At 47.1% G+C, this 67,429-nt stretch overlaps 8 protein-coding genes across 10 annotated transcripts in view; 4 read left to right on the plus strand and 4 right to left on the minus strand.

The window, feature by feature from the left end:
* Window positions 1–530: 530 nt before the first annotated feature.
* Window positions 531–3,930, minus strand: LOC114448803 (uncharacterized). Its single transcript, XM_028425992.1, has 7 exons — window positions 3,846–3,930; window positions 2,667–2,798; window positions 2,485–2,595; window positions 2,293–2,349; window positions 2,053–2,223; window positions 1,575–1,691; window positions 531–986 (listed from the first exon to the last, which is right to left on the minus strand). The coding sequence occupies exons 2-7, from the start codon at window positions 2,796–2,798 to the stop codon at window positions 918–920; spliced, it is 657 nt and encodes a 218-aa protein (XP_028281793.1). The 5' UTR covers window positions 3,846–3,930; the 3' UTR covers window positions 531–917.
* Window positions 3,931–4,043: 113 nt separating this feature from the next.
* On the minus strand, window positions 4,044–5,455 carry LOC114448940 (high affinity immunoglobulin epsilon receptor subunit beta-like). The gene is made up of 5 exons (XM_028426197.1): window positions 5,319–5,455; window positions 5,125–5,235; window positions 4,913–4,969; window positions 4,381–4,533; window positions 4,044–4,302 (listed from the first exon to the last, which is right to left on the minus strand). Exons 1-5 carry the CDS (start codon window positions 5,373–5,375, stop codon window positions 4,150–4,152), a joined length of 531 nt encoding a protein of 176 aa, XP_028281998.1. The 5' UTR covers window positions 5,376–5,455; the 3' UTR covers window positions 4,044–4,149.
* Window positions 5,456–5,824: 369 nt separating this feature from the next.
* On the minus strand, window positions 5,825–8,438 carry LOC114448529 (membrane-spanning 4-domains subfamily A member 15-like). Its single transcript, XM_028425528.1, has 7 exons — window positions 8,311–8,438; window positions 7,551–7,732; window positions 7,362–7,481; window positions 7,236–7,292; window positions 6,962–7,162; window positions 6,757–6,882; window positions 5,825–6,062 (listed from the first exon to the last, which is right to left on the minus strand). The coding sequence occupies exons 2-7, from the start codon at window positions 7,725–7,727 to the stop codon at window positions 5,997–5,999; spliced, it is 747 nt and encodes a 248-aa protein (XP_028281329.1). The 5' UTR covers window positions 7,728–7,732; window positions 8,311–8,438; the 3' UTR covers window positions 5,825–5,996.
* Window positions 8,439–9,111: 673 nt separating this feature from the next.
* On the plus strand, window positions 9,112–11,097 carry lamtor2 (late endosomal/lysosomal adaptor, MAPK and MTOR activator 2). The gene is made up of 4 exons (XM_028425434.1): window positions 9,112–9,310; window positions 9,953–10,115; window positions 10,195–10,284; window positions 10,713–11,097. Exons 1-4 carry the CDS (start codon window positions 9,243–9,245, stop codon window positions 10,767–10,769), a joined length of 378 nt encoding a protein of 125 aa, XP_028281235.1. The 5' UTR covers window positions 9,112–9,242; the 3' UTR covers window positions 10,770–11,097.
* A 305-nt stretch (window positions 11,098–11,402) lies between these two features.
* Window positions 11,403–16,663, plus strand: rab25b (RAB25, member RAS oncogene family b). Its single transcript, XM_028425433.1, has 6 exons — window positions 11,403–11,647; window positions 11,766–12,157; window positions 14,261–14,456; window positions 15,271–15,464; window positions 15,545–15,625; window positions 16,225–16,663. Exons 2-6 carry the CDS (start codon window positions 12,121–12,123, stop codon window positions 16,341–16,343), a joined length of 627 nt encoding a protein of 208 aa, XP_028281234.1. The 5' UTR covers window positions 11,403–11,647; window positions 11,766–12,120; the 3' UTR covers window positions 16,344–16,663.
* An 869-nt stretch (window positions 16,664–17,532) lies between these two features.
* rab11al (RAB11a, member RAS oncogene family, like) lies at window positions 17,533–26,707 on the plus strand. The gene is made up of 6 exons (XM_028424364.1): window positions 17,533–17,594; window positions 17,722–17,851; window positions 20,214–20,409; window positions 21,743–21,936; window positions 23,157–23,237; window positions 25,299–26,707. The coding sequence occupies exons 2-6, from the start codon at window positions 17,812–17,814 to the stop codon at window positions 25,436–25,438; spliced, it is 651 nt and encodes a 216-aa protein (XP_028280165.1). The 5' UTR covers window positions 17,533–17,594; window positions 17,722–17,811; the 3' UTR covers window positions 25,439–26,707.
* A 6,277-nt stretch (window positions 26,708–32,984) lies between these two features.
* mex3a (mex-3 RNA binding family member A) lies at window positions 32,985–37,833 on the minus strand. The gene is made up of 2 exons (XM_028426532.1): window positions 37,355–37,833; window positions 32,985–35,436 (listed from the first exon to the last, which is right to left on the minus strand). Exons 1-2 carry the CDS (start codon window positions 37,764–37,766, stop codon window positions 34,268–34,270), a joined length of 1,581 nt encoding a protein of 526 aa, XP_028282333.1. The 5' UTR covers window positions 37,767–37,833; the 3' UTR covers window positions 32,985–34,267.
* Window positions 37,834–48,863: 11,030 nt separating this feature from the next.
* LOC114448136 (lamin A) overlaps window positions 48,864–67,429 on the plus strand; it is an 18,917-nt gene continuing 351 nt past the window's right edge. The window contains exons 1-13 of one of the 3 annotated variants that reach the window (XM_028424885.1): window positions 48,864–49,020; window positions 50,671–51,053; window positions 62,634–62,790; window positions 63,252–63,377; window positions 63,495–63,665; window positions 63,768–63,893; window positions 63,985–64,205; window positions 64,448–64,751; window positions 64,836–64,943; window positions 65,244–65,363; window positions 65,437–65,496; window positions 65,572–65,742; window positions 65,862–67,429. The exon at window positions 65,862–67,429 is cut by the window's right edge and continues 351 nt beyond it. In XM_028424885.1, coding sequence (XP_028280686.1) covers window positions 50,710–51,053; window positions 62,634–62,790; window positions 63,252–63,377; window positions 63,495–63,665; window positions 63,768–63,893; window positions 63,985–64,205; window positions 64,448–64,751; window positions 64,836–64,943; window positions 65,244–65,363; window positions 65,437–65,496; window positions 65,572–65,742; window positions 65,862–65,897 — 1,944 coding nt within the window. In that variant the 5' untranslated portion in view covers window positions 48,864–49,020; window positions 50,671–50,709 and the 3' untranslated portion in view covers window positions 65,898–67,429. Of the gene's footprint in view, window positions 49,021–49,206; window positions 49,575–50,209; window positions 50,359–50,670; window positions 51,054–62,633; window positions 62,791–63,251; window positions 63,378–63,494; window positions 63,666–63,767; window positions 63,894–63,984; window positions 64,206–64,447; window positions 64,752–64,835; window positions 64,944–65,243; window positions 65,364–65,436; window positions 65,497–65,571; window positions 65,743–65,861 lie in introns of those variants that run through there. The other 2 variants (XM_028424883.1, XM_028424884.1) reach the window with 2 other exon arrangements.

The raw sequence follows: 67,429 nt of genomic DNA on the forward strand, positions 1-67,429 counted from the left end.
GCATTAATCCTCTCGGTGTTGTGCAACAGGCGTCAACAGGCGTCAACAGGCCGACATGAAGCACCTGTTTTTAAACAGGATGAATGTTGCAGGTGCATCATGTCCACGGATGATGAGACCAGATTCTGTGTGGTTGTGATGAGCAGAGTCCTTGATATTTATTAGCATGTTAGCATGCTAACATGCTAGCTAGTAAAACTACTGTGTCCATGGCAACAGAGACAACAGTGTGCAGGGTGCTGAAACACAGAGTGAGCACCATCTAGTGGCCAGAAGGTGTCACAGCAGCCATCTGACACTCTCAGTGCAGCACGCTGTCTAAAGGTGAATGGACACCATGTGCCGGCTGGGTGTAAAGGGGTGAATGCTGTTCACATTATTGATTGATTGTCCATGATTAATCAATGTGAATCAGTTTCCAGACAGTTCAAACTTCCATTCATCGATCGTTGTTGCAGCTTTAGAGCAGATCATGAGGATTTGAATCATAACTCTGTCTGCACAGAAACACCTCTTCACACTGTGTGGAATAACTTTATCTTTATTCATCAAAATGTACGAATATTTAATCAGCAGGACAGGAAGTAGGACACTATATGTGCCCTATATGTCACATTAAGAGAGTGACAGCCACCTAGTGGCCAGCAGTGTCATAGCAGCCTGGAGAAAATGGAATTTGATTTCATTTTGTATCTCCACCATGTTTATCTGTGAAAAACACAGTGAGCAGCAAAACCAGCAGAGTCTGACACAGAGACCCTGAGCTGAATGACAACAGGTTAGAGTTTCATTTATTTCATGTAAAGGGTTAAAAGAAGAAGGATCACTGAGGCACCTCTGATTATATCCCACAGTTATGAATGGTTGTAGACGACACTCTTCCTCCTCACGCCTCCACGTCTCTGGGTCTGTTGGTTTTAAGCACCAGGACTGGTCATGAGGACTTCCTTCAGCACCGGCTGGATTATCTGAACATCTGGGACGTCCTGCAGGAGGAAGACAGCTTTGACTGTTGATGCTGTGTCTGTGTGTGTGTGTGTGTGTGTGTCTGTCTGTGTGTGTGTGTGTGTGTGTGTGTCTGTGTGTGTGTGTGTCTGTGTGTGTGTGTGTGTGTGTGTGTCTGTGTGTGTGTGTGTCTGTGTGTGTGTGTGTGTGTGTGTGTGTGTCTGTCTGTGTGTGTGTGTGTGTGTGTGTGTGTGTCTGTGTGTCTGTCTGTGTGTGTGTGTGTGTCTGTCTGTGTGTCTGTGTGTGTGTGTCTGTGTGTCTGTCTGTGTGTGTGTCTGTGTGCGTATGTCTGCATGTGTGTGTGCGTGTCTGTGTGTGTGTGTGTGTGTGTGTGTGTCTGTCTGTGTGTGTGTGTGTGTCTGTGTGCGTGTGTCTGCATGTGTGTGTGTGTGTGTGTCTGTGTGCGTGTGTCTGCATGTGTGTGTGGGTCTGTGTGTGGAATAACTTTATCTTTATTCATCAAAATGTACTGTCTGTGTGTGTGTCTGTGTGTCTGTGTGTGTCTGTGTGTGTCTGTGTCTGTGTGTGTGTGTCTGTGTGTGTGTGTGTGTGTGTGTAGTGGCTCATACTTTTTCCTTCTCAGTGCAGACCAGGGAGTAGATGCCCAGGATGCTGAAGCTGATGCAGACACACAGCTGGAGGACAGCCAGGATGATCAACGACATGTCCATACCTGTCAACAGTTTCTGAAGGACAAAAAAATTAAACACAACCATCAGCTGACGTCAACACAGAAGATGAAGATGAAGAGTGTCCTCCTGCAATGAGCAGCGTTTGAATGTTGGCGCCCTCATGTGGCAGAGGGAATATTGGAGCTGCTTACAGCTTTTGGTGAGCAGTGCGGAGATGCCTCCTGTTAGCTATAATGCTACTGTTTGTAGCGGTTTTGTGTCACACTCTTGACTCGTTGACTAACAGGTCCTGCCCCTCCACCCCTCCACCCCCATCTGTCCTGGTCTGCCGACACCACGGCAGTCATCCAGGAGGCTGAGAATAAAGATGGCCGCCCTCTAACCACCGTAGAGGACATCTACTACTCTCTCTTACCTGAGCAAAGTACGCCACATTCCTGCAGTTGTCGTCATTTGCGTCGCCGCTAATCCATCCGTAGTTGCACATCCAGGTGATGGAGGCGTTCTCCAGGTCTACAGCATACAGCCAGATGGCAATGATGGAGAAGATGGCTCCAAGTATGTTGATGGAAACAGTAAAGCACACCTGGGAGGAGAGAGGAGTCCCGTCACAGCCGCCCGTCACTCCGCAGCTTCTGTGTCAGATTTTACTCACGATGCAGCAATTAGCAAAGCATCCTGTGAAGATGGAGACGATTCCAGCGAAGATGAACTGAAGACGAAAACAGGAAGTCAGTACATCTGACTGAACCTGTTTACAGTGACACCTGTGGCCGTTTCATGAACTGCAGTTAGCATGCTGCGACACTGACGCGTCAAATAAACGCGGTTACATGTGACGACTTACCACGGCGCCCAGCCAGTACGCAGCACCCAGGCTGCTCAGGTCCTCGGGGTGTGTGCTGGTTCGTCCCGGTCCAAGAGCGATGTTGAAGAGGCCGATCATGATCTGTACGGTCTGCATGAGGTTTAAACACATTACACCTGAATGCCTCACAGCGGGACATCAGCAGAGTGTAACTCCCTCACCCCAAAAGCTGCAAGAACACACTCGATTGATATGCAGCACGGCACCCTGAGGACGCCACGCACTGGACGAAGCGTGCCTGTCGCCATGGTGACCAGAGTCGGTCCTTTGTCCTTAACAGCAGCTGCGGACATCTTTCACACCATTGACATATGACACGTTAGCATGGACAGCTAGCTGGAACAGACAACAACACACACACCAAAACACACACAACAAAACACACAACAACACACACACACCAAAACACACACAACAACAAAACACACACAACAACAACACACAACAACACACACACACCAAAACACACACAACAACAAAACACAATAAACACACACACCGAAACACACACAACAACAAAACACAATAAACACACACACAACAACAAAACACACACAACAACAACAACACACACACAACAAAACACACAACAACACACACACCAAAACACACACAACAACAAAACACAATAAACACACACACCGAAACACACACAACAAAACACAATAAACACACACACCGAAACACACACAACAAAACACACAACAACACACACACCAAAACACACACAACAACAAAACACACAACACATACACCAAAACACACACAACAACAAAAACATCAAAACACACACACCAAAACACAATAAACACACACACCAAAACACACACAACAACAAAACACAATAAACACACACACCGAAACACACACACAACAAAACACACACAACAACAAAACACACAACAACAACTGATTGATTAAAACACTCTTGTTCCTGTTGATTTGTCATGTGACAGAAAACACAACATGTGACCAAGTCCAGGGGATTTTTTGGTTGCGTCACAATTTATTTCTTAATGACGATCAATTGATTTATCAGCAATATAATCAGCAGATCAACTGAGAATATTGATCAGAATTTCTTTCACGGCCACAGCAGACAGCTCTTATTCAAAGCATTCAACATGTGATCAGTTATTGTATCGAAAGTGAGCGCGCAGCATTGCTATGCTAACAGCTGCTGTTACAGTAAGCAGGAGCTCAAACAGGTTCTGACTCTGCTTCCTCAAGTCTCACTGTGTCCATATGTCAATTAAACACACACACACACACACACAGAAATGCTTTAAATAAATAAACATAAACAAACAGATCAATAATCTATAAATCATGATATTTACCTGTGGAGAACCTGCCTGCTGCGTTTCCTCTCTGACTGACTGACTGCAGGACTGAAAGTAAAAGCTGCAAAGCTGAGACTTCCTCTTACTCAATACTCCAAAATAAAAGCACAGTTATAAATGCACTTCATGCTTTCATGGTGTTTTATTACAGATTTTAAAACAGCTTCACAAAGACAGGAAGAGGCGTGTGTTACTGATCGTGTGTTCATTAAAGGTTTTAAACGTCAGCAGGGATCAGCTGCCGGTCGTCTTCGTCCCCCCTCTGACACAGAGACAACACAGAGTGTGTGTTGCTGTTGTGTCACACAGGTGTGGTGCTGCACGCCTCCTCCTCCTCTTCCTCCTCCATCCCACCAATCAGAGCCTTGATGCCCTGAACCGCAGACAGGACGCTGACGCAGAGCTGAATCACGGCCAGGCCGATCAACGTCACGTCCATGTAGGTCAATAACCTCTGAGGGACAAACACGGGGGACATACATGTCTCAACACAGGACTCTAATGAACCTCTGTGTTCAAACTGTGTGCTCACCTGAGCGAAGAGCGCCACCTTCCTGCAGTTGTCATCACTGCTGTTATTACACATCCAGAGCAGAGAGGCGGCGCTCAGGTCTATGGCGTACAGCACAATGGCAGTGATGGCAAAGATGGCGCCGACGATGTTCATGAAGACAGTGAAGCCCGTCTGAGCGGACACAGCATCATCACCATCTTTATCATCATCATCATCATCATCATCATCATCATCACCATCATCATCTTTATCATCATCATCTTCATCTTTATCATCATCACCATCATCATCATCATCACCATCACCATCACCATCACCATCATCATCTTTATCATCATCATCTTCATCTTTATCATCATCATCTTCATCTTTATCATCATCACCATCATCATCACCATCATCACCATCACCATCATCATCATCATCATCATCATCATCATCATCATCATCATCATCATCCTTATCATCATCATCATCATCACCATCATCATCATCATCATCACCATCAGTGTGAGGACGACACACACACACAGAGCAGAGCGTCACTCACCAGGCAGGGGGAGGGGAACCTCCCGGCCAACACAGACAGGACTCCTGTGACAATGAACTGAGGACACAAGATCAAAAGGTACCTCAGTTGTTGTTGTTGTTGTTGTTGTTGTTGTGGTGGTGGTGGTGGTGTGTGTGTGTCTGTGTGTGTGTGTGTGTCTGTGTTTGTGTGTAAATAGACAACATGCAGTTGTACTTATTTATTATGTTTACCACAGCACCCAGCCAGTAAGCGGCTCCCAGACTGCTCAGGTCTCCTGGATGTGTGCTGGTCCGTCCTGGACCCAGTCCGACGTTAAACAGGCCCACCATGATCTGCACGGCCTGTGGCAGGTTCAGACTGATTAAACCTCTCTGTGCTGGGAGGAAAACACACACACACACACATCTCCTACTTCAGTCCTCACCCCGACAACGGCGGGTCCACAGGTCCATCCCGAACTGAAGCTCAGCCGTGGAAACATGCTGCTCCTGTGACGCTCCTTCACGCCTCAGACACCAAAGCTAAGGAATCTGAAGTTCTGCAGTGAGCGGTGAGTGAATGAATGTCTGAAGGCTCAGCCAGAGCACGCAGTCCATCCAGCAGCTTATCAAATCCAAACAAGCTGTGAGATTAGACTCATTGTGCCCCCCCACCCCCCCAGCTTCTTTATTTAAGGAACTATGCAGCAGCTGCCTGAAGGAGTGTTTGTCTCCACAGAACCATCCACAGACCAGAGTGCAGAGCGCCCCCTGCTGTCTCAGGTCAAGTCACTGTGAGGTGAACTCACCTGGACTTAATCCTCAATTCATCCTGCAGCAACTAAAGCTTCACTTCCTGTTTGATTTTTTTCAGAATAAAAGCTTCCATCCCACAAAAATTAGTCCTGATGAGTCCCAGTGACGTAGACGACAAACAGCAAAAAGCAGTCAGCACCTTTTAACACCTTTATTTTTTCATGCAAAAGTCTACAATAACAAAGTGGCAATAAGGCACAAGATACGAGATTATCACAGATGATATGCAGGATTATTGAAACTGTGGATTTCTGAAGTCCACATGCAGGCTTGTGGTTCCCTTAGTAACGTAAGAAGTGTGGCGGTGTTCAGGCTGTAGGCGGAGCGCCACCTTCCTCCAGCAGGGGGCTGTACAGCTCCGGGTCATCGATGACCTGATGACAACATCGTGACAAAGAGAGCGAATACAAGTATAATCATAAACAGTTCAACACTTCATGCATAAATTCCACATTAAATCAGACTCCTGTGTGTCACCTGGATGCTTTTATTTTGAAGCACTGATCTGAAAGGTGACGCCCACCGATCACCAGTCCGTCCTCCTGAGGGAGGCGGCTCTGTGTGCTCATGGATGAGCTGAAAATGGCGACTTTGCAGGACTCAGCAGAATCAGACTGTTCTGGTTTTTGGGGGATTTGTGTTTCTGTTTGGTGCTTGCGTGTTTTTCTCCGCCTCCTTTGGAGGACTTTCTTTTTCAGAGTGGCGTGGGCGTGGTTTGCTGCTGGCTGAGGTCGGCACACCTGTTCGTCATCACGCTCCTCAGACAGGACGATGGTTCGACGCTGGATTGTTTCGCTACATGTGGCAACTAAACTCGCCGCAAGTTTAGGAAAACCTATTTACACTTTAGTCGACTCTTTCTAACTTTCTTGTGACTCTTGTCTCTTGTTTGTGTTTTTGTCTTCAGGATACAAACCAGTTTCAGACCGCTCCACTCCTCGCCACTCCTCGCCACGCCAGCCTACCGGACTGTAATATTTTGATTTCCTCTAACCTAACAGAGACGACTTTAATGTTTCAAACCTCAGGTCCTAGGAAAGTGGACGTGGACTGGATGCACAGCCATACCTCGGGTTTTGTGGCCTTCTCTTTGCTCCGCAGTGTTTGGATGCCCAGGACGGCGGCGCTGAACACCACACAGAGCTCCAGGACCGACAACACGATCAGGATGCCGTTGATGCCTCTCAGCACCATCTGATGGGACACAGAGAGAGGTGATGCAGATACTGTGAGCGGCTCCACTGCAGACCAGGAAGCCTCACCCCCGCCTCACCAGGAGCATTTCTTTGCCCCTCAGGCACTTCTCCTGCAGGAGGGCCTGATCACGGGACGGACTGGGCGTGGTCCTGCCATACCAGTAGTTGTCGCTCTCACACATCCACACAGAAATATCCACCATGTTCATGCTGTAGAGGACGATGGCAGTGATGGCGAACGCCACCCCGATGACGTTCAGGATGGCATTGAGGGTGACCTGGAACACAGGAAGCATCAGTGGGGGGGTCCATCCTCAGAGAGTCGGACATGTTCAGACAGAAGATACTCACCAGGCACGGACTCGGGTGCTTCTCCGACACGATACACATGACGCCGAACAGAATGAACTACACACCAGACAAAGACTGAATCATTAAGGAGGAACTGAACCTTTAATCCAGCGTTAGCTCACTTACCAGCGCTGCTAACCAGAAAGGAAACCCAGTGGAGTCCATTAGCCATGAGGAGGCGCTGGGAACGACACAGAGGAGGACTCCCAGCCCGATGTTCATCAGCCCGATCATGATCTGCAGAGTCTGCGAGGCAACACAACACACTGTTACACTGACTCACTCACAGTCTGGATCAGACCGCAGCGGACTCACCCCCAGCACTAACTGAGACCTCCTCTGGGCCCCCCTCAGGTATGGAGACACCTGGTAGCATGTCGGGCTGTAGCAGAGAGTCTTCAGGATCTGACACAGAGGAGGACATGGACTCTGAGGGTCAGCGGACAGCGTAAGGACGGTGAACCCGTCGGACTTGCTGATGGTCAGAGACATCCTGCCTGCAAACAGAAAGAAATAAACATTTAACCATGAAGCTAAAACAATGATGGGGACAGGAGGTAATGCTGGTGCTGCCCCCAGTGGCTGGAGGTGAAACTGCATCAGCTGCACAGGAGAGGTTCCGTCAGGACACTGAAAACATTTAGAATAAAATAATCACAACATCTTAGACAGCTAGGGACGCTTTATGTCAAGTAACATGTTAGCGTAACACGACACCACACACGTTAGCTCAGCTGATGGCTGCGCCGAACAGCCAGAGGAGACAGACGCCATCTTGGACTTTATGTGCTCTCAATCAGAGAGGTTTGTTTTTATGAAAGTTTCCTGACATGTTACCAATAAACACACACACAGTAACACACACACACACACACACACACACACATACACAGTAACACACACACACACACACACACACACATACACAGTAACACACACACACACACACACACACACACACACACACACACACACACACAGCATTCAGCTAACTTGGTCTGCAGTGAGGAGCAGCACAGCACCGAGCGTGGGACAAAGACTTTGACAAATGAAATCAAACATTTTAAAGACTGACCGTCAGAGAGAAGCCAAAACACCAAAATATAATCAGCCTGGATTGTTGCGCAGTTCTCTGTTGACGAGGAAGTGCTGCTGTTCCCAGCAGTCTCCTCCCATCTACAGCTTAACCCTTTGTTGAGATATCTGAACACAAAGAGGAGGGAGGAAACAAAGAGAAAGAGAGTCACAACAGCGATCTATCAAAGTCTGGTCTTCACAACACAAGTTTGTGTATAATCACACCATCAAAGGAGCAGCTCGTACACACACCTGCTCATCAGGCTGGAAAATGTTACACAGCACAAGAGTTTGGACTCCACAAAGTCACAAATGTGTACAAATGTAGGAACTTCAAGCCCATTGATAACCTCCCCAGGAGCAGTCTAACTACAGAAATCACTGCAAAAACAGGGCATGAACCCAGGGTCACCTTTGGTAACCTCGATGCTAATGTGGATGAATCCACCACCAGGAGCATGCTGAACTACATGGACATGTGTGATATTGTCAAAGCTTCCATATCATGTGTTCATCTTGGTTTGGTAGATATAAAGAAGTTAAAAAAGTGTGCAGGCTGTAAGATCACATGCACAAAACCCTGTTAAGTTCTCTTTCCCATGACTTCTATTCTTATTTATAGTGTTAAATTAAACTTTTGATATTAATCTGCATCCAATATCAAACATTAAACACATTAGCATGATCAAAACGTCGTAAATAAACCAGAAAAACACGTTTTACCCTGTCACCAAGCAAGTGTTTATGTATTTAAGCTAATTCCTACAATACCCACATTGCATTGCGGCGGTACCCGGAAAAGGAAAATAACACAACAATCACCTGACTCCTCTGTGTGTTGTAGATCAGCTTGTGATAGTTTAAAGCAATTGATTGTAAACACATTAATTATCTTTTTCACGCCATCACACGTTCGTTTACACGGCAGCCATGTTGAGACCGAAGGCGCTGACGCAGGTTCTCAGCCAGGCGAACACAAACGGAGTCCAGAGCACGCTGTGAGTACGGCTAGCTGAAACCATGCTAACGAGGCTAGCTGAAACCATGCTAACGAGGCTAGCTAGAGGGGACTTTGTGGGACCGTTTAATGTAATTTCTGACGGCTGCAGGTTGTTATAGTGACAGTGACAGTACTTGTGACATGGAAACATTAAGTGTTATTTTATTTAACAGTGTTTACGTGTTGTTAGCACCGAGTTAGCTTCAACTTTTTAGGGGGTGTAACTACTTTAGCTTTAAGTTTGGGAGCAGTCGCTGACTTATGTTTTATTTTTTTAAGCCAGCTGTTTAAATGTCATATACATTCAGTTTAACACACTGCAATAAAATATTTCTAACAGTTTCTGTTATTGATTAGTCTGTGCACGGACTCTGGTTGGTCAGTTTAAGCTCTTGAAGTTGATCCCATAAACACATACTGTTGCTGGAGTAGAAGCAAATATACATCATTACCATGCGTGTAAACTGTTCAGACAGATTGACCTGGATGTATGTTTAATCTGAATACATGGTAAGCTCACACAGTCCACTCAGATTAAAGCAGCAGATGAACCCTGTCCATGTTCCTGTCTCAGTCAGCGTGGGGTCTTTGTGCACTGCCCTCCACTCTGATACTGAAACATTTTGCCCTTTTTTGTCAGATTACTGAATAATGAAGGTTCCCTCCTGGCTTACTCTGGATATGGAGACACTGACGCACGAGTAACAGCTGCCATCGCCAGCAACATCTGGGCAGCGTACGACAAGAACGGCCACCAGGCCTTCAACGAGGACAAACTCAAATTCATCCTGATGGACTGTATGGTGAGGGGCGCCGTTCGTCCAGCTCCGCTCCAACTCTTCTCAGAGCGTGTGTGTGAAAATGTTGTTGTTGTTCTTTCAGGAAGGGAGAGTGGCCATCACACGCGTAGCCAACCTGCTGCTGTGCATGTACGCCAAAGAGACAGTGGGCTTTGGGATGCTGAAAGCCAAGGTGAGGTTCAAACCGTCAGGTGAAGGTGATCAGATCTAAGGGGCACAAATAATAAAAGACTTACTGATGTTTGTATGAAAACAAACCAGATCAGGGATGTTTATCTCTCCAGATATGCTGCTTTTAACATGTGTTGATCAGTGTACAGCTGCTTTATTTTCCCTTTATGGAGCGGTAAGCACTCGATGTGGCTGCTCTGATCTTCCAGCCAGTTTCAGGGCAGATGAGACACCTTCTGCAGGATGACGAGCTGCAGGTTTCTTAGTCATAGTTTCACAACTGGAGTTTCTTAACCTGATGAGTCTGGGCGGTCATTCTAGGCACCTGGTTGTACCTGACCGGTTCTGTCAATGACACACAGAGGCACGGGCCCATTGTTGAGCAGCATCATGCATCTGATCTGTGTCTGTGTGTGTTTGTGTTTGCAGGCAGAGGCGCTGGTGCAGTATTTGGAGGAACCGTTAACTCAAGTGGCTGCATCATAGAGGAGTCAAACAGTCTGCTGATGTTTGGACTCATGTAACATTCTGCTTCTTCACTAAGTGCATACAGCATCTTATTTATGTGTGTGTGTGTGTGTGTGTGTGTGTGTTGTATAGATTTCTAACATTTGACCCTTCAGGTCCATGTAGTGTCTCAGAATGACGCTGTGATGAGATGATTCCATTATCAGACAGCTGATGTTGTTTGTTCACTTTTGTCTGCACAGATATTAAATATTTTGATTCCTGTCATAACTTTAATCAGAGTTTCTGTTATAAGATAATTTAGCTTTTTATTTCCAAAGGTGTCAAATAAAAAATTAATACAGAGTCAAAATGTGTGATAAATAGACAGGATTACAGTTGTTGGGTTTTATTTTTCAAAATATTTGTTTGAGGTTTAAACCGGCCGCTCCGTCCTGCGCTCTGACGTCTCCTCCCTGAATAAATGTCTCCTATCCGGACTCAGCGGTGGGAGTTCAGAGACTGTGAGACGTGGCTCAGAGACAGAGTTCTGGACGCCTCCATCCAGCTGGACCGGCTGGTTCAGTGCTGACAGACGTGCAGCTCTGTGCGGTGAGGCTCGCTGTGGTGGCTGCTGTGTTTACATCAGCTCAGGTTCCACTTCCTGCTGCTCCCTGGTGGAGAGAAGGTTTGATACAGATTTGTTCTCACTCTGCTTCTCATTTAATCACCCTGTGAGGAAGTGTAGGGCTTCAGGATCCTAAAGACAACAGCACCCTCCTCAGGAGAAAGGAGCAGCTACACTACAAGTGACACCTTTAAAAGAGGTTCGACGTTCATCCAAAAGACTTTCTACTGATTGTTTAGTATCAGCCAGGAGTCAGGGTCACATCTAATAGCTTGATCCATCTCTAATGGTAAGTAAAGTAAAACCTTTCTGATTCAAAGCAGAGGTGGTTTGAATCAGTGTGTTACAGACTTGGATTCCCAACCCTTATCATTCCCTGCTCCCTGCTTCCTGCTTGCTGCATGCAGTAATTTGATCCAGCAGGAGGCGCCTGACAGTCCCCCTCAGCTGTACCTGTCCAACCTGCCCTGTGCTGACACCATTACTGAGACACACCTCCGTCAGTGCTGTGCCACTCCCTGCCTCAGACCCCGCCTGCAGCAGCAGCAGCTGAACAACCTGGATACGCTCCTCATGTCCTGTTCAAGCAAGCCAGCCCGCTGCGTGTGAGCCGAGGGAGCGGTGAAGGGCGCAGAGCTGCAGACGCTGCTTTGTCTCTGCAGCCATTTCCTCTGGATGTGTGTGGGTTCTGCTCTCTACAGACTCTGAGTGCCGGAGAGGAGCAGCAGCGAGGCACAGACGGCTGCACTGAATGGACAGAAGATGGGGTCAGACGAGGCGTACAACTTTGTCTTTAAGGGTGAGCTCTTTTGAATTGAACTTGAATGCAGCTGTGCTGCTGAAAGGTGTCATATTCTAACGTCCTTCCGTGTTTATTATTAACTCAGCAGTTTCCAGGAACAGGAGCATGTGTGCACAGAAATCAGGCGGTACACAGAAATACACAACTCAGAGCCTGGACGCAGGTCCATGGATGTATGAATACAGTTATTTATGCAGCTATTGTTTAAAGCAGAGGGTCAGATCAGCTCCAGAACATTTCACACATGCACAGCTTAACGCTGGACTCTCATAGCAGCAGATCAGAGGAGTCAGACATCAGTCTGTGTGACAGGGCGGTGCAGAGGTGCTGTTGGTCCCAGGCGGGGACAGCTGTTGGAGTCTCCGTCAGCAGCGTCCACACATGGACAGAGGAGAGCTGGAGACAGACTGCACGATGCCTGACACAGGCTGAGAGCCACAGACACAGTCTGTCAGTCTGTGTCTGTTCTCAGGGTTTAACCTCACTGTAGTGAAATGAAATGTAAAAAGTTTGTCTCTGTTTCCTCTGCTCCTGTAGCAGTGAGACGTCCGCTGTTACAGCAGCACCGAGTTTCTATAGTTGTCCTGATGATGTGTCTGCTGTCTGTTCGACCCTCTTCATCCATACAGTCACAACAGGAGCAGAACAAAGGGAGGCGTCCAGAACCAAACCACCTACACTAAGTCCTGTGTCAGAGAGCAGAGACGTTCCAGGCTGCTTAATGTTTCACTCGGGCTAACCTGATCGTAGCTTCATGAGTTAAATCACTCCTCTCAGCTCATGTATATCAAATAGAAGAAATCGATATTTCCAGGCCTTAGAGCTGAAACTCAGGGACATGGTCTCCAATAGGGAAAGATTGGACAGTTTCTTCCTGGTAAAATGTGACAAACCATCCTGTGAGGGAGCAGTCTTTAAATGTTTTTACAGTGCAGACAAACAGCAGCTTAATAACAGAAATAAGTGAGTCAATGAAGAGGTTTATTTGGGTTTGAGGAGCAGTATTTAGGCCTCCGGTGTACAGTTCTGAAGGTCATGGCAGCAAACAAAGGGAATATTTATACCTGATCCGCGGCCGAGTGCTTGAAGGCCGCTCGTCTCGTATTGCCATAGAAACCAGAGGTATTGTTTGCATAAGAAGTTACTTAGTGCTGGAGGAGAAAGGGAAATGGAAACAGGCTGCACGGAGGACAGCAACCAAAAACCAGCCTGTGAACGTCTCTCTGCCTCCCACCGATGAACAGGCTGCAGTGTGTCACAGCCGGTGGGAATCAGCAGGTGCTCAGCATCTATCAGCAGCTTCCCGTCTGATGTGTTGTTTATGCTGGTTTGAGGGTTAAAATTCAAACTTTGGACAAAAAGGAAACACTTGAAATAACTTGTGTAGCTCAGCAGGCCGCCATGCTAGCTGTTTGTTTCCAGTTTATGCTAAGCTAAGCTAATCAGCAGCTTCTTTGCACCATGAAAGGTGTTTAACACGGCGTCTGCGGCCTCTGTGTGAGGCTTCAGGTCACAGGTTTCCTGAAAATGATGCTGCTTCCCAGAATGTCCAGATGATCCCTTCACATCCAGACTCCAACGTGGCTCAGCAGATGTCATCATCAGTCAGACCATCATGTGTTCCCGCTCCTCACTGCGGCCATACTTTTTCTATCTGTGCCAATCAAGCGGATCTTTTTTTCCTCTGTGAGTCAGCTGCTAATGACTGAAACCCAAACATTAGTCACTGAAGTGCACGGCGGGGGTGTCTGTGCTCACCTCATGCCCTGTTTACCCAGCAGGTAGGTCCCTCTGACCACGATTAGAGAACTGGTTCCACCTGATCTGGACTCACCCTGTGCTCCTTCAGACTGATTCAGTGAGGGATGTGATGCAGTGATATACCCCACAGCAGAACCTTTATTTGTGTTCTTTTCTCTGCACGGTGTCATTAAAAGGATTAAAAATTACTTAAGAGTGTAATTATCATAGTGTCAGACAGACTGTGGCTTTATGGAGCAACTCAGAGACACACCTGGACTGAAGGCGGCGATTATTCAGGGTTAGTTCTGTGTTGGTTTAGTTTTGCAACATGTGAAGATGAGTCTGTGTCCTCTGCAGTGGTTCTGATCGGAGAGTCTGGTGTTGGAAAGAGCAACCTGCTGTCCCGCTTCACCAAGAACGAGTTCAACCACGACAGTCGAACCACCATCGGGGTGGAGTTCAGCACGCGGACGGTGCAGCTCAGCGGCTTCACCATCAAGGCCCAGATCTGGGACACGGCCGGACTGGAGCGGTACAGGGCCATCACTTCAGCGTGAGTACACAGCGGACGTGTGTGCTAAGCTAACAGTCTGCTAGCTGTTCGCCCAGAGAGACTCAAGCTTGTAATTACTCTCACTGCCAGCAGGGGGAGACAACAGTTCGGCAATGTAGCTTCAAGTCAGAACGTTAAAGGCACAGCATGGTCCTGGAGAATTTCTAGATTCTGTCTGATGCATAGGGGGCGCTCTGACAGCTGTACATTTCATTATTGTCATTATTTTTACGTCACAGCGCCCTCTAGGTGAACTGCAACCAGCGTCAGTAGCTCCCAGCACCTGTCTGATGTGACCAAGACCCCGTTCACACTGGGGAAACCAGAGCAGAGGTGGATCTAGCCGGATTGGCTCAAATGTGGCTCAGGTCTGGGTCAGGGGACTAAAAATGTCTCTTTAACAACAAACACGCTCTGAAGCTGTTGAACACCCTCCTCCCATCCTCAGCCTCCTCCTACATTACCTGAGAAGCGAGCAGCACGTTCTCCATGTTCAGCCTGACGCTCAGAGGGTCTGTGCGCCATCACTGATTGTTTCCTTTAATTAAACTAGAAGGATTAACCGTGTGGAGACTGGTTTAAGACAATAGCAGCGTGTCATGTTTAGTTTTCAGCCTGGATTAGCTCCTCTCTGACAGCCCAGCTTTTGGAGTAATTACTCGCCGACTTATTCCAGCAAATGCATATTCTGACTCCCATGGAATTTCCCATTTGTGCTGTAACAAGCAGCTAAAACCCATTAAAGTGGAATTAATTATGCTGCTGGAAGAAAGGGGCAGCATCCATCTTTTCTTTCCTGTCTCACCCCTGGCAGGTATTACAGAGGAGCGGTCGGAGCCCTGCTGGTCTATGACATCACCAAACACCTGACCTATGAGAGCGTGGAGCGCTGGCTGAAGGAGCTGTACGACCACGCCGACCCCCACATCGTGGTGATGCTGGTGGGCAACAAGACGGACCTGGAGTCGGAGAGATCGGTGCCCAACGAGGAGGCCAAAGACTTCGCAGGTAGAAGCAGAACTTTGAGTCCAGTTCTTCACGTCTTCATCACACACACATGATGTGAATTAACCATCTGTACTCTGCAGAGAAGAAGGGTCTCCTGTTCCTGGAGACCTCGGCTTTGGAGTCAACTAATGTGGAAGCAGCTTTCAGCAACGTGTTAGCAGGTAATGTGTGTGTGTGTGATAGCAGAGGTTCTCTCTTCCTGTCTTTCCAAACACTTAGGCCCCGTTCACACTGGAGAAAGTCATTCCAGCTAGAGTAGGATTGAGCCCAGACAGCCTTTAAGCTGGATGCGTTCAGACCTATTTTCAAATCTGGCTAGCACACACTTGTGTCCGCACTCAATCCGGCTTCATCCAGCATGTTTGCTGTCCTCCGAACCACTAGGTGGCGCCTTGTAATATACAGAGTCCGTTCGCGCTGTGGTAGGACCGTGTGTGCGCATGCGTCATGCGGTTTTTTGTCCCCTGTCGCGCCCGTGAACCGGAAGTAGCATGTCGCTAGCCGGAAGTAGCATGTCGCTAGCCGGAAGTAGCATGTCGCTAGCCGGAAGTAGCATGTCGCTAGCCGGATTCACTCAAAAAGAGTCTTTTAGATTAAGCTTACAGGTGTGGTTCTTCTCAGTCGGCAGTGGTTTTGGTTTTCTGGTATTTTTAATCCTTCACATAGTTTAAACAGCTGCAGGTTCTTTCTCCTTTCAGTTGACATAAAACTGTAACATTCTCCCCCGCTGCATCTCTTCCATGTAAATGTCCTGCTGCAGAGATTCACAGGAAGGTGAGCAGTAAGGAGGTGGTGCGAGGCTCCATCAGCGCCGTGTCCCTGAACAGCTCCAGACCAGAAAACACAGAGGAGAGGAAGGCCTGCTGCAGAAACATCTGATCGGAGACTCCTCCCCTCAGGGAGGCGGCGTCACTCCGCCGCCACTTTAAATATGACTGAGGTGCTGCACGGTGGGTTTATTTTTTTTTCTAGACCACTAGTGCAGCTGGAATCAGCCTTTCATGAGGTCCCGCTCCTGATCGAACAAAGGTCAAAGGTGAACGTCACCTGTCAGATTATTAGAGATGTGTGAATGTTTGAAATGATGCGAGCCTGTTTCACTGCTTTAATCCGAATGTTGCACAGACTGACTGACTCTGCTGAGCGTGACGATGAGACTGAGATGATTTCTGCTGAAAATAAACGATTCATGGATCAGACGGTGTGTTCTGTGCCTCAGAATAAGCTCAGACAATGTAAAACAATCACATTCAAATGATTTTTACACACACTCAGCTCTCTGAAAGAGTTTGATGGATGAAAAGTTCGGCTGCACCGTGCGTGGGGGTGGAGGTCAAGACCTACAAATACCGGGGTCTGGAGCAAGACGATAGACTGGACTCTAGTCCACGAACATGGAGGCCCTCCACAGGAAGGGACAGAGCAGACTGATCAGATGCTGCTGGTGTCCCAGAAGGAGGATGGAGGAGCACCTTCAGCAAAAGGCTGCTGTCTGTGGGGAGCTCGTTTGTAGTAGTAAGCCGCTGATCGACACAGATCTCCTCTGAGGATCAATAAATATCTATAACAGAAGAAAATAACACCAATAAGGACGTAGTAGTGAATAATTTGCATCAAAGTGTTCAGTAAAATCATATTTAATTCATTAATCAATTAGAAAGTAAGAATATTAGGATCATTTGTGTGATCATTAGCTTATTTATTGATTTATTTGATCATAAACACACCTAGAATACGTTGTATATTTACAACAGGGTGGATATATAATCTATAAAAGGAAAGTTAATGATTAATATAAACAGATAAATAAGTATCTTTCTCTATACAGCAACAGCAACAAGTAGAAATCAATAACATAGGATCTATATGCGGTCGTTTATGTGTGACGCGCCGCGGAGGTTCTGCTTTTGTTGTATCCCTCCGCTCTCCGCTGCTTCCCTTCACCTGCGGCTCCATGTTACCTGTTGAAGCCGCAGACGTCATCCAACCGGCGGACAAATCAGGAGCGACGGCGCGGTGGACCAATCACGACAGGTGTCGGTCAGCTATTGACCATTCGGAGCCGACGGGAGGGGCGGGACTACGGCGTCGACGTCACGGCGCAGCCTTGGTAATGGCAAGTGTCAGAGGGTGAGGAAGACGGGGCGAAAGTTTTCAGGCTGCGTTTCACGGTTTATTTATTAGTGACAGTTTGTTTTTTGTTTGTCTCTCTGCGTTGTTGTCGTCGTCGTTGTTGTTGTTGTTGTTTTTTTTGGAGGGAAGCGAAAGTTCGCTCTTTGTCGAAGTGACTGAAAACGACAGAAGTTTGTTCGACTTCGAGTAGATTCGCAGCCGAAGAGGAGAAACTATGACCGGCAGAGAAGACGAGTATGACTATCTGTTCAAAGGTGAGCGCCTCTGTAGCTTTGTAGCTAGTTAGCAACATTGTCAAGTTAGCTGCACCTGTGAGTGTCATTTGATACCTAAGAACAACAGCGAGACACCTGCCGCTGAGTGTGTGTGTGTGTGTGTGTGTGTGTGTGTCTGTGTGTGTTTACTGTGGATTAAAGTTAGGAAATAATCTTGATAACATGACGGCCACGCTGTCCGGCAGCTTATAGAAGTCTTATGTATGGCGTTAAGCAGCATCTGCTGCTGTGGAGTCTTCATCATCTTCGCAGGCCGACGATGACGCAATCATCCCGGGATGCGGCACTGGTCAACAAGGGGGGAGGAGGGGGAGGAAGAGGAAGGGGGGGGGGGTCATAATACACCGCAACACAACCTCCACACACACACACACACACACACACACACACACACCTGTGGAACACACAGCTCCTGACTTTACAGCCTGTCATCTAATGTTTGCTCTAATAATCCCACCTTTAAACTAACCTGATCAATATGTTTTATTATGTATTGGTGACACAGATTGTCCTCATCATTTGAAAGAGTGTCCCCTTTCCCATAATCCTGGTTTTCTGTCAATAAAACGTGACAGGGAACATATTTAGATTTAATTTATGAAATAAAAGCAGTGGGAATGTTATATAGAAACATGGATTGATTGATTGATTGATTGATTGATCTTTGAGTCACTTTTGGTGCCAGTTGGTCAAACTTTGTCATGAACAAGGGGAACTGAAGTTGTTCAAATATAGAACACTAAACAAGCATGTGTTGTCAAACTGGAAATACCTGCTGTGTGTGTGTGTGTGTGTGTGTGTGTGTGTGTGTGTGTGTGTGTGTGTGTGTGTGTGTGTGTGTGTGTGTGTGTGTGTGTGTGTGTCCGTGTCCTAGAGCACAGAAAAGATTTTGCTGCCTCTCTCTGACGGTGACATATTTATCTGGCTCATGCGCAGCGATGTGAGGACGTTGATAAGTTATCGCTCGGTCTTTAAACATACTAACGTTTCGGTCACTTCTTGTTCTCCTTTTGTCCTTTTGCTGTTGGACAGCGTGAGTCAACCTGGGTGAGCTCTCAGTGAGTCACATGATGGAGGCACAGGAAGTCATGGAACAAAAACTCGTTCCTTAGTCACGGACTGAGGTAGCATCTTTTTTTGAAAAGGTGCAATTAATGACTATTTTTTAAAATAATCAGTTAAACCAGTCATTGTTGAGAGGATTAATCCGATTATTTTCACATTGATCTTGATTATTAGGGTTATTATTATTATTATTATTTAGCTCTGTGGTCGGTACCATCAAGAGGTGATGGAACCAGTGACCGGGTCAGGGGGAGTGAGGCCTGCTCCATGCGGTCTGATTCAACAGACGAGCTGACACATGGGTGTCCATGCTGACCCCTGTCCACTGCTGAAGGCTCCTACAATGGACACATCAGTAGAGGAAGAGGACAGCCTGGTCTGATGTGGATCATGTGGACGGCCAGGTGCTGGCGTGTCTTGGAACAGGATAGGATAAAGGCCAACAGGTGGAGGCAGTGTGGTGCTTTAGGCCATGTTCTGCTCTTCATGTGGATGTTAATTTGACATGTAGCAGCTAGCTTAGCATTACTGCAGACCATGCCCCCCCAACCTCATGGACACTGTGATCTCAGTTCAGTCCAGCACCTGTAGGACATGATCCATGAAGGCGTTAGATACCAGCGAGGTCTAGATTCTCGGGTGTATGTAGCTTCGCTCTTCACTTCCTCACATGCCAGGCTACGTTAATGGGTGCAGGATTACATAATATAAGAGAGGACATGCTGTCGTATTTCCTAAACTGAAGAATTCAGCGTTAACAATAGGTGAGGGAAAGGGCGTGTAATGCAACCGATGTTACCTGTCCCAGAAGAGGTTGCATAATGGTTTTTGTCCTCCACCCTAAGCTCTTTTGTGTCTGACAAAATGGAGAACAGAGAATGACGGTGTGAACAGAGTGGTGTGTGTGTGTGTGAGAGCCTCGCTGTACTTTCATAAAGTCTGACACAGACACAAGTTTCCACTTGTATCTTTTAACACTGACAAACTGTGAAACAGGCTTCAGAAAGATCAGCGTTGCGAATGCAGCGGCTGATTGATTAATACAGTTTCAACATTCCAGAACAAGTTCCTGTTTGCTACAGCAGGGTGGTGTGCTGGTGGAGGGGTGGTGGTGTAGTTAGTTCTCTTTGACAGGCTGACTCACCTGAAACTCAAAATAAAGCTTAAACTGCAGTTCCTCATGTGTCCACTAGAGGCTGGCTCCATAACGGTTTTCTCCCAAAAGAGTATGCAACTATTTTGTAAAGTATTTTCTTCCTTCCCTTCTTCTTTGTAGTGGTGCTGATCGGAGATTCGGGCGTTGGGAAGAGTAACCTGCTGTCCCGTTTCACCCGGAATGAGTTTAACCTGGAGAGTAAGAGCACCATCGGGGTGGAGTTTGCCACGCGCAGCATCCAGGTGGAGGGCAAGACGATCAAGGCTCAGATCTGGGACACGGCGGGACAGGAACGATACCGGGCCATCACTTCTGCGTGAGTGTTCTTCCCTCAGACACAAAGACAGCGGCGTGTTTTAGACGGATACTAAGCTCAGGAAGGTCTTTATCCATTATTATAAGAGCTTGTAGAAAGTGTTGTAAGACTTGGTACACATGCACACACACACACACGTGTGTGTACATGGTTACAATAGTGCCACCTAAACTCATTTTGGACCTGAAAAACACTTTGAATACGACTGGTACCCACAGGAAGTAAGGATAGCATCATTAGCAACACAGCTAATCTACTGACGCAAACATATTTTTCACCTTTGTGTATAAAGCGTCCATCACTTCACGCTCGACCTTTCTGAGTGCACTGCCACAGATTTGTCAGTATAAATAGAATAGACGGGATTGTGGGGCTGTAATCTCCTGGTCGACTGGTCGATTTATTAGTCGATGCGTTCTGGCTCGACCAAAATTCTGATTGGTCGACTTTTTGTAGCGTTAATTTTATCAGGAGGAATGTACCAAGTGCTAATGGCGGTGTTTTTGGTGCACCCGTTTCACAGGTAACAGTCGATCTTTGAACACCCCCCCTTGTTTTCACTACTTTGGTTTAGCCCGACCCACCAGAGACAGATAGATTGAAGCGCTCCGGCCTGGTGGTTTGCTGAATATTTATTTAGTTTTGATCGTGTCATTTAAGGCCCCGTTCACACTGGGGAAAAAAATGTGGCTTAAGCAGGATTTGGCCGCATCCAGATCAATCCAGATGTGTTTTTTTCCGAGTGTGAACACCTCCAATCCAGCTGAATCCAGTTTGATTTCAAGCTTGGCTCAAATGTGGCTCAGGTGTGAACGCAAATGTGAATCCGGCTAGCCACATTATTAGCCATGTTATGAGGCGCCACCTAGTGGTTTGGAGAACAGCAAACATGCTGGATGAAGCCGGATTGAGTGCGGACACAACTGTGTGCTAGCCAGATTTGAAAATAGGTGTGAACGCATCCAGCTTAAAGGCTGTCTGGGCTCAATCCTACTCTAGCTGGAATGACTTTCTCCAGTGTGAGCGGGGCCTAAGTCAGTCCTCCTCTATCATGTCAGAGACATCTGCAGTGTGGCAGCGTTTCATGGAAATACGTGTTCTTTCAGATATACCCAGACCAGGCTGCATGTTAATTTAGTTAAAAATGGACCTTTTCTGCTTCGGGACAGGAAGTGTTTCTGTAATCACAGCTTCCCCACAGTCACGCCTCATCATGCGTGTTACAGTGTGATCTGTGTCCGGACTAACCCAGGCAGTCTTCAAGTCAAATAATGAAAGTGTTAACTGCTATATTTCAGTCAGTGAGTTCATGTTTCTGACGCTTTCTGATCAGGTACTACCGCGGGGCAGTCGGCGCTCTCCTGGTGTACGACATCGCCAAACACTTGACGTATGAAAACGCAGAGCGCTGGCTGAAGGAGCTGCAGGACCACGCAGACAGCAACATAGTCATCATGCTGGTCGGCAACAAAAGTGACCTACGCCACCTGAGGGCGGTGCCCACAGACGAGGCCAAGGCCTTTGCAGGTACGGTCGCTGTGAGAGCTCAGGCGGTGTGTGTGTGTCCTGAGGACTGATAATGAAAGTAAACAGTACCTTCCTTGTAGTTTAATACTTCCTGTTAATGGGCACTTGAAGGCACTGGGAACACCTGTGTAAGTCATACTGATACTGTGGGGCATTTTATTTAACCCTCTGAACTCCGAGCAGCAACCTCTACAAACCAGTTTTCACTCTGCTCTGAACATCTACTGAAACCTGCACATGTGAGTCCATCATGGCTTCCTGGTTGTGAGGGGGAGTTGTGTTTTTTTGAGGAATGAAGTGTGTTTGAATAAATATTTGATAGGAACACTGAATGTCACACACACACACACAAACAGTTCAGTCCTTCACTGACGAAGGTTCAGCCGTTTTTTCATTTATTGAGGTGTTTAAATTTGGTGCTTCGACTGGTGAGTGACATCATGTCACATCGGGCTCTGTTTGAAGTCATATGCAAAGCAAAGAAAGTTCAGCAGTGTGACTGCAGGGATTTGTTTTTCTAGTTTACATAAAGAGCATGTTGGGGACACGTCTATGCAAAGTGGGTCAGAAGGCTGCGAGTACAGCGCCCTGCTTTACTCACAGTAGTAACTTATTTTAAAATGAATTGTTTTAGGATCTTTATCTGTGATACAGCACTTATATTTTCATATTTAGTATTTGCCAGTGTCTGTTTGTGTGACTGAACTTTCTAATGGTCAGTGAATGCATCGTGTCTGCTGTCAGAAAATGTTTAATCAGATTCACACTAAGATTCTATAAAAAATATAATACAATCTGCCCTCCTCACCACAACCAGGGAGCCATGATGGACTCGCATGTTACCAGCAGTCACATGACCAACATTCATTAAGTATCTGTCTGATCTGCAGCTGAGTCAAAACTGGTTTGTAGAGGCTCTAAAACTGCACATAGTTAAATATCTGCACCATGCCGAGCTCCTGGTTTCCACTGTTAGGGTGTGGAGTCCAGTTTTCTTGTCTTCTTCTTCTTGTCGCCTTTTAAACTGTGTAATACTGCACAAAGACCAGTTCTGTCATTAGTCACAGTCAACAATCAGCCCACATTGTCCGATGAAGAAAAACAAAAACTGCCAAACCTGTTTGGGTTCACTGCGCTCCCAAAGATTTTATCTATTGACAAAATGTTTTTTTATGCTTAATGTGTGTGTGTGTGTGTGTGTGTGTGTGTGTGTTTTACAGAGAAGCACGGCTTGTCTTTCCTGGAAACGTCCGCATTAGACTCCTCTAATGTAGAGCTGGCGTTCCAGACTATTCTCGCAGGTCAGTTCTTATTTGCTTCACAACAACAATAATACTTTGTGTATGTGTGTGTACTGGTTTTGATGGTTTATTTATTACCCCACCTCTGCCACTAGATGGCAGCAAAATCCACCTAATAAGCTCTCAGCATCCACTCCTGATGTGCAGCTGTACAACAGCAGAATGGGTTTTTTTTTTTAGGGTCAAACACATGAGTAATTTCCACACTGGAAGACCACTCAGCCAATCAGCCCGTTACGGAGACGGCCAATCACCAGAGAACCACCAACAACTGGTCATTATGGTTTCAAATTCGACGCTTGCCGCGCTGCTCGGGGGGCATCTACTTGTTGCATTGAAAAACATTCTGATTAAGAGCAAATATCTCCGAGCGGTTTCCTCAAGAGCCTCATGACCACGCTGACATTTCATGTTAGAGCTTTGATAAGATGCAGAACAAAAGTAATAGTTGTGACTCAGTCCATCCCAGAGGGGCCTGAGGGGACAGTCCAGCAGTGACTGCTGCTTCCAGGGCTTTTATTCCACAAGAGCGTCCGCTTGCACTCTGTGTTCTGCTCCTGACGCCTCGGCTTCATCTGTGATTACAGAGTCACAATAAAAACCTTATACCAACCAGCCCCGTCGAGCTAACATTGCTAATTAGCTCATTAAGAGAGGAGAGGAGTCAGCAGTGCAGCGGAGAGCTGAACCTTAGAAGCAGCAGAGCAGAGAAGCCACCGTCTGTGTGGCAGGAGACGGCTCTCAGGTCAGAGCGGGTCGTCCTGGCGGGTTCTGGGCTGTATGCGCGCTGCAGCTGGGGCGGTGCGGGGTTTGTAGTAATGAGTCATCGCTTTTGACGGGAGTCTTGTTTTGCTCTAAGTGCTTCTCAGGCAGTTTCTGTTTTTAGGACAGTTTTGTTCCACATCTGGCTGTAGTTTAGAGTTAAAGGGACGGAGAGGTGTTCTCACGAGTCCTGCTTTCCCCTCTCAGTCGAGGTTTAGGGTGAACAAAGGACCCTGCACCACATGGAAAAGTACAGAAAGTCAGAGATTTTTTTTTTATTGATTGATTTATTACATCACTTCCTGGTGGATCCTACACCACAGTGAAATCACTAACACCAACGCTGGTGAGCTCTGTCAGGATAAATGTACAATTTTTAACAGTTATGAGGGGAAAAAGGATCCGAATTTAAGCTGCCATGTGACGTTGTCCACACTTTGAGCAAACTGCACGCATTCTCATCAACAGTACTTAGAGGGCAGCTGCAGCACTAACAGGAGAGGTGTGTGAAAACAGCTTTGGTCATGTGCTCATAAATATGGCGACTGTCTGTGTTTACTGATGGGGCGTAATAAAGCACAAACATACCGAGCTTTAGATCAACCTGCACGAGTTCAGGGCCATTCATTGTGTGTGTGTCAAGTGTCATTTTAGTCTGAACACAAGACTAACTTGAGGATAAAGTGGCCAGAAAACCGTTATTTACTTAATAAACACAGTTAATGTGTCAATAGAACATATGTTAGAGCAGCATTGTACAGGCGCTCAGCATATTATACTGGATAGATAGATCGCTAAAGGTAATTACAACAGTATGAACATTGTTTACAAGAACATAGAGGTGTATGAAATATATGTACAAATGCAGTAGTGTGCAATTGATGAGCTAACCCGTGTGTAAAATGTGTCAGTTACAGCAGAGTGTTGTCTATGACACAAACATGAGGTGTTTAAGTGGATTCATTCAGACAGGTTTGCCCAGAGTGAACCCTGATTATTTCTGAGCAGACAGGGTCAGAAACAACCAGAACTTTTTTTTTTATATGGTGCAAACTGTATTTCCCACTGCAGCTTCAGGGAATGCCTAAATTCAGACTTGAATCTGCCACATGACACAGCGATGCCAGTTTAGGGTGGAAAGAATCCCCGGCTGCTGCCAGGAGTCTGGATAGAACAGTTGTTGTTCGGTTTTGCCATGCTGTTTGTCCTTATCACAATATGTCCCACTGTTGGCTGGATTCACAGGCATCCTTCTACACACAACTTATCCCCTCTCACCCTCTCCTCTCTGCGTCACAGCCATCTACAACATCGTGTCACAGAGACAGATGTCGGGACGCAGCGACTCGGACTTCTCGCCGGCCTCCAACGTCGTGCCCATCACGGTCGAGCCCACCCAGAACTCATCCAGTAAGGGCGTCTGCTGCCAGACCAACTGACGCTCCACCAGCGACGTCCTCCTTTCACCTCCAGGCACACAGGGAGGCAGCCCAGTAGACAGGCAGACAGACAGACAGGTGGACAGGGACACAGGAGAGACAGGTAGATTCACACCAGGACACACTGTCAGATTTAGGAAGGGAAGTTTAAAGAAAAGTATCCAAGGAAGAGATGCAGGAGGATTGGGATGTGATCAGGGTTCAGGTCCTTGCTTCCTTTTTTTTACGAGCTAATAACGGTGCTTGCTTTCGGTTTGGGGATATTGGGCTGTAAAAATCAACTTTCAAAGCCTGCAGTGATGTCCTTCTGTCACCGCTGTCCTTCTCATTTTCCCTGTAAGGTCGAATATTTAAAAAAACACGGCCTCTCGTGATATTTATTGAACACTTCCTTTGGCCAAACGGTTTCACCGGCTTTAGCTTTCTCTCTGTTTCTTGCTGCTTTTGTCTCTGTGGGAGGACCATCTCTCTCTGATGGAGGGGTAAAGCCATCCTCTGTGCTGGAAAGCCGTTGGCACCGGTTGTGTTGAGGTTGTGTTCCTCTCTGAGCGGGAACATCCCTCCATAGCGGTGACACGCAGTCTGTCTCTGATTGCTTTTGATCTTTGTTTGGAAGGCTTTCCTGCTCCGTGCACACTTTGTACTCCACAGATGAGTCACGCTCCTGCAAGCTCTGCACACTCTAAATGAGATGGGATAGCTGCTTTCACTTAGCGGATGGGTTAACTGCATGTCACCTCAGAGGTTAGGGAATAAATGTATGGACAAACTGCTGCTGCTGCTGCTGCTCTCTGCATGCTGGGCCGGACAGATGGATGGATAATGTTTCAGGGGGGTAAGGCAGTCGGGGCACTCGGCCCTGCCCTGCCCCTGTGGTCTCTGATGTACCAAGGCTGGCTTGTTTTCCTGTAAATGAAATCCTCCACTGCCTGCTCACCTTCTCCTCTCTGTCTCTCTGCGCTGTGTCTGACTGGAACCGGACTCTGCCTTCTGGGATCTCCCTGAGGTCTGCCCTCGCTTTCACTCATCTCTTGTTTCCTGTGGAGGAGGTGGGCGGGGCTTCTGAGCATCTAATAGTGTTTTTTACTAGTTGAGGAAAGGACGGTAGCGTTAGGACGGGCTCCAATAAATCCAAAGGTTATGGACACGGCTGATGGACACAGACTTCTGCTGGTTTTAAACTGGGTGGTAGGTTAGGGCTTTTTAAACATGTATTCTAATATATGTATATTTGGACTGCATATGTATAAATAAACCTTGTTTGTTATAGCCGTCTCTGCACGTGATGTTTTTAAACAGCGGGACGCTTCATTAGTGAGTCTGATAGGAATTCATTGCCGGATCGTGGCATTAATTTTATTACATAACCCTGAATATCTATAATTTAACCCTTACAACCCGACAGTGTACTCCGGCTTCCTCCCACATTCCAAAGACGAGCTCGGTTAATTGGTGACTCTACATTGCCCGTAGGTGTGCTTGTGCTTGTGTGTTTGTTTGTCTGTGTGTTGCCCTGCGATGGACTGGTGACCTGTCCAGGGTGGACCCCGCCTCTCACCCATAGTTAGCGGGCCCCAGCCCCCGGTGACCCTGCACTGGATGGAACCCGACAGCGTGTGACACGGCAAGGTGCTTCAGACACCAAATAACACTGAAGCAGCTTGTCTGTGTGACAGAAGTGATGCTTCACATTCAGTCATCAATCAATGACCTGAATGTGTCCCCCTCCACAGGTCAGAGGTCATTTTGTTAGTCTTTGCTGGCTTTTTAGTGTGGTGTAAATAGCACATTTCTGTCCAATAATGTCCCACCGTCAGAGCTCTGATATTAACCGGGATCACGACAAGCTCCTTGCTATGCTGAGACACATGTAATATAAAGGTAAATATAGAACACATGAACCAATGAACAGTCTGGACCGAGTTTAGCTAAATTTAAAATCAGGATCAAGAAGCCGACAGCCAATAAAAACATCTGTGCTCAGCTGGAGATCATTTGATTTTTGTTTTATTAGAAACATTTACAATACATCTTGAATCTTGGAAAAATAACAAAGAACCAGAACTAACATGGCGCAGATACAATAATAATAATAATCATCATCATCATCATCATCATAAAAATGTCTCCAAAAAATGTAATTCACAAAAAAACATGTGCTATAAGAAATAAACCTGCAATATCACCTGCCCGGTCGGGGCATGGCACACTGTAACAGAGTTCAAAGACGTATTCTTTTTTTTTCTTTTCCCATCCATCAAAAGTTGACGGTCAGCCACAGAGGGGCCGTGGCAGCGACCCTCCTTCACTGTTCACAGAGAAACCAGAAACTAACGCCGGCTGATGCCGGCCCAAAAAACTAATGCACTACAACCACTATTAGACCGGTATGAAACACCTCTACTGTGCTGGAAAAATTGGAAACGCTACCAAAGACAAACTGTAGTCAGACTGTTTGGGCCTCTTTGGAAGCGGCTGTGAGTTTCACCAGCGAGCGCCGCCTCAGCCCCCGACCTTTACGTGCAGCAGAAACATCGTGTTCTACAAGTTTTCTGAATTGTGACCATATCAAGAAACTTCAAGTAAATTCTTTTTGCCGTGTGAACGATCTTCTCAACCGAGAGTCCGGAACTTTTGACTTGTTTGCGGGGGCTGAAAAGGACTTGGTCTGGCTCCAAACTCATGTCCACGTTCCAAAGAGACTCCGCAACTATGAAAATCTACAGAGGAGAAGCGGCCCAGAGTGAGCCGAGCTGCGCCGCCTCTCCTGTCTAAGTGACCTTACAACATACATGCAAACTAGTACGGTAATGAAGCTGTAGTGTGTTCGAGTGTGTGTGTGTGTGTGTGTGTAAATGTGAGCACTGAGTTCACACACAGTGCGCTGTTGTCCGCTCTGAGATGCCTCCTCCTTTTTATCGTTTTTTTTGTGTGTTTTTTTGTCGCCATCGATCACAAACTTCGTAGCAGATGTAGAAAGTGTATGAATGAAAGTGTGTACAAGCTGTCCGCGGCCCTGCTGAGGGTCGCCGCTGCCTCATTCATCCCAGCGCTCTGGTTTTTTTGTTGTTTTTGTTTTTTTTATGACATTTTGCTAAGTAAAAGCGAGTTTAGATTACAGAGGAAATGAGTAATGCGCTTCAGTCAGTAACATGGGGTTAGTTGAAAGGTGGGAGGAAGAAGGGGGGGGGGGGGTTACAGCAAGCAGCACTGCACAAAGAATGCTGATGCAAGAAAAATATATAATTGAGGCACAAAATTGATGCTCTGTGACTAAAATATCTCCAAATTCTAAAAAATATTATATTATTTTCTGTCATTATTCCATTGTGAATGCACCGGTGCTGAAGGTTAGTGCACGTCTGAAGTTAAAATTTTTAAGCTATGGGGGAACTCGTTCATTCACACAGAAAAAAAGGCGAGCGTCCATAACTTCCATAAATAAAACTTCTTCTTTTCTCATTTTTTTTTTTTACGTATTAGTAGAAACTGACTTTCCCTGTGTTTAGAAATATATTAACTTCTTGTAATTTTAATTAAAAAACAAAATGTCTCGAGGTTACTCATAAATATGTTGCTTCATTTTTTTTTTTATTCCATAAATAACATCCAGATACTGACTTTTTTTCCTCTGCTTTCTATGAAATAATAACCCATGTTAGCAAAATAGATTTGAGAAATTGTAATATGTTTTTTTTTTATTCATTTTAAGTTACTTTCTATAAATGTATGTGGAAGAACTCAAATATAGTCTACGCTGAAAACCTGTCGCAAACTCTTTCCAAACAAAAAAAACAAATATTAAAAAAAACTTAAAGCTCACTTGTAAATTCAGAAAAAACAAAAAGGAGTGCATTGAGTCGAGTGGTCTCTTCTTTTTTTTTCTTCTTTTTACATTCATCATTTTTGCTCAATGTGTGATTTAGACAAGGTCGGAACAATTGCTTAAGTGCATCCATTGAAAATAAGGATTTCCTATCACTCACTCCTTTTAAAAAGGGATTCTACAGAAATGCATAAAGACCTTTTTTCATATCAAGAGAAGAAAAACATCAACAGTTTCTACCATTAACTATAACAGTAAGCTTAATACAATATTGTAAATAATACTAACAAGAACTCAAACCCCCCCCCTCCGCTGAATTCAAACGCACCGGATCAAATGAAACTTAGCATATTCTTAAGAATCATAATTAAAACTATGTCTTCGATCGGTTAAACTACGCGGTAAATATATGACTTTTAAACGATGTTCACTTTAAGGTCTTAAAGCTTTTTTTTTATACACGTCAGGCTGATGCAATCCTTTGATAAATCTTACCTATTATTGTTCTATATTTGACTAACATGCAGTTGGACTGAAGGCGAGAACACGGTGTCGCTCTGACCAATAGAAACACAGACTTGAGGAAGAGCCAGGATGAGCTCTGAGCTGCTCCCTTTGGGGAGGAGTGAGTCTGTTAGAGGCGTCTCTGTGGTATTCAAGCAACAACACTGCAACATGATATGCCTTCAGTTCTCCACACATATCTGACATATTAATTGGGCTTTTGGGCAAAAAAAAAAAAAATACAAAAACAAATTCTAACTATGAGATTATTTCTTAATTAACTCTTTTAACCAGGCTCTTTATTTTAAATAACTTAGCTCTCCTTTTTGTTCTTTGGCTATTTGTCTTTAACCTTTTTTCTCTCTTTCAAAATAATACAGATGAAAAGTAGGCGGTGCAAAAACAGAGCCATGAAATGTAAACAGAAGATATGTCAATATGTCAGGGTGTAAAGAAGCAGCACACCTGCAGGGCGGCGGGGGGGGCGGGGCTTCTCAATGTCAAGCATACGACTTCCTGTCGAGGCTGCAGGCGGTTCAGTTTAAAACACTCCTAACGAGCCATTGATCAGGCCTTCAGGTCCTCCCATTGATCAGGCCTTCAGGTCCTCCCATTGATCAGGCCTTCAGGTCCTCCCATTGATCAGGCCTTCAGGTCCTCCCATTGATCAGGCCTTCAGGTCCTCCCATTGATCACTGTAAAATGGAGGATTTTTGGATGCACACATCTCCATGAAGACAACTCAACAAACATCACCACACACCCTCCCATGTGTGTGTGTGTGTGTCTGCAGGGGATTGTGGGTGATTTTAGGTTTTTCAGGCATCAGACCAGCCTGTCTGCAGCCGCCCCAGGAAGGATCCTATGCTGACATTGAGAAACACCAGCAGTCATGTCATCCCTCCTCCTCCTCTTCCTCCTCCTCCTCCTCGCCCCTCCAAACCTCCGCCTGTCAGGCGGCGCCGGCTCAGGACGCACCTCCGTTTGTTCGTTTACAGTTTGTCCTGACCCGCCAGTTTAACTCCAAAGACCCTGAAGCTGAACTCTTTCTCCCTCTGGACACACATCCTAATAACAAATGTATTTTTATATAGAATATTTAAAGAAGTGGCTCTTGTGTTTATTGCTTTTCATCCTAATATAACATAGATTCATTCATCAGGGGTTAAGATTCCTACACATACTAGTCATTTGAAAATGGATTTGTACATCAGCGGCTTGATAAAAGGATATTAGGGTTTATAGTAGCGTCTATATATTTGGATGAAATACTACAAGTTTAAATAATATTTCTTACATGTATGGTTCTATCTAATATAGTATTATAGTGATGATGGGACGCATATATAAAAGATTTAACTCTCCCTAAAAGTCATTTTGAATTCCTTATGCTAAAACATCGACAGTAAAAAATAATCCAAACCTCACTTTGAGCGGGGCCTCTGTCTGAGCTGATGACACAGACTCTATTTACATATTAGAGTGCTTAATACTTATACAGCGTCTAAACTGGGAGAGTCTTCCAATTTACCCTCTCTTCATTAAAACCAGTGCAAAAATAATGAAACCAAAATGGATGAGAGGTCTCTCCCACAAATCCCCCACTAAGTACTACTGTAGTATCAACAACAACAACAACAACAACCACCAGAACACAAAGAAATGATAGGGAATCCTTATGTGCATGTCGAATCTCACCATCAGTGGTCGGTTTGGTTTCTTTCTTTCTTTTTTTTTTTGTTTAATGAAATGTTTCGTAATAAGGTGCTGTTAAGCCTAATTTCCTGAATCCCCCTCTTAATCCCGCCCGAGCAGTTTGATTCACATTCCAAAAATAAGTACTTTAAAAAAGTTGTTTTTTTTTTTTTAAGGGAAGGCCAACGTTGCTACCTTTTGAGCCAAAGTCATGGCGATATATCGTAAAAAATATTAAGGCAGAAACAAAAACTAGTCAAAAAAAAGAATAAAAGAATAAAATAAAATAACAACAGTGTGCCTGGAATGTGAACGCTCAGGACGACCACTGTGCATTCACAACCACTCTGCTTCAGTCCACACCTTTCTTCCTCTGTTAAGGAGCGGCCTGGACGTTTGTAGTTTTTTTTTTTTTTTTTTTGTCTTATTGTCTGAGACAGAAGCCGAGCGAGGCGAGCAGAGGCCTGCTGAATCACCATCACTACACCAACACGTGTGACAGCAGCTCCAAGCCCTGCTGAAGGATCAATACAACGGCTCGGTTTAGTTTCTTTTTTTTTTTTGGAGCATACTTCTCTCTTTCTCCTCCTCCTCCTCCTCCTCATCATTCAACAGCTTTAATCCCTACCCCCATCCGCTCTCCTCTAGCCCTCTGAAATCCCCAGGCTGGGGCTAAGGCAGGCGCAGAGGGTGTGTAATTTGATTCAGCATGAGTGCTGGTTAAATGGGGCGTTTCCTCTGCTTTCCTGTCAATTACAATTGTCTGATTTCATTCTAGAAGCTCCAATGCGAGTGTGTGTGTGTGTGTGTGTGTGTGTGTGTGTGTGTGTGTGTGTGTGTGGGGGGGGGGGGTCAGATGCAGGATGTCCCATACAGTGTGAGTGAGTGAGTGGGGGGGGGGGGGGGGGGGGGGTAGAAAGGAGTTTTTTAAAAAAAGAGGAGGAAGGATCTGCACAAACTAAATTGAATGAGGTTAAATTTTGCGGGTAAATAAAGGGTCAATCGTTGGATTTGTACAGGAGCGGATCGGGGGCATTGTAAAAAAAATATATGGAGGTGGACTTTTGTCAGAATTCAGACTTAAATCTCAGATTTGAGACCAAGTCTGAATTGTGAGGAGCCTCTGAAAGCAGGTGAGCGGTTAACTGTAGATAATTTATGTCTCTCCCCTTATTTCACGTCTGCTTTCAAATCCTGTGTGTCTGTGTGTTTTGGGACAAAAGAGCCCCCCCCCCTGCCTCACCCTCCCTCCCCCCTCTCTCCTCCCCTTCCCCAGAAGGGATCACTCAGAAAAAGGGGGAGGAGGGAGGGAGGGAGAAGAAGGGGGTCCCCATTGGCCCAGCTGCATCCAGACCATGCAGCCCCCTCTGTGCCTGTAACAGTGGGGCGGGGTGGTACAGGGCTCGCTGCAGGACCCTGGACCCAGCAACCACCCCCCCTTTCCCAATACACACAAACACACAGACACACTACTCGGTCCGCACCTGGACCAGCCCATTTGCCTAATTATCAATGAGTGGATCCAGGCCGTGTCCGAGCTGTGAGCGGCCCACGCCGCGGCCGGCCGGGCCAGACAATACGCTCAGAGAGAGAGAGAGAGAGGGGCCTCGAAAAGAAAACGATCGAACTGTACGCAGAGGGGGAGACATAAAAGCCACTCCCAGAGAAAAGAGGGAGAGAAAGGAGGGCCAGGCGAGACCTCCAGCTCAGGGTCACAGCCACAGTGTGCCACGAAACACCTGCTCCTGTACAGCTTTGCTAATTACAGGGGAGACAGCAGGCCCCTCGGAGCTCACACATAACGCTGCGGAGCGCCCAGTACCGGTTCAGGACTCAGTATTTTACAGTTTCACTCGGCTTCTGTCTGATTCCATTTACACCTCAGAGCAACGCTTGTTGCTTTGTCCCACATTGTTCGGCGGCCACGGCCAAATGACCACACAGGACAATAAAGCGCGGTTAAGGTGGCTTTGAGACAAGTCCATCAGGGGGGTGGGGGGGTGGGGGGGGGGGGGGGGGGCGGGTACCGAGAACCAGCCAACTGGATGAATTCCAAGGCCTCACAAATTAAATCAGTGCTTTAAGCCAACCGAGGAACCACATGCTTTTCAAGTGCCACGAGGACCAGAGTCTTTTCAACAAACTGCAGTGACCAGAGTGGAATCAATGGCCGCCTCCATCTGTCACCGATACAACCAATTACTGCAGTCCAATCCCTACGACTCCAAAATATTTAGACCAATTATATCAAAGCACAATCACAGTCAAACTGAAAATTCTGCTCCTGAAAATTTCAAGCTATGATTGACAATCCTGTTTTAGCACTGAGATGATTGTAAGGTGCAATGATACTGGTTTGTGTTTTTTAAATCCTTCTAATGAGACGACTCTCCGGGTCAGTCAGGTGCCTCGACAATCATCTTCATCCTTCTGTATAAACCCACTTCATGGTAAAATAAAAAATTTGAATAATAAAATGTTCACATTACCGTCTACGTCTGCCTACACTGTGATCCAGGAATGAAAAACAGCAGCAGTCAAAAAACTGAAAATGCAAGGTACTATACTCTTCTTATAAACAAAACTTTTATAAAATATATATGCATATATATATAAAAGAAAAACTTAAAAATATTTCTTATACTTTTTAGTAAAGCAAGCAGTGCTTTCTAAAATATCTGCTTGATTGTTTTTAGATTTTCTGAAAAACAAAAATGTGTATTATAATAATAATAATCATAATAACAGGAAATAATTATTGAACAAACACTGACAAAACTAATGATAGAAACTGACGTGGTTCTTTAGGAGAATATTCGGATGGCCTGTGTGACCTGGGTGTGGCACACCGGGCACTCTGGGTGGTTGAGCTCACAGATTCGGATGGCGCACTCCATGCAGAAGAGGTTGTGGCCACAGGGCACCAAGGCAGCCGTCACTTTGCTCTCAAAGCAGGTCATGCAGTCCCGCACGGTGGCCGGAGGCGAGTCCGGCACCGGCAGGCGGCCCGGGAAGCCCTCCCCGGCTGAGGTGGGCTCACTGTGGGCGCGGCGGGCCTGGGCGTGAGGCGAGCCGGATACGGGCACGATGCTGGTGACTGAAGAGTTGTTGGTGCTTCCGCCTCCGCAGGACTCCGGGAGGCCCGGGGAGAGTCTGGTCAGGGGCAGCGGGAGGCCTCCGAAGCTTTTGGAGCGCTGCTGGGCATAGAAGGCCACCTGTTTGGGGTAGTCGGGGTCGCCCCAGCTCTGGGTACCCTCCGATCCAAAATAAGAGCAGGGCTTCTCCCCGGAGCTGGAGAAGTTGCCCTTGTTGTAGATCCCGCCTCCCTCGCTGCCACCCCCGCCCCCTCCGCCTCCTCCTCCTCCTCCTACCATGGCATCTGAGAAGTTCTGGCGGTAGCTGCTAGTGAGAGGCTTGCGCTGGCCCCCCTGCAGCCCCCACACCTGCTGTAGCCGGCTCTCCAGACCACCGCTGCTGCCCGCCGGGCTGCTTCCACCATTCGGCCCCAGGCAGTCATTCTCATTGTTGTGGTCGTGCAGACCTCCTGTTCGAAAGGCGATGTGTGCTTCGATCTCCTCGCGGGCCCGCTCGGCGTTGCTCGGGGACCCCGTGATTTCAAAGACGGGGTCGCGGTCTCGGCTGGGAGTGACAATGTAAGTGCAGGTTTGCTGCTGGATGCGTTTTATGGTGGAGCCTTTCGGCCCCACCACCAGCCCCACGACACGGTATGGCACTCTCACCTGAATGGTGGTCTGACCCGGTAAAGGCGTGGGCGGGGAGCCGCTGAAGGACACCCCCAGCTTGTTGCGGGACGCCCGCAGCATGGAGAAGTGCTCCGCCGCTGAGATGATCTCACGGCGGGCCAGCGCCACATCCTCCTTCCTGCCGGTGATCAAGAAGACGGGCTCCTCTCCTCTGACGGGGGTCTTGATGTAGGTGTTGGTCTTGGCTCGCAGGGCTTTGATTTTGCAACCTGGAGAGACACCAAAGAGAAACGCACACATGAGACACACAGACCAGGATGTGTGCTAAGTGTTTTTAGCATGATTTATGAGGTCACCTTAGCATTAGTGCACTGATTGGCTCGCTTTAGGACGCCTCTGAGCAGCAGCAGCAGATATATTTTCACTGCCTGGCCTCCTCCTGAACCAGACAGACAGCCCACATAAAGGAGGCCTACACGTTGTGTTTCGGGGCCATTTATTGCTCTACATCTGTCCTGCTTTGCTCTGCAGAGTGCAGGTTAACGTCACCTCGCCTGACACGGGGTAAATCAGTGCTGATTTACAACGCAAGCACGCAGCAGCTCTGTTTATATTACAGCCTATTAACAATGCATCAGGTTCATTCAGAAATTCAGACAGCTTCTGCATTTATCGACGACTTGAAGTTCTCTGAAGGAGGCCGGTGTGTCCGCTAGGACCAGAGTGAAGACAAATCACACCAGCAGGGAACAAAGGGGTCAAGGACACCTTAAAGTTGAAAGATGCCCTCCACGGTCTAATATGAGGCTGAACCACCACAAGAAAATCCAGCAGACTCCCCTCCACTCCAACTACATTCTAATTAAAAAAGGAGCTATCTGTAAACAAAGTCGGCACAGGCTGATTAATCACATCGCCGAGGTGACTGGAAGCAAAGCTGAGCTGCAGGAAACAATCAGACCGGAGCCTTTCTTCATGTCAGGGCGCCAGATTCACCAGACGGGCTGTGGTGCACGGTGCTGCCGAGAGGAAGGGGGCGTGTGAGTGCCAGCTAACCAGGGGCCTGAGCACCAACGTACAAAAACAATGGAGCGCTGCTCTTCTGCTAATTTCTGATCAAATTAAGAACTTAGAGGTTACTACGGTGGGCGTGTCCTGACGTTGTTTTTGTTGTGAGAGGAACCAGGATGGAACCTCACCCAGCCTGTGCTCCCTCCCTCCTCTCCTGACAGACAACCATGTGCTATATTGAGAGTGTGCAGTGAAGTGGGGCTCATGAGGAGCCCCTTGTGTGGAGCTCCAAGGCGTGACTCCCACTCAGCTCCCTGATGCTGATGGTCCCCCCTCACATCCTCACATCTGCAAACACACACACCGGGGCCCCGTTTGTGGAGGATTCCCACCTCATGGTGCAACTTCTCGCTGAGTCACCCTCTTTAAGGCCATCCCGTGTGTTGACGCGCCCCTCCCCTCACATCCCCACACTCACACCTTTGTTTGACAGCTGCTGTCACTCAGCTCCAGCTCTTTGTTCACCCACTGAGGCCGGAATCATCCTGAGATGCGTCTGAGAATGAACTTTCCAGCGCCAAAAAAAAAAACAACAAGGTGACCACGCTGCTCTATTGTCCAATTGTGTCAGTGGGGCAGTGCGCAACATAAACAAGGAGCTGGAGAAATGTGGGAGGAGGAGAAACATCCTCCACCTCCATCAAAATGCCTCATTTCAGCTCGGAGTCAGAGACATTCCTCTCCTCGCCAGCTGCACGTTGCCTTTTTTGAACAGTCTGGCGCGTCTCAGACGACAAAGGAAGCTCCCGCGTGTGTGTGTGTGTGTGTGTGTGTGCGCGCGCTGACATTGATGGCGTGGATGTAGAATAATTCGCCCAGGAGGGAACGGGGCTCTCTCTCTCTCTCTCCGTCTCTCTGGTTCGGATCCTCTGAAAAGCCGGACCCGAACACAAAGCAGCATCGCCTCAGAGCGCGAGAACTTACAACATTGTAAGAGAGGAAAAAAGTGGGAGGCTGATGTCTCGAGGGAGTACAAAAAACACGCGAGCACACACACACACACACACACACACCACTCCCTTTTCTTTGTCAAATAACAGCAGGTAACAGTTAGAGAAGAAGAAACAAAGCGCGGCGCGTGGAGAAACGGCTCAAGTTCGGCTGCACGGGCTTTACCTTGTCTCCCCACTATCTCGGCCACATGTTCGGAGCTGGGCACTGGGACGCATTCGGTGATGTTGGAGCCTCGTCCCTTCGTCTCACTTGAGGAGCTCTCGTACAGGGCGCACAACTTGCTCTTCCCTTGCAGGATCGCCGCGTCCCCGCCGCTGGTGCTGTGGTTGTGGTGGTTGTTGTTATTGTTGCTCCGGTCCTGCACTCCTGTTGTTGGGGCTCCGCCGCCGTCCTCGCCTTCCCCGAGCCCCAGCAGAGACAACTGGCCCAGCGCGACCCTGAGGGCACGGGAGTCGTCTTCCTCCTCGTCGGGCGGCACAAGGAGACCCTCGCTTCCGAAGCCGGAGCCGGCCAGATCCCCGCCGTAGCCCCCATTTTTCTCCATGATCCCTGCTAGAACCAGCAGGCTAGGCATGGCTAACAAAAGAGTGTGTGAGACAAAGACAGGGGAAAGAGACTGGAGAAACAGCACCCGTGCCGCCTCCTCCTCCTCCTCGCCCCCTCCTCCTTCCAATTCCCCCCTTTGCGCTAGTCCCTCCCATAGACCGGCCCCCTCTCTCTCGATCCGCCAGACTTTCAGTACAGTAGTCTCTCTCCGAGCTCCGGGCAAACGGGACACAAGGCCGTCTGCGCGATAGATGGGGCTGGGCGATGCGTTGCTCCACCCAGTCTGGTTTACACAGCTCCCCTCCTCGCCGAGACAAAACGAGCCGCCCTCCCGTTGTACCGCTCCGTCTCAGGTTCACAAGCATGTGGCACCGAGCCGGAAGACGGCACACACACACACACACACACACACACACACACACAGCAGCAGCGCGTCGTTCGGAGCCGCGGAGCCGCAGTTTGCTGCGGACTTATGTAAGAAGCGCCGCGCTGGATGTAAACAGTCGGCGGAGGAGCGGGCTCGGTGCGCACATGGTGCCGCCGGAGAGATGATGTCAGCGCCACCATGAGCACCAGCCGCGCGGGTTTTTATGGGGACATCGCGGATCATCTGACACAGATTTTGAGCAGTAACATCTTTATTTTGTATTTTTGTGTGTGTGGGGGCTGGGGAGCAGGGTCCGCCCACCTCCATGTAGCCGTGCTTTGCGGCAGGTCACCGCGCTGTTGTCTCTGGCGCCGTTGCGCATGAGGTTGTTATGTATAGGAGGCAAAGAGCGTGTCTGGGGGGGGGGGGGTATATGAGGAGCAGGAGAGAAAGGGAGTTGTCAGACAGGCGTTGCAGACCTGATGCAGAGGGGGGAACAGCAGAGGAGCCCGCACACGTTCCACCGTAAAAAAAAAAAAAAAAACGCAGCTCCGGTGAACAAAGACTCGCGCGCACACTCCCCCAAGATGTCCTCGACAGAAGCCACGCAGCCGACGGCGTGGTCCGAGACAAAGATCCCACGTGGTCAGAAACCTGCAACTTCCACAGCAGAATAAAAAGCTGCAGGTTCCTGCCTGTGTTCAGAGCGCAGATTATTAATCCCAGTCTGAATAAAGGTTTCAGGAAATGTTCAGTCTGTTGCATAAGGAAACCAGAGTGACACAACAAGCTGCTCCACCATCCAGATTATTCCAAACACAAGTGTAAGCACATGGAATTACAACAAACTGTGTGTGTGTGTGTGTAATCCTAAAGGAGGCGTTGGTTTCACTCTGTAGATTATTTGTACGTCTATTAACTTCCATTTAATCTCTCTGTCATGCTGTGTGTGTCCCAACAACAGAAACAGTCTCTAACTCAGTTCCTCCACATGTTTTATTCCAGACACACATTTCCAGACAATTTAACATCAAGAATAATTGAACAGATTATGGAAATTAACGTTTTAAAGTCACATGGTGTCATGTGATGCTTGTGTTTGTGGGCAACCAAACACACAAACATCCAGGTGACCCACAGGCATGTGTGCACAAGTGAAAGTCATCTGTACATCGACTGTGTCTGTGTGTGTGTGTGTGTGTGTCCTACACTTGTGTAATAAACACACATTTTAAAAGCATCTCTGTGCTCACAGCTTTCATTTAGAGGCTGAAGTTCTGTGCACAATAGTGGCCTGTAAACATTTACACACATGATATTAAACATGTCAGAGAGGGTCTGCAGCTGAAGGAGTGTGTGGTGTGTGGAGGTGGAGGCTGTGAACCTGTGGCGGAGCAGTGTGTGACTGAATGTTTCTGGTGAGAATATGTCTGCTTTTTAATAACAAAGCAATAACATCATCACAAATATTCCAAACAATGAGTCTGAAAATAGAAACGGTGTTGTGATAGAAGGCTTCAGGTGTATTTACATTCATAATCAGAGTCTAGACGTGCTCTCTGGGTGCCAATCAGGACGGGGTGCGCTCCCTGAGGGCGTGTAGCTGATGAGAACTCGCAGGGAGACTCCTGGTATGAAGCCAGGATTAAAACATCCCCCACCCACTCCACCCAATAAAAAACAGCAGCAGCAGGAGGTGAGGGAGAGCAGGCAGGGATGGCGTGATGTGTGAAGGACCAGAGGGGTGGGGATCTGCTACCAATCCCCACCCCGCCCGGCGGAGAGGCCGAAGGACCGGGCCTCTCTCAGTGTGCCAGTGTGTCCAAGAGGGGTCGTCTGGCTCCATTAAGAGGGTTCTGTTGGGAGTGCAGAGCCCTGATCAATAAAAGCACGGATCTGGGAGTCCACACACACACCCCTCTGTGAGTTTGGTGAGGCCTGTTGTAGTCTTTATGACCCTGAACTAAACCTGCTCTGGATCTGAATGGACGCAGCAGGTCTGGTTTTCATTCAGGCTTAGCCTGCGTATAGCTGAGGGCTACGAGTGTACTGTGTGTGTGTGTGTGTGTGTGTGTGCCACAGGATCCTTGTGAAACCCAGAGTGCTGAGGTCATGTTACCCACACATAAAAACTCTGTGATCTTGACCATCTGGTCATCACAGCGGTGCTGTTTCTCCTTTAGTTCCTCTAATGAAAGGCTGACTGGCGTCCTCACTTCACTGTGCTGCTCTCTTTGTCCCAGAAACTCATGCAAACACAGCTTTCACCTACACGGACAGTGTCGGTCTGTGAGGACATGTCTCCCTCTAAAGGACGTCCCTTTGACTTCCACGGCCAGATGTCTCTTTCAGGACTTTTTCGGAGGCCTCTGAAGCACAAAGAGCCGTGTTGGCTGAGCCCCACGTGCTGAGCGGCCTCTCAGGGATGATGTAAGACTTCATGCAAATGATTCCACATTGTGCGCTCGTACGCTGAATGAAGGCCGCCGCTCTGTGTGTGGCCTTTCCTGTTTGTTTGTTTGTTTATGTTGATCCTGCTGCTGGTTATTCTGTCCGGAGGAGCACGTGTCGGCACGGACATAAACAAACACGAGGCTTCGGAGAAAACGTTTCTATCATTTGTTTAGTTTGATCGTCCGGGTTCCATCTCTGAGCTGACTGTCCCTCCTGTGATCAGTTTAAAACAATCAGTCGAAGTCAAATCGTCTGAAATTTGAACTAAATTCTGTTCAAATGTACATTTTTTATTTTACACTGACATCAAATCCTTCTTACTGTGCGTCTTGATTTTCTTACTGTGCCATGTCACCCCTCAGTCCCATTGATCACGCTGACATTTATTGATTTTTACACATTACTCATTGATTAAAAACAGCTGAAAACACAGCGAGGCCTTTAAAAAAAGCACAAATGTGTCATTTGAAAAATGAATAATTTTTGAAATTAATAAGCTGATTGTTTTCTGCCCATCTGTGTTCACTCTTTCCACCTGCACACATTCTCCTCCCCTGCTGCGAAATGATGCTCACATGCATGGCAAACTGTTGACCAACACACACACACACACACACACACACACACACACTCTGACAACAAACACACTGGGGATGTTGTGATTGGGAGAGCTGGTGTCAGCTGGGAACATGAGTCAGGTAGTATGACTTCATTGCCTTTTTACGGGTATTAGGTCATCCCTCCCCCTCTCTCTCCCCCCTCTCTCTCTCCCTCTTTCCTCCCCCCTGCCCCCCCCCCCTCCTCCAGCCTTGCCCTGTCTAATCACATTGATGCTGTGACACGCCTAGCGATGAGTAAGGCTCACCTCACCGCTCTGCTTCCCGTACACCCAGCGGTGATCTCACACTCCTGTTCGGTCCATACTGTATTCTGGACGGTTTTATTTTATTAAAGGTACTTTTACTGCACACATTGAACAACTTACTAATCTCATTTAATAAAATGATGATGCAGTAAAAACACCTCACACACTGGATGAAGGACGGTACATCAAACTGCACAGATAACATCATGGCTGATTCCACCACCTCCCAAGTAGGTGGACAAATATGTTTGATCAGAAAAAAACACATTTTCAGACGCATCATCAGCACATTTACACAGAAACGTTGTTTGCCTGCTTAATTACTGGTTAAACATCAGCAAAATATAGAATTATCTCTCCAGGCTTATAATATAGAGAATAAAATCTAAATCATGGAGGCGCTGTACATATACGTGTCTTCACTTTCTGTGCTTTACAAACATTTAGCATGTGATATGCTGCACTTTTACTTGATATAATGTAGCTGTATCTGCATGGCATAATAGAATATAAAGGGTCTGTTCTGCTACACCACAAACTAAATGAACCGCTGTATTACTGTAGAGTTGTATAACCTCTAATAAAACACTGTATGTAAAAGAAGAATGGGCAGAAACGGTTCATATTTATATCACCAGTCATCATAACATCAGCTGTTAGTTATCCTACAGGAAGCGCAGTTTTGATCTGATGTGGTGTAACACAACAAAGAATCCCTGCAGTAAAGTACAGGTAGCTCTGGATCGTTGATTGTTGATCACCTGTTAATTACGCTTCAGTGTTTATCTGACTGTTGATAGCACCACTTGAGATGAATGTGACTCTGTGGACTGTTTATATTTTCATCTGTTTTGTCTGAAATCCACCAGCTAAAAATACCAAAGCCATAGTTATGGACACCAGGGGGCGCCTGCGGGCTGATTAGCAGCCTCATTATGTGTGTGTTGATGTGCTGGCTCTGCTCTGTCTCCAGTTTGTCCACAGTGGATGATGTGATGATGATGATGACGTGGACTAGAGGCTAAGCTGTGACTGTGGAGCTGTGGCTGCAGACAGACAGCAGGTAGGACAGGAAGTCCACTCTGTTCCAGGACGTTTGTAGTTTGCAGACAGGTGAAGCAGTCGATGGACTCTGTGACTCACAGGCTTTGATTCAGCGTGGCAGCCAGCGGATGGCGCCAGAGAGGCACAGAGAGCTCAGACAGGCTGGACTTTATTAGAAACACCTGGTCCTTCATGCAGCCAATCAGAGAGGGAGAGCAGTGATTTGAAACCATCGACTGTTTATTCCAGGCCTGTTGTATTAGAACACATTAGACCTTGAATCATTTATTATTTCCATAAAACTCCTTCTGGTTTTGATGGACGATGTTAGTTTCCTGAGCTGCTGGTGAGGGACAAAGTGTCCAACACAGGAGCATTTGTCAGGCTGTAAACATGTTTATTTCTGCTGAGGACTGACTCATAGACATCATCACACACTCAGATGAAAGAGAGCAAAGGCTCCTGGGTCAGAGTGTGCAGCAGGTTTATTTAGCCATCATTTCTCTGACTGACTGTATCTGAGATGTTTACCGCCTCAGTTATCTGTGGACAGAAACCTTTATCTAACCTGTAATCTCAAATGAGAAGCGGCAAATGACACACACACGCACATACTCCTAAAAACACACTGCCACACATGTCTATACAGGAACATTCAGAACCTGAGGGACCTGGAGGCCCTGCTCAGCTCCACAGAAGTGATGGACCTGAAGGGTCAGACAGCCCCAGTTTGACCAGTGATGGTAGCACGGAACAGCTGGGTCTGAACAGGGACTGTTTGAATAGTGCCGGTCATTCTCCTCCAATCACTGACGGACACCTCAAAGCAGAAACAGATCCTCTGCACCCCCTGCAGGCAGGGCGGGAGAACAGCACAGGACAAACAATCAATAGAACAATATGATCGGCAGTTATAGCACAAACCAGCAAACATCGTCCCTCTTCCTCCTCCTCCTCCTCCTCTCTGTTAGCTGGGCAGTATCTTAGCTGATGCCAGGAGGCAGCTGCAGGAGGGTGGATGCTGAGCACCGCCTGCAGATCCTGAAGGAAGAAATGGAGTTCCAGAAGATCCTCCACACCGAGGTTCTTCCTCTTCACCTCAACATATTTATAGTCAGTCATCTGTGCTACTCTTCATCCTGTCCACAGGACGCTGATTCACTTCCACTTGTTTTATATTCCTCTCTTCAGATGCACTTCTGTTTGTCTCACACACAAAAATGCCTGAAATATTGTTTCTCACTCTTTGCACCATTCAAACAAGTTGTTACTGCTACTGACCGATCAATACGACTCAGATCAATGGCAGGAGCAGGAGTGTTTGTTGTTGTTTATAGTGCATCAGACAGATAAAACCAACACAGATGGTGCCTGTTGTAGCAGAATTAAACTGTGATAAAGTCGTCTCTTCATGTCTCCAGTTGCACAAGACCCAGCGCCAGTACCAGGAACCTATGGTGGAGCAGGAGGATGAGAGCCAGCTGAGAGAGGACCAGCTCCACCTCTACAAGGAGGAGCTGGAGAAGAACTACACCTCAAAGGTCACCTGGAAACACGGCTGCAGGCTAAATAACTGCATTGATTTAGTGGTTGAAACTGGAGTCTAATGATGTTATAAACTGTAAGACCTACAGGTGTGGTGTTCAGAGTGTTTGTGTAGACTTTAACTAAACACCTGACAGACTCGAGCCTCTTCTCATCTCCTCCTCTGGTATCTAGGGTGCACAGGACAAAGACGCAAACAGAGGTGGAAAGGAGGGGAACTAAAGATGGAAATATGAGAGGATGTCCACGGTTCTCCTGAAGCACCTTCCTTCCTTTCAGCTGAGAGATGCCCAGCAGCCAGAGGAGAGGAGCAGCCACCAGTGAAGAGCTGCAGGAGACCCAGAGGCAAAAGGAGGACATGTCAGCCCAGCCTGGCCAGCTGCAGAGACACACACACACACAACAACAACAACACACACTGACCAGCACATGTCAGTCATCAGTGTCTGTGCTATCTGTGCATCCGCTGTCAGTGAACGAGGCCGAGGTGAGTTAGATTATAAAGCAATCAGTTGATTTTTTTAATTTTCTAAAATAAATAAAACTCTTTTTCAGTGACTAATTATTTTGTAATTTAAAAGAACACAGCTGAAAACACGTCATTAGTTTCATTGTGTGTTATAGAAATAACAATATATGTCCATATATTATTAAAAAAATAATATATATATTTAATAATATATTTAGAAAACAGCACATTATTTATGCACTTAGTGGATTAAAGATTGTATCATCAAATGTATTATAATAATCAGCGTTAGCCGCGGACCTGATCTGACCCAAAAACAAACAACACGCAGAGGGAACCGGAAGTGCTGACATGCTAACATGCTAACACAACTACAGGTGTTAGCACTCATTCAAGCAACACTTTACACGTTTGAACAGAACACAGCGCAAAATACAGTCTGTACTGTAGACACGGTGATTTATTTAGTGTAAGATAAAAAGCTGGAGCAACGTGACTTTCTTCTGAATATCAAAAGTAAAAAATATAAACTAATGTGTGAACAAAGTTGTCTCTTCAAAGCCCTGGATAAACATGACAGCTAACGCTAGCTGGCCCGAGCGATTACAGCTAACATGTTAGCATTATCATGATGGCGCGTAGCTAGCTAGACAGAAGCTAACTGCGTCATCACGTCAGATAACAGCTAGTTAGCACTATCTGATATGGTCTGTTTAAACATATCACCGCGAAGTGGTGCTTTCATTGTTTATACTATTTAATTCGAATAATTTGTCGTGATGTAGCTGGTGTTAGCTTCATTAGCATAAACATTTAGCACTACGCTAGCAGGTATTGGAAATTGGATTGACGGTGTTTGACACCGGAACGACCGTACCAGGTGAAATATCCATATTTTCCAGAATAAACACACATGTAAAATGAGTTGGTAGTTTGTCAAAAAACACGTGATTAGCTAGAGACGCACAAAACTAAAATACTAAATAAATCACTGTATGTTGTGTTTGTTTCCAGAAACATTTTGTATTTCTATTTATATCACCAGTCTTCATAAGAGCCAGTAACTCCACCTGTTAACTACGCTTCTGTTGATAGCACCACTTGAGATGAATGTGACTCTGTGGACTGTTTATATTTTCATCTGTTTTGTCTGAAATCCACCAGCTAAAAATACCAAAGCCATAGTTATGGACACCAGGGGGCGCCTGCGGGCTGATTAGCAGCCTCATTATGTGTGTGTTGATGTGCTGGCTCTGCTCTGTCTCCAGTTTGTCCACAGTGGATGATGTGATGATGATGATGACGTGGACTAGAGGCTCAGCTGTGACTGTGGAGCTGTGGCTGCAGACAGACAGCAGGTAGGACAGGAAGTCCACTCTGTTCCAGGACGTTTGTAGTTTGCAGACAGGTGAAGCAGTCGATGGACTCTGTGACTCACAGGCTTTGATTCAGCGTGGCAGCCAGCGGATGGCGCCAGAGAGGCACAGAGAGCTCAGACAGGCTGGACTTTATTAGAAACACCTGGTCCTTCATGCAGCCAATCAGAGAGGGGGAGCAGTGATTTGAAACCATCCACTGTTTATTCCAGGCCTGTTGTATTAGAACCTTGGTTTGGTCAAAGTTTGCTGAGCGTGTATACTCAGTCCTTATTTTCTGCAGAAAGTTAAATAAAAACAGGAGTCAGTGACTCAACATTTTCCAAAGTCAGGGTATTTATGGACTGAATGTTGCTCTTTGTTAGATCTGTCCTTCAGCAGCAGCCCAGCATGGAAACAGCATCCAGAGAAAACAGAGGGGAGAGTCTGTGTGTAATTGGACTACTTTCATCTTCAGTTGAACTTGTGAGTGCATTTTATTAATGATAGGACATTTTTTTATTGTTTCTTTGGAGGCTGGGGCAGTTGTGTGTATGTAATGTTCCTGTGGCAACCTGCACCTTCAGTTATAAAATACACTGAGGATATTCATGCAACAATATCATATTCCTGTCCATACTTATTACTTGTTAGCTTTGTCTTATTGTTTAAAACCTGACCACCTCAGCCCTCAAAACGTCATCGTTGGTGATTTAACTCAAGTTGCTGCTTCATATGTTCATCAGTGTGAAATGTAGTAAAAGTAAAGGGCAAAAGTTTGAAGGCCACGTTGGTTAATGGAAGATAAATGTGTATATATGGTGGAAGCTCAGGTGGAGGTGGCTCCACCTGTTGCTGTCCTTGCAGCCTCTGAGTCCACCGAACCCCACTTGATCCAGATATGAGCATCGTAGTGCTGAGTAAGCCATAAGCATACATTAGTATTTCTTATCACCAACTCTCCCATCTGCAACAACTGTCTCCTCCTGTTTTCTTGGTTACCATGGTGACCAGCCATGTGCCTTTAACATTGCATACTTGGAGGGCGAGGATACACGATGGCCTTAAAATTGCCGACCTCCTCTAATGTTTACTTGGTGATGACGGCCTCCTGTGTGAAGCAGCTGTTGCTTTAGGAACCTTTGCTTTGTTTACCATGCAAATGATTCTGTGAATGATCACAGAGGACGTCTGTCCGCCGTTTGTGAATGACTCATAATGAGCTGCAGAGAACAGGAAGTGCCATTTATGATGATGGACTGTGGTTGTTGATAAAAACACTGAAGCTGGTCTGGTTACTTCAGTCAGCAGCAGCAGCAGCAGCAGCAGCAGGAGGAGGAAGTGACCCTCCCACAGGGAAACACAGGAAACCACAGCTGAACAGGCTTCAGCTCCTGCAGGAGTCTGGATGTTTCAGTGAATGAACTCACCTCTAACACAGCATTCCATTTCCTGCTCAGCAACATGACTTCGGAACATCACAGTTCTTAAGAACAATTCTGCTTTCATTTCGGACTGATGAGCGTGAGCATGAGCATTCAGCAACAAACGCAAGAAAATTCCAGGCCTAAGAAATGAAGCCAATGAGGAAGAGGCTAAAACCGCAGTTCTTTCAGTATCAACTAGAGGAACAGCCCCCTCAGGCATCAGTGTTCCCCTCCTGAGCTGGTCCAGTCCAATCCAGGAGTTTAAGTGGACTCAGATGTTGATTATTATTAATAGAAACACGATATTTCTCAGCTCTGGTGGTTGATGTTCGCTTTTCATCCATTTGTATTTATACCTCACGGGTGAAAGTCTGAAGCAAGTTGTGTTTTCTTTACCAGTGTAAATCAGCCAGCACATGAGGTGGAACTGGACCTGTTTATTTATGGACTGGTAACTAGAAAAAACATCAAACGTTGGCAGCAGCTAGCAGTTAATGATTAATGTCCGTGTGTGAACAATGGAGCAGCAGGTTTGTGAATTTATTACTGAGTGCAGCAGTTTGTCAAACAGAAGTGTGTGTGTGTGTGTGTGTGTGTGTGAGAGAGAGCAGGAGCTGTTTCTCAGGTATTTCTGAAGGAATGAACACACTGTTGTCGCCTTTCCTCTGAAAAATTCTTCGCCCCCTCCCACGCCTGTTTTTTCAGGCCTGAAATTCTTCTTTTTGTCGCAGCTCTTTTTCTCCCAGGAGAGTTTAGGATGGAGCAATATGATTGCTCAACGGGCACGCCTCGTGTTTGCGCTGCCCGCCTGGAATGTCATGAGGGCAGAGAGGGAAAGGCGTAGGAAGAAAGGCAGCGTTCAGGGCATATCTGCTTTGGTGCGTTTCATCACAGTCTGTCATGCCTGCTCCTGTCTGTGAAGGTGTTGTTTCTAGGATTCAGGCTGAGGACCAGACAGGAGGCTGAAGATTAGTTTACAGATTACTGTGAAGCTGACACCTTCATGCATCCATTTATTCAGAAATGCATGAATTATTTCAGTCGTGTGGTCTTTTCCCTCAGTTTTAATATCATAAATCTTTAAGATGTGACTGAATATTGCATCTGAGACTGTATAACCATCCCATCAATGAGTCAGTCCCTCCACCAGCTGCAGGGACCCAGTGTGTGTCGCCCTGTGTTCGTTTTATGCTGTTTGGAATGAGGAGTTTGTCGGTTTTTGTGACAAAGGTCTGGTTGATGAGGGATGTTTGGGCTGCCAGCCAGCAGCAGGCATTACTCTCTTTTAGTTTGACTTCCATGGTAACACAGGAGCTGCAAAACCTGAGCTGGAGAGATACCGAAAGGAAAAGAAGAGGCTGGAGCAGGGACATGTGACTCAGCTGACGGCTGCTTTCCACTGGAAGGCCACACCACAGCCGCTCGGCCTGCCCCATGCCCAAAAACAGAGGTGCTGTCTTCCCCTTGTTTAACCACACACACACAGAAATGGACTGACTTCTGTTTCCACACGCTCAAAGCATCAGAACTTGATTGGACCTGTGATCCCATTAACTCCACCCAGAAGAAATCAATATATAAAGACCAGAATCAGCTCGGTTCTGACAGTTAGACCTTCAGGATGGCTTGTAGGGATTCTTCCTTCACTCATTGGGAGTTGTGTTTTGGAGATCTGTGGACTTTGTCTTGCTCGGATAAATGTGCTGACAGCTTATTCTTTCTGCCATGGATGACTCCAGGACTCCAGGACAATGAGGTGATGAAGGCTTTATGTGTGTGTACCTTGGACTTGTCAGATAACGTTGTGTGTGCCGTGGTCGCTGCCTCCTCTTTGAACACAGGATATATTCCTCCTAACATTCAGAGTCACCGGCACAGACATTTCCAGCCAGAGACATGGGATAAGAGGTGTGATCAGCACAGTCTCACACCTGGGAGCTGCTCGCCGTCAGCTGTGTCACCCTGTTTTATTGACAGACCACTTGCACTGAGGTCAGCCTGTCTGCGAGAGCGGGGAGAAAGGAAAAGATACGAGCAGTGGCCGGAGAGATAAAACTCAGCAGCTGCACACACACACACACAGACACACACACACAGACACACAGACACACAGACACACACACAGACACACACTCTCTCGGCTCCTCCCTCTGCTGCCCCCGCCCTCTCTCTCCCTCTCCAGCAGTAGGTACATGTGCAGCGAGCACAGGCAGGGAAACAGTTCAGGGCTCGAGCCAAAGGCGCACACACCCACCAGCAGAGAGCAAGACCGCATTATTCCACAGATCCTCTTCTCTACGCACTTCTGGGGTATGGCACACACACGCACACACACGCACACAGACAGACACACACATGCACTCAAAGCAGCAGCTGAACTTCTACAAAGGTCCTGCTGTCTGTCTTGTGGAGTGCTGAGCAGGCTGCAGGCACACACAGCTCTGAGGTAAGAGGCTCAGAGTCGCCCCGTCTCCTCGCAGGATGTTTGTTTTTGTTTCTCTGGTGTAACCGGTTCTGTCGGTCCAGACTCATTTCCATTTTCATTTTGATGAAGAGAGCTGTGGAGTGACTTTTTAGTGGACACAGCACCTGTGAAAGCTCCGGAGCTGAAATGGATGCTTCATTTATTCAGAGAGTGCTCGTGAGTGTGTTATTATGCTGGTGTGAGTGCATCCCACCCACATGGGTGTGCGGCTGAGTTTGATACGTCCACCCTCCAGAAATTGGAGTAGGCTTTTCCCGCCATTTAGGAACAGAGTAGCAGCTGCTGAGAGGAGAAGTGATCACACCTGTTCACGCCTAATGATAGCACTGCAATGAGTATTGAAATGACTGTTATGAGCCTCAGACACAGAAGCCTTGGATGCAGCTCTCCGACACACACTCTGACACTGGATGTCCTAATCAGGGCATCCAGACATTTGTTTATATGACGAGTCAACACTGGGCTCATGCGGTGTCTGTGGGTGGAGTGATGCCTGCTGACACCAAAAAGCCGTCAGACTCTTTTTGTGTGGCTCGTCTTCATTTTATGGTGCCGTCCCTGTGGCTTCATCTGTGTCAGAGTAGTTATGAGTGTGTGTTTTGTTTGCAGGTGAGCATGTAGCTTTACTACGCTTGCAGAAAGGGGGTGTTGTCACAGTGTGTAGTGAAAACATTAGAATGAGGAATGTTATCAGGAGCATCCCAAGAACTCCCTGACTGGTCCTAGAAGAGGGTTTCTGTAACACATTGTGGTGCACAACTGAGAGCAGACCGCAGTGAAGGCAGGCTGCCCGGACCTGAATCACTGTTATGCAAGCCTGGAACATTTTTCCATTAAACTTGTTATTCAGTCCTGGTTCTGATACTAAGGCGGCCCAGCTCCTTCTTTCTTTAACTCTTCTTCTCCTCTTGCCCTCCACAGCCAGTGACTCACCCTGCCGGCATCTCTTGTTGAGCCACCATGGAAACCCCGAGCCAAAAACGCACCAGCCGCGGCGGTGCCAGCACTCTGTCCCCGGCCCGCATCACCAGGCTGCAGGAGAAGGAGGACCTGATCAACCTCAATGACCGGCTGGCTGTGTACATCGACAAGGTGCGCTCCCTGGAGGCGGAGAATGCCGGGCTGCGGCTGCGCATCACCGAGTCCGAGTCCTCGGTCAGCCGCGACCTCTCCGGCATGAAGACCGCCTACGAGACGGAGCTGGCCGATGCTCGTAAGACCCTGGACCAGGTCGCCAAGGAGCGAGCGCGCCTCCAGCTGGAGCTAGGGAAGATCAGGGAGGAGCACAAGGAGCTCAAAGCCAGGTAGGAGGAGCATGTGGGGGCGGAGTGTGTAACTCGGTTGTATCTGTGTTGACTTCGTGGCTGCACATAAAAGCAGAATTCAGATAGATCCGTCTTTTTGGGAAGAGCCACCGATCGTTTATCCACATGTATCATCATCAGTGCATCCGTCACAACGTGTAGCTATAAGTGGCCTGACGTGCTGCCGTGCCTCGGGCTCACACCGGTTCATTTTTTAACAGCAGGAATGTGGCGCTGGATGTGGCACTCCTGAAAGATGTGCTTTGTGTGAGTCGTCAGTTGTTACTTTAAGCCTCAGGGGAGTGGAAGGGTGGGGTTGTTGGGAGATGACACACCCCCAGACAAACAGCCTCCACCTTTCACACACACAGTCCGCTCTGGTAGTGGTGAATTAGTGCTCTGATGATAGAGCGTCTTTCACTACAACATGTGATACAACTCACCATTTAAAATTACTCTGTAGACAGAAGCAGAGACACATGTAGCTTTGAGCCTAAAGCTAAGATATTTTTATTTTTATTTTATTAATGTGTTGACACAAGTTACTTTAAGCTTGTTGTTGTAAAATCCTTTTGTATTCTGCTATATTCCTCTTAAGGATTAGTAAGCTGGAAGCTTTATTTACACTGTAGTGCAGAGTTCTGAAGTCTGAAAGCTGTTTTATGTATTTTTAAGCTGTTATATTTTACTAGATGAAGGGAGGAAAAAAGAAAGCATCAAATATGTAGAGCCCACATGTTTGCAGGAAGAATGTGGTGTGTATCTGTTGGTGTGTTTGTGGGTCGGTGGTTCCGTGGTATTTACTCGCAGGTGTTTATTTAAGGTGTGAATTTTAAATTGTTGGTGTCAGCAGCAGGTTGGCGGTGAATCTCTGCCGTAGGCCTCAGACGGCAGCGGCGGCCTCTGAGGAATGTGGTAACGTCTTGGCAAAGTGCTCTCTGGGTTAGAGGGGTCTGAGGAGGTGACACTACTAAATATAGACTCTGTGGGGGATACTGTGCCGTCTAGGTTTGTGAACAAAAGGACCACACGGGATCAGTGCGGTCACCTGATCAGCTGGCGTGTTGGTCGGGTTAGGTGGGCGTGTCTCAGATCTGCTGCTTCAGTGATGAAGTTGAATAAAAACTTAATTCAGTAGAAATGTTCCTTTCATGCAGCTCAGTTCTGTTGCTGTTGACTTTCATAGCGGCAGCTTCAATCTTGTCCGTCCATGGTTTGTAAAAACATGCGTGTGCAGCAGGTGGGCCGGGATAAAAGGCCACATGTGGGGAGCTCCGTGTTGATGCACTTTGTGTCCAGCTTCTTGTAATTCATCTGGAGTAGAAGCAGTGGCTCCGCCAGCGGGATTGTTTTCCAGAGGAAGCCGGTCTTCTGACGCATGTGTGGTGGAAAAAAAAAAAAGAAGAATGACCAGTCCAGCCTGGGCCAGCTTTATCTGCCTCACTTTCACTGGCGTGTTTGGTATTTGGTTGCCATGGCGCTGTGGGAGCCTCTTGGCTCAGCCCTGTGACGGGTGTGACTCAGAGGTTTTTCATGGCCTTAGGAATGGGCTGACTGGACTGACTGTGACGGGAAGTCAGCCTTATTAATACACACTGACTGCACGGAGCGCTTTGACTCGCCGCTGCACACGCTCTAAAGTCTCACAACATGTACATTGTGTGTGTCCTTGGTTATTTCTCCCAAATCTGAGTGAGCAGCAGGTGGTGCCCTCAGTGCCGTCCAGTTGACGGCACACACCTGTTTAGCCCAAAGGCCTGAGGCTACTTCTCTTCACACACGTCTTTGTATGCATGAATATGTCGAGGAACACATGCTGCCTCCCCTGAGGCTAAATCTGTTGGGTCCACGCGCCAAGCCTTCTCCCTGCAGCGCCGTTTCACTCGTGAAACATCCAGAACTGTAAAAAAAAAAGCAGGTGTGAGTAGAATGTGGTTTGAGGTGTCAGGGATTTTTAGCTTAATCTAAAACCAGCAGTCTGAAACCAGCTCATCCTCAACAGATAAACACAATCAGTGGTTTAAGACAATTGATATGACCAGGCGGCAAAAACTGCTCAGTCAGTCCCCTCAGACCTCCATGCTTGAGCACCACACCTCTGTGTAAACAGTTCAACGTGGCTACAGGTGGAGAAAACTCCAACGTGTCTTTGACTCTGAATATCAGCTGTAGAATGAAGTTTTGCTGGTCACATGTGGGTCAGTCAAGGCTTCCTAGTTGCACAGAGAAATGCAGAGTTTCTTGTTTTTCACAGAATCTTGTTGCTGCAAATGCACAAGTTAATTTTAAGAAATATATGCTTTTAATCTTAGATGCAAGTGTTTTTTTTAAATTAAAAAAATGACCTCATGGTGCACTTCCAATGCAAAGTTGATAGAGTTTGACAAATATAAGTTGATATCTTAGTATCCAGTTACTCGTGCTGTAGGGAGTCGAAGGGAATTCTAACGTTTCCTCATTTGATTTTAACAGGAAGGTTAATGCAGATCCATTTGTGGCTGCACAGCATCTAAAAAAATTAAAGTTTAGCAGCATTGTTTTCATTATATGTGTTCAGCCAAGCCCTTCTCTTGAAGATTAATCGGGGCTGAGTGCATGTAGGTGTGGCTCAGGGTGTGACGGCAGGTACATGAAGCTCTGTCTGTCTGTGTCTGTCTGTCTGAACAATGTGTTGGGATTGGATTATATCCGTGCTTTGGTAGACATAACGTGACGGGACGTGTCCAGGTGCAGCTGCAGGCTGGAACTTTTTATAATAATAATAATAATACAAAGCTTCATACAGTGCATGTCTGTGTAGTATAACACTGTATTTATATGTGAGGTCTCGGCTCGGCGTGGCTTTGGTTGTATCGGCACACACAGCAGGAAGTGCACTTATCATCTCATGTAGCACATTCCATTTCCTGTGCTGGAAGTGCCATCAGTATGTGCTCTATAGTTTATGATGTTTGGATCTCTGGTACTTCTGTCCTGTAACATCATGTCCCAGTGATGGTGCTCTGTGATGTTTAATATCCAGACAGGAAAAAGGAGAAGAGAGGTGGACGTCATGAGAAGTGTTCTAACATTAGTCATCACTGTGACTCTACACCGTGAGTGTGGGGTCTAAATTTAACCCGAGGGAAGTTTTAGACGCGTCTCCTAGGTAACACACATTTAAATATACATCTGTGCTATTATCGGGTCCGCTATGGACAACAGGAGGATTCAGTCAGGCTGCTGCTGTCAGATTAAATGTTTGCCTTCACAATTTCTTCCTAAAATGGGAATAAGCTCAAGCTAGCAGCACACTTCAGATCAGTTAAACCTTTCAAGTGTTTTTGTGAAGCTTTCCTCCAAGAGTCTGGTCACAGCACATCAGTCCACTGTCCCCCTAAGAATCCACTGTCCCTCTACACTGACTGCATGGACAACATGAAGAGTTTCCTGTAAAATTCATTAACATTAAGGCACACAGTCGTTAAGTCACAGCTAGCTGGCTAAGTTAGCATGCTTGCTCAATAGTAAAGGGTTTCTACTAGCCGTGCATGGTAAGAACGTAGCTAGCGAGCAGATCGTCGAATCCACTTGCTGACATCCTTCAATACCTGGAGCGTACATCTTCATCCGGGTCTCACAGAGGTCGAACTAGCGCAGAAAATCCTCCTGTATTATGGCTGTTCTGGTTCAGTGGGCGCACATACCATCTTCATCTCCCCCTCCGTCTTTTACGATTAGAATACACCAGTAAAAACACGTTTTCCTCCATCTCCAACAACATAAGCTCGCTCTCGATCTCGTTCATTAACACAGGAAGCGCCTGAGGCAAGAGCCTTTCACAATAACTGCTCGAGGAAAGAAGCCCGCCCCCGACCGCTCTGGCGGTGCATTGAACCGCAACAAGAATGCAGCGGAGAGACGCAAACCTTTCTTATTGATTAGCATGTGAGTCATGCTAACGGTGACTACAGCTGCAACTACATGCCTAAAAACCTTTGAACAATATCTACTTTTGGTGAGAGGCCGACCTCCACCCCCTCCTCGTGTTGGTTGATCACACCGTCCTCCGTTCTGCTGCCTGGAGCAGGAAACGCTGACACCATGATGTCAGCTTGTATCATGTGACAGCCGACCATTGTCCGTCACACCGAGAAGAGTTTAAACTGGATGGCTGTGTTTCTGTTCTACAGTATGCTAGCTGAACTGTTGTTAACATCAAAATGACATACATACAACACATTTGTTTTGGAGATGGAGAAGCTTCTAAACTTCAATAGATTAAGATCACATACAACAGACGGAGCTGCTTAATATTCTTACCTTGAAGGTGGTGTCTGTTGGTGAGAGTGTGGCCTGGTTTATTCTAACAGAAAACTCTGATGGAAAACAGATGTAGCAGGCCTGTAAATGTGAGGGATGGCTGCTGAATGGAGCCAGTTCTGTTGGCTTTGTTACCGAGTTAATGAGAGAGTCGGTCTTGGCCTTCAGCGGACCAGAACCTGGTACCAAGCAGAGGTTTTGGCACTGTGTGTGTGTGTGTGTGTGTGTGTGTGTTAGTGGAGTTTACAGAATTAGAGTTTCCACTGAGCCTTCAGAGCCAGCCAAGCCCTCGATGAGTCACTTGCACATGGACGGAGTAAATCACTTTAAGATGGTGGGACTCCACGGTCTCTCCCTCTCTGTCTCTTTCTGTCTCTCTCTGTCTCTTTCCTTCTCCTTAGACATGGTGGCTGCACTGTAACCTCAACCCTTCACCTCCCACCTGGCTAGTTGTGTAACGAAGGGTCTGTTTCCAGATCTGCGCTACGTTTCGACAGCAGTTTGGGCTGAATGTGATGTTTAGAACTGTGTAATCTAAACAGGGCCCTGAGTGTGTGAGGGTTCATCCGGCCTCAGATGGTCTGCATCGCTAACCCTCAGAACTTGAGCAGATTCTGGAGGTTTTTACTTCATGTGTTCAGACACTGTGGGCCCATTGTTTACTGCAGTATAAAGCCCTGCTCCTCTGTGGAAACAGAACCTCAGATGAAGCCATTTCATTGTCTGCTTCTATGCATGATCAGAAAGTTCAGCTCATTCTGTGTTTGATTTCTGCAGGTTCATCTGTTTTTAGACTGTGTTTTCGTGTGAAGTGAGTGCACGATACTCTGCTCCATGGTGTGTTTTAAACCAATTGTTTGTTTTTCCACTCGTGCCCCGCTGGGTGTGGTTGTGCTGATTTGCCCGTGCAGAGCTCAGACAATCACAGGAAAGCTCGTGAACATGTTCGCAGCGTCGATTTGGGTGTTTACAGCTCACCTGGCACCTCACATCTTTCTTACCACCACCTCTTTGCTCCGCCTGCATTTCTTCGTCCTCCTCGCTGAGCTTCCCCGAGCTTCCTGCACGGCTGCATTCGGTGCCAGCGAGCGTTGTTGCTTTTGCATGAGAGCGTTCAGTCGTCAGGCTCGTCCCAAAACCACAGTTTGGTTCAGCATCAATTGTTTTTTTTCCCCCTTCATCCTCAGCAGAACTGATCACAGTCTATAAACTGCATGTGGGTTTTATTTAGCTGTGGATGGAGAGTATGCAGGGCCTCTATGAAAGGGGGGCAGTTGTTGGTTCGTGCTGACATGAGTGCAGCAGGAAGTTTTCTAAAATGAGACCTGAGCCTGAATGAGAAGAAGTGCAGTTAATTGGTGTGTTTTCACTGCAGGAACTGCCCCTGTAGTTCCTCTTTCAGGTGGTTTGTGGGTTTCTTGCAGTGTGGGCTCCCGAGATGCCATAATAAATCAAGACTGTATGGATCTGCAGCATTATAAGTAAACCTTTACTTCCCCTCATCTTTCTTTAATAATGCAGCCCTTTGTGTTTTGTCGACCTTCGGGTTTACCTTCTGTTTGTGTCCTGTCCAGCATTCAGCCCTCTCTCTCTCTTTCTTAACTATCATTATTAAAACCTCCCTAAAAAGGAGTGATGGAAGTTCCTGCAGTCAAAAAATGCATCCTGGTCTAAATGAAAGCACAACTGAAACCAACAAGTGAGCAGTAGATGGAACGGAAAAGGCAGACCACAAGCTGTGTTGGCTCAATGTTCAGCCGATTGGGTGCTGAGTTATTGATTTATTAATTGATTTTACAGGCCTGGAGTTCACGAGCGCCGCCCTGTCGGGTCACAGCTGCTCGGTAGACGTCTCTCTTCCAGCAGCGAGACAAACCTGTAGCTGAGAGTCCAGGAAATGCCGTCTGACCTGTTGTCTGCGTGTCTGCAGCATTTCTTTTACACGCTGGTAAAATCAGGTCTGATCAAGATTCTTTTGGAAGATAAAGATCAGGAAGTGAGCGCAGTAAACATTAACAGAGCTTTTCTTATCTTAACGCAGAACTTTCTTCACTTGTATGAGCTGTAAATGGACAAACATGGTGGGCCTCTGTGGCCCAGCGCTGCTCTTTATCAGCACTGATAATCAGCGCCTGACTCACTAATGAATCATCAACTAACAGAGCGGGAGGAACAGGGCCCGCTTCAGTCCGAGGACGTATGGGTGGGACCCCTTTCTCTGTCTCTGACACCGCTTTGGAAGAACTGTGTTAAATAAGACGCAGAGAGAACGCACATCGTCCGGCTCCTCCCTCTGTGGAGACACTCCCCGCTCTGCTCCCCTCTGCCACATAGGTCCAGTGTGGGGTGGCCCCTGGCCCCTGGGCGGTTTGGCAATGCCTGGTGATTTATCACACACGAACAGTCCACAGTATTGTGTTCTTGATCCCAGCACACACAGGATTTGATCACGTGCCGGCCTCAAAGGTTTTTGAGTCACAGTTTCCCCCGACTCACATCTGGTCACATCTGGGAATCTGTGATCTATTGTAGAGAGTGTGTGTGATGTGGTGTATCTATTCATTTTGTTCATCAAAATTGCATTTCCAGCAAAATCTTTTTAATTTTAGTGAACAAAAAAATACATTGGATTTCCTGCCAGACTCAGTTTGAGTCGTCTTCAGCAGCTGCTGTTAGCAGAGAGTTAAGAAGCAGCAACATTAAAGAAGAAGAAGAAGAACAGAGGAGATGAATCTGAAGGAATCTACTGTCCCTGGACATCTGAACATGCATGTCTGCGGGGACTGAGTGTGGTGAAGCAGCTTCATGTTTAAATTGAATAAAACCTTGTGAGCGATCTCAGGTCAGATGTGTTTGTACTCGTCGTTGTTTTTCATCACAGCACTGATCCTTATCAAAGGCTCCTCTTTGGACTGTTTACCATATGACACAGATCAGATGTGAATCAGTGTGATGGTGCTTTCTGCTGCTGGGTCTATTTCTGGCTGGGTGCCTCCTAACACCCTCCATTATTCAGCAGCTTCCTCTTAGTCACCTTTTCCCTGCAGTGCTGCACAGAAAGCACCTCTGTGTGAGAGGTGGGCTGTGATTGGAGGTGGGAACATTTTACTCTGTGAGCAGTTTGGGAGAAACCCCCCCCCCCCCAATGTTTTAGCAGTGACTCATCAGGGGAACCCCCACCCACACACGTCCACACATGCAGTCCAGATGGGGTGTGTCTCTGTGTGTGTCTCTGTGTGTGTCTCTGTGTGTGTCTCTGTGTGTGTCTCTGTGTGTTACTGTAGTAACAGTGATGGAGGGATTCTGTCGGTGCTGCACGAACTGAGCGAGCTGTTTAATCTGTGATGTTTGGGGCAGCTTCAGTGGTTTAAACACACACTCCTGGACAGCCTGTCCACTTCCTGTTCATGCCAAACTGGCTGCAGTTCACCCAGGGGGCGCTGCATGCTCGCCCTCCTGGCTGATACAGTATATTTAAAAAAAAAAAAAAAGCTAAACTAATTAAGCTGATTGGTCAGATCAGATTAAGACTGACACCGGCAGGACGTCCTCCCTCAGCGCAGCTGGAGTCCATAACTCTTACCTGCATCTTTTACTGTGAACACCCAGAACAGCAACAGTCTAAACTCAGGCCTTCGTCACTTTGGACTCTGATCAGTGCAGAGGATGATCGTTCACATTTGGTTTGCAAAGCAGTAAACAAAAAAGAGGCTTCTTTATTGGTGCAGAGGACACCGCGGTAAACAAAACACCCTGCACACACACACACACACACACCCTACACACACACACACACACTCACAAAGGTTGTAATTTGCTTCAGTCTTTGTAAAATCTGCACCGTTCCTTCGTCCACGGCGTGGTGGGAAATGTGCACATTAGCAGGCTTGTCTACAAGGCCTTGGTTACCGCGGCAACGGCATAGCAAAAACAGTAGGAGGAGGAGGTGGAGGAGGGCAGAGTGGGCTTTTTTCTCTCTTTCACTCCGTGAGGCGGAGTTCACATCTTGTAACTGGGGTGGACAAAGATAGCTGTGAGTCATCCGGGCGGCCGGGAACGGAGCCAGCACATTCCTCCTCCTCAGACTTCTGCTCCATTATTCCTCCTCTCTCCTCTTTCTCTCTTTTTGCTCTCACAGAGTCTCGCTCCCAGTTTCCCTCACAACATGTCCACTTTTGTGGTGAAATTCCTTTAAAAAAAAAAACGTACAAAAAAGAATTTAGTTTTTTTGTTTTTAATTTATTTTCAGCAGTTTGTTCTTCTTCTTTTTTTGTCTCCATACGTTCCAGCTGCTCTCTCTGCATTTGTTTGTGTTGTGTAGCGCCGGTTGTCTCACACTGTAAATAATGATGATAAGTTTGTTGAAGAAGCTGCAGAGCGGAGCCGCGCGTGGCTGCGTGAGGTTCTGCATGTTTACAGTGCGGCTCTCTAATTACACACCTCACACCAGCATTATGTAAACACATTCCTGCACACATGTAAATATTATATGTTCACACAGCTGGAGGTCTTATTTTACAGCATAGTGGAGACACACACACACATCTGGGGGTTCTTGTTTCCAGATGATTGTCTGTAGTTAAACCTTAATGTGTTAAACATGTTTTTAACTGTTTGCGGACTGAACGGTCTTGACGGCTTCATGAGTCATCAGATGTTTTGACTGTAGACTTTAATAAGCTTGTTCAGAAATGCTCTGCTAGCTTTAGCAGCAAATCAAATATGAATGTTGTTCCCGTGTCCTGCGGAGCTGTTTGTTCATCCCAGATAGTTTCGGAGATTTCAGGTGCTCAGCTGTGGAGCTCACAGCATCACAAAGCTCAATATCACAGAAGCGTGTAGAGGCTGTGTCACGGTCACATTCCTGGTTGTTGCTGGTTACTCCAGGAAAAAAAACATGGCGGTCGCTCCTCAGTCCCGTTGTTTTGGTGCTCAGCTGTGTGTGTGTCTGTACACATTTGCGGTGTTGTCTTGATGTTATTAGTGTTTGCTTTCTGCTGTGATATGAAAACATCTGACTCCTGCAGCTGAGGAGCACTTGACTGATCCTGAGGCTGATTATTGACACGAAGCCTGTGAATTAGCATTATACACACTTCAGATTCTCTGTTTTTCATAACCACCTGCATAATAACATCATTTGGTCATTGATCTTTGGTCATTTCATCTGTTGATATCCATTTTTTGCAGCCTTCTTTTGTGTATTTTATTTAATAACATGCCAGAGGAGTGTTTGCTACCAAGCTACACATGACAACAGCGACTGTCAGTCACTGCTTAGGAGGATCCTTGAAAGCTAGCTTGTTAGCATGTCTGTACAGGATTGTGTCGTCTTGTGTGTGTTGGTCTTATATTTCTAAAAGAAGTTTCTGATCTGAAGGGTGGATCATATTACTTCTCTACATTAATAGGCTGCTGGAGCCGATCCACTGGGCCCATTAGTCCTGATGAACGTCTCACACACACACACACTCGGCAGCATCCATTTGTTGTGTTAGAGTAAATTAGGGTGAAAATGGTTCTGTGAATGTAGTGTTTATCTCACAAATGAAGTGTGTGTACCCACTAAATGGAAAGACAACCTGTTCAGGTTGATTGAAATAAATAAAAGACCACAGTAAGATGATGAGTGTTGACAGTAATATGATGTATAACAGCTTGAAAACATCTTTTATTTTAACAGACAACTTTAAACTGTTGTTACACAACAGAGCAGCAGTCATTAAACCATTTTACCCTCGGTGAGTGTAGGTGTGTGTTACTGAAGTCTGTGTCAGTCCAAGAATGTGAGGAATGTTTGTCGGTGTTACACCTCTGTGTGTGTCTGTGTGAGTGTTTATCGTCGTAATTTGAGGAACACCAAGGCTGTAAAGAGCTGAAGAATTATGACACACACTCACACACACACACACTCACACACTCACTGGGGATGCCGTAAGTGCAGTCGGACATTCTGCCTTTGAGCAAAGACTGCAGGCTGCTACTGGTCATGTTAATGGGAATAACTAGCTGTCTGTTAAACATGTGAATGACTGAAAAGCTGCAGATACCGAAGCTTGAAGAAGCCGTAATGACCGTGTGACTGAAGAATTATCACTCATAGCTGTAAAACAGTGGCCACAGCAGCCATGACTGGTTGACGTTGGATTGATCTGGAAGCAGGAGCTGCTCACAAACATTCAGCTCCTTTGATCCGTGTTCTGTCAGAGAGCTTGTGATTCATCAGGTCTGGAGTTTTTTGTTTGTGCATGGAGGCCAGCAGCCAGCGTGCAGCTCCGCTTTCTCCACGTTCACCTAAAAAAACAAAGCCGTAAAGGACACTGGTTCCTGTTTTATAAACACATGTCTTCAGTTTTACACGGGCCGAGCGCCCCCCCCCCCCCCCCCCCCCCCCCAGCAGATGGCCGTTATTAGTGACAATAAAGACGAAGAGCCTACAAAGCAAATCGAATCGCAGGGAGCCCATTTCCTCCCCGTCTCTGTGCCCTGCTCTGCCTTCAGCATCATGTCGTTTTTCCACAATCAGATCCAACGTTGTTTTTTTTTCATTTATTTTCCAACCAGGTCTGTAAATGAGCTCCTGTAGAGCAGCGGTGGTCCACACAAGCACATGGGCAGCAAACGTGAATTCTCTTAATTTAATTTAAGGCAGAGGCCCATGAGATGAGGCATAATGGGCTCTTATTCAGGGTGGAGGGTTAATAACGGTACGATGCAGCGTTAACGCAGCAACAACTGCTGCTCTCACCGCTACAGAGCCGGGGTGTCGCTGCAGCTCAGCCTGAGGCCAGGCTTCACTTTAAGCAGACCTGTGGCTGTGCCAGATTATATAATCTGCTCATCAATAAAATGGACTAAATTAAATAGAAGATGAAAATGGATCAAGACAAATTTGCTTTGGTAAATAAAATGTCTTAAACTCAAACTAATCATTGTTTCTGCACCATGTGTGAAGGAAGCTTAAAATATTTAAAGACAATTTTATTTGATGTGTTTATTGAACGGAGCATCTTCACTGTGCACAGAGTGAAAATAATAAAAACATTTTTCAGCAGCTTCTACGCCACGAACGACTCACATCTGACTTTTGTGGATGCTGTAAAAATCCAAAGTTAAATATAACGAGCAGCTCCTGTTGTTGCCACTATTAGTAAAGTGTGTGGAGCGTTCTCTATTTTTAATAGAAGTTGTAGGATCACACAGTTCCTTTTCTTAATGTGTGTGTTTGGATAAGAAGCTGGTGACGACGTGCACGTCCTGCTGCTCCTGTCTCCACAGGAACAGTAAGAAGGAGTCGGAGCTGGAGGCGGCTCTGGCCCGGCTGAGGGACCTGGAGGCCCTGCTCAACTCTAAAGATGCGGCCCTGAGCACGGCTCTGGGTGATAAGCGGAGCCTGGAGGCCGAGGTGAAGGACCTGAAGGCCCAGCTGGCCAAGGTAAATGGAAATATTTTCACATTTCAAGAAACACAGAGAGGCTGTTTCCTGATGACTGAAAGCCTGTTTGTTTAAAATCAGAGGGCGCTGCCTAATGAAAACAGAATTCAGTTTTTAAAGAGCAGAGCTGACATAAGTGCAGAAACACTTTGAAACACTTGAAGTGAACCCTCCAGGCTCCTGTCGGTGAGTGTCAGCGCTGTCTCAGGCACTGCTGGGGCCTTGCTCCACCTACTGGCCAAAATCAGGAACTAGTTTTCAACAAACATTTCTCAGAACTTGTCACCTGACTGCTAGTCACAGTCGAGTCAATCATGACTTCCCAGTTTTGCTCAGAAGTGCAGATTTATTTTATTTATAGAATCTCCAAAAAACACATTTCAGAGGTTCAAAGGGTTAAACACAGCTGCACAGAGCTCTGTACTGAGCCTTCTTCTGTCCTCCTCCTCCTCCTCTCTTAGCTGGACGGTAACTTGGCTGATGCCAAGAAGCAGCTGCAGGATGAGATGCTGAGGAGGGTGGATGCTGAGAACCGCCTGCAGACCATAAAGGAGGAACTGGACTTCCAGAAGAACATCCACATCGAGGTCACTCTTCACCTCACGTTATATTTACATTTTGATCATGTGCATCATGCGTCAGACACCACTGATGACTTTGTGGCTGGATTAACTTGTAATAAAGTCATTTGTCGGCTTCTGCAGGAGCTGCGGGAGTCCAGGCGTCGCTACGAGTCCCGTATGGTGGAGATCGACAGCGGGCGGCAGCAGGAGTTCGAGAGTAAGCTGGCTGCCGCTCTGACCGAGCTGAGAGCGCAGCACGAGGGCCAGGTCCACCTCTACAAGGAGGAGCTGGAGAAGACCTACAACTCCAAGGTGACGCCCAGATTATCCCAGATTATCTAGGATCCCCTGGAAACACACTGCAGTTTTTAGACGAGTTATTCTGAGGTTACATGGCTCCTCTCTGCCTCTCAGCTGGAGAACGCCCGTCAGTCAGCTGACAGGAACAGCCACCTGGTGGGAGCCGCCCACGAAGAGCTGCAGCAGACCCGGATCCGGATGGAGGGTTTGTCAGCACAGTTCAGCCAGCTGCAGAAACAGGTACACACAGTCACACAGAGTCGCACTGATGTGTGTCAGGTGCATCTGTCGATAACTTAAATCATGTCTGTGTGTGTTCTCTCTACATCAGCTGACGGCGAGCGAGGCCAAGGTGCGGGAGCTGGAGGAGGCTCTGTCGCGGGAGCGCGACCTGATGAGGCGGCGGCTGGAGGATAAGGACCGGGACATGGCAGAGATCCGAGCCCGCATGCAGCAGCAGCTGGACGAGTACCAGGAGCTGCTGGACGTCAAACTGGCCCTGGACATGGAGATCAACGCTTACAGGAAGCTGCTGGAGGGAGAGGAGGAGAGGTGAGGAAGCATCACGAAGGAGCTGAGAGGAGAGTCGGTGAGAAACGAGCTGTTGATGCTGCAGATCAGCCAGATTCACTCAGAGTTCTGGTTGTGACGGCTGCTCAGCGAGTCCGTCCTGGCTTCCTGGTTCTTTTGAGCGGAGCGGAGTTTCTGTTTTTTACAGAATATTTTATAAAGCAGCACCTCTGGTTTTTACCACCCTGCAACTTTCATTCATAGTCCGGATCTTTTCCTCTCAGGCTGCGTCTTTCGCCAAGTCCTCCACCCACAAAAGTCACGGTGACGCGGACTTCCGGCTCAGGCCACGCCCACACTAGCCGCCTGCTCCACTCCGCCACCGCCTCCAGCAGCCGCAACTCCTCCGGCGTGGGCAGCTCCAAGAAGCGTCGGCTGAACGACAACGACAGCGAAACCTCCAGCGTGACGGGGGGCACTGTGACCAAGACTCGCATCAGCCAGCACGCCTCTGCCAGCGGCCGAGTCACCGTGGACGAGGTGGACCTGGAGGGCAGGTTCATCCGCCTCAACAACAAGTCAGACGAGGTAATGAGCTGGTTGATGTGGACTCTGTAGAATAAACTCTGGCCCTCCACAGTCACGTGTCAACCTTCACTGTTCGTCGTACAGGACCAGTTGCTGGCTAACTGGCAGCTGAAGAGACAGGTGGGGAGCGCCACCCCGATCGCCTACAAGTTTCCTCACAAGTTCACCCTGAAGGCCGGAGCCTCCGTGACTGTAAGTGTCCCGCTCCGTTAGTCACATGACTGCGGTGATGTTTAAAAACGTTTGTAGCACCTGGAGAAATTTTGAATGGATCAATACAAACCTGGTGATCCAATAATAAAATCAGATAACCATGGAAACGATGCCACAGGTTGCTATAGCAACACCAGAGAAGAAGCTGTGTGAGCTGTAGATGATGTCACAAAACCAGATAAACCGAACATGGACACGCACACACATCAGTGAGTCGCCAGCTTCTGTCAGCTGTTTAATGACATCCCTCATTCCTGCTATGACCTTTGACCTCTTCAGGTCTGGGCTGCATCTGGCGGTGGAACCCACAACCCTCCCTCTGACCTGGTGTGGAAGAGCCAGAACTCCTGGGGCACCGGCGACCTCCTGCAGACAACCCTCGTCAGCGCTAACGGAGAGGTACGACGCCGCTCTACCAATCAAGTTTGTTTTCCTTCAGCGGCAGCGAGCTAACGTTCTGTTACACCAACAGGAAATGGCTGCGAGGAAAGTGACACGCACCCTGTTCCAGGATGACGAAGACGATGACATGGTAAAGTGTCCGTCTGTCAGAAGTCATCTTGTTGTGCACGTGAGCTGTTTTAAGTGTGGCTCTGGTCTCCTGCAGGGAGCTCACAGTACGAGCGGCGCCGACAACGAGTACAACCTGCGCAGCCGCACGGTGATCTGCGACTCGTGCGGGCAGTCGTCGGAGCGCGGCAGCGTCTGCAGCAGCGGCGGCCTCCCTGAAGGCCTCGTGGGACATTCCTTCTTCATGGGCAGCAACGAGCCCAGACAGGTCAGACATGATGATGATGATGATGGTGATGATGATGGTGATGATGATGGTGATGATGATGATGCTGATGATAAAGATGATGATGATGATGATATTCACTGTGTGCGTTTCCTCCCCAGGGCCGCGTCAAGCCAGAGAGCTGCTCCATCATGTAAAATCCCACCACACCTCAGCAAGCTCCGCCCCTTCTGCAGCCCAGAGAGGACAGCCGCCATCTTTATTTTTTTATTGTCTTATTTTGTAATCAGATTGATCTGCATACTCCGCTTTGTGTATCCAACATATGTTACATACTGCATGTGTGCCGTGCTGACGCTTCTGTACTCCTGTACTACGCTTTCGCTTGCACTCACACACACACACACACACACTCACACTCCAGTGCTGACCCGGGGTTTCACGTCTAACGGCCAGGCTGTCAACACGTTAACACGCACAGCTCGTGAACCCAGTCCAGACAGACAGGAGTTAGTTTTTCATGTTTACCTCCTGTCAGGCAGGTCGAGTCTCCATGTTTACAACTCAGATGTGTTTGTTTGTCGTGCCCAAAGAAAGCCAAAGGGTTTTTTGTAAGTAAGCTCAGGTTGCGGTGTGTTTTCATGTGATTCGTCAGAGACGTCGTCAGTTTTTCTATAGAAATTATTATTATTTGAATTGAATATGACTTTTTCATGAGATTTTTATACCACAGCGATGATGAGATTTATGTTTTGGTGCCTTAACTGAAGTATATATTTGTAGGACTTGTAATCAACGACACTGTTCAGATAGAGCGGTCTCTATTCACAGAGGGGAAGTGTAGCTTTAGAAAGCAGATGTTTTACAGATCTGACCTCAGAACCCGGCGCTGTGGCTCGGCGGTCTCTGCAGCTCCGTGTGCAGAACAACTCAGTTACTCAGACAGAAATCAGCTGCAGATCGCTGCAGGTCAGACAGAGTCTCTCTGAGTGTTGGTCATGTGACTGCTGCTCACAGTGACTCCATCATGGCGTCCTGCTGGTTGCTGAGGAGGACAGGACTTTTTTATTTGGGACTTTCAAACATTCATGTATGGTGCTTGTGTCATTTTATGGACATTTCGGGGTTCTTGGTGGTTAAAATGTGCCTTCAGGAGACTTTTTTTGTTTGGCTTTCTGATCCGTGTAGCTCCTACAAACTGGTCATGAGGGCTTCTCGTTTTCCTGAAAGCGTTGCTGTTCTGGGGGAGATCTGAGCAGGACTGGGGTTCGTATAATTTTGAGACTTTGGCTTCACGCGCCGCTTTGCACAGCAGGTAGACTTGTGATGTAGTCAGGCAGCTTTTTTCCTTTATTCTCCACTGAGAAGCATATCAAAGCATTTATGGAAAATACTTGATGGCTGTTGTGTGATGTTTTTTTTCTGTTGTACTTAATAGATTTTTGCTTTAATTAGTTGAAACATCTCTGGTCCCCAAAGTGCCTTAAACAGGGTGTGACAATCCTCAGACAGATGTTTATGATGACACATGATTGCTGTGTGATCCACAGGGAGTCATCGGAGTGTTCAGAGGCTTTTATCTGTACTTTCTGTACATTTCTACAGGAGAGATCTCCCTCTGTGTTCCACAGGGGGCGCTGTGGAGTCTGTCCAGAATGAATGAATTCCAAAAATGTAAAGTTCAAGTGGTTTAAACAATAATTTTGCTCATTTTCATCTTGTTTTCGAA

This window comes from Parambassis ranga, chromosome 16, assembly GCF_900634625.1.
Source record: "Parambassis ranga chromosome 16, fParRan2.1, whole genome shotgun sequence".
Lineage (NCBI taxonomy): Eukaryota > Metazoa > Chordata > Actinopteri > Ambassidae > Parambassis > Parambassis ranga.

Bases quoted from the DNA above. Each gene is read 5' to 3' on its own strand.
- LOC114448803 (XM_028425992.1), bottom strand. From the start codon at position 2,798: ATGTCCGCAGCTGCTGTTAAGGACAAAGGACCGACTCTGGTCACCATG. The intron at 2,350-2,484 runs GTAAGTCGTCAC...TTTCGTCTTCAG, and splicing joins CGTACTGGCTGGGCGCCGTG to TTCATCTTCGCTGGAATCGT. The intron at 1,692-2,052 runs GTAAGAGAGAGT...TTTGTCCTTCAG, and splicing joins ATGTGGCGTACTTTGCTCAG to AAACTGTTGACAGGTATGGA.
- LOC114448940 (XM_028426197.1), bottom strand. From the start codon at position 5,375: ATGTTTCCACGGCTGAGCTTCAGTTCGGGATGGACCTGTGGACCCGCC. The intron at 5,236-5,318 runs GTGAGGACTGAA...AACCTGCCACAG, and splicing joins GTGGACCCGCCGTTGTCGGG to GCCGTGCAGATCATGGTGGG. The intron at 4,534-4,912 runs GTGAGTGACGCT...GTGTCCGCTCAG, and splicing joins GGTTCCCCTCCCCCTGCCTG to ACGGGCTTCACTGTCTTCAT.
- LOC114448529 (XM_028425528.1), bottom strand. From the start codon at position 7,727: ATGTCTCTGACCATCAGCAAGTCCGACGGGTTCACCGTCCTTACGCTG. The intron at 7,482-7,550 runs GTGAGTCCGCTG...GTTGCCTCGCAG, and splicing joins GGTCTCAGTTAGTGCTGGGG to ACTCTGCAGATCATGATCGG. The intron at 7,293-7,361 runs GTAAGTGAGCTA...TCTGGTGTGTAG, and splicing joins CTTTCTGGTTAGCAGCGCTG to TTCATTCTGTTCGGCGTCAT.
- lamtor2 (XM_028425434.1), top strand. From the start codon at position 9,243: ATGTTGAGACCGAAGGCGCTGACGCAGGTTCTCAGCCAGGCGAACACA. The intron at 9,311-9,952 runs GTGAGTACGGCT...CTTTTTTGTCAG, and splicing joins AACGGAGTCCAGAGCACGCT to ATTACTGAATAATGAAGGTT. The intron at 10,116-10,194 runs GTGAGGGGCGCC...TTGTTCTTTCAG, and splicing joins TCATCCTGATGGACTGTATG to GAAGGGAGAGTGGCCATCAC.
- rab25b (XM_028425433.1), top strand. From the start codon at position 12,121: ATGGGGTCAGACGAGGCGTACAACTTTGTCTTTAAGG. The intron at 12,158-14,260 runs GTGAGCTCTTTT...TGTCCTCTGCAG, and splicing joins GTACAACTTTGTCTTTAAGG to TGGTTCTGATCGGAGAGTCT. The intron at 15,465-15,544 runs GTAGAAGCAGAA...TGTACTCTGCAG, and splicing joins GGAGGCCAAAGACTTCGCAG to AGAAGAAGGGTCTCCTGTTC.
- rab11al (XM_028424364.1), top strand. From the start codon at position 17,812: ATGACCGGCAGAGAAGACGAGTATGACTATCTGTTCAAAG. The intron at 17,852-20,213 runs GTGAGCGCCTCT...TCTTCTTTGTAG, and splicing joins GTATGACTATCTGTTCAAAG to TGGTGCTGATCGGAGATTCG. The intron at 23,238-25,298 runs GTCAGTTCTTAT...TCTGCGTCACAG, and splicing joins GTTCCAGACTATTCTCGCAG to CCATCTACAACATCGTGTCA.
- mex3a (XM_028426532.1), bottom strand. From the start codon at position 37,766: ATGCCTAGCCTGCTGGTTCTAGCAGGGATCATGGAGAAAAATGGGGGC. The intron at 35,437-37,354 runs GTAAAGCCCGTG...GTGTCTCTCCAG, and splicing joins CGAGATAGTGGGGAGACAAG to GTTGCAAAATCAAAGCCCTG.